Source organism: Pseudorca crassidens, chromosome 19, assembly GCF_039906515.1.
Source record: "Pseudorca crassidens isolate mPseCra1 chromosome 19, mPseCra1.hap1, whole genome shotgun sequence".
NCBI lineage: Eukaryota > Metazoa > Chordata > Mammalia > Artiodactyla > Delphinidae > Pseudorca > Pseudorca crassidens.
This window is the reverse complement of record NC_090314.1, coordinates 60997652-61069740: the sequence shown is the minus strand read 5'-3', so window position 1 is coordinate 61069740 and position 72089 is coordinate 60997652.

The following is a 72089-nucleotide window of genomic DNA, read 5'->3' as shown; positions in this document are numbered from 1 at the left end:
TAACAAATATAACTATATAAATACATGTATATACTATATATATATATATAAACTATATGTATGTATGTCTATACCTACCCATGGTTATATTTTATATTAGGCCTGTGTACATATATATAAGTATAATCTTATCTATCTTCCAAATATTTTAATTGCCTTGCACAAATATTTTTTAGCAAAATATAAACTTTTTAGAATATTACAAAAAATAAAATAAATTTACACGTAAAATTTGAGTTTTATAATTTCATATTTAATGTAGTCAACTGACAATTTATGTTGGCTATTCTTTTCAACACATTTTGAATTTTTTTTAACAAATTTTATAAATAGGTTGGTTTCATGGTCTATTTCAGGAACCAACCCAAAGAAACATAAAGTTAAGATAAATGGACCTAATTAGTTAAAATGATGTATTCTGTCCTTTTAAAAAAGAGTTGAATATGTACTTTATCTCATCCCACTTAATAACATAAACAGACATAACTGAACACTTCAGTAAAATAACACCCTTGCCAATTCATTATCCAGAACTGAAACTTAAGTCTGGTTTATTTTTCGGGTTCATATGTAAATTGATTTTCAAATGGTGATTTTTCATTCCTAATAATATTTTAACATATTTCCTTTCACAAAATGTGGAGGCTCTGTAATACAAAAGTAATAGTTGATCTTATCTCGTGCTGAAGAAATTTCAGAAATTTAAATACAGGAGTCTCAGACAATTGAGCTAAATTGATCTGCTTTCAAAACAAAAGTTAAAATCAGAATAACCTCGGATAATTTTTGTTTCCCGTAGCTGCTGCTGTTTGTTAAACTTATACCAGGAACCATAGAAAAAAGAAATTCCTGCTACATGAATACGTCACCTAATATGTAGACATTTATTGACTCATTAAGCATCTAGCACCCAAGATGAGTTCTAAAAGTGAAAAATGGCAAGGCTCCATTCCAAAGGGGAAAAAGAAGATTGTTTCCGCTCTGATTTGTTTTTTAAAAAACACCAGTGTTTATCCTAATAAAATACATTCCATAATTTGCAGTTTCCTCACAGTCAGACCTTAAGTTAATAAACATGTAAAATAGGTGAAAATATTTCTCCATGAATATTTACTTACATAATTTCTAAGGGAGAGGTCATAAATACCACTTTTTGCAGAAAGAAATGATTTATTTTACTACATTCTCGCAATTTAAAAAGAAAAATCATATTACAAAGACTATCTTGAACATCCTTTAAATTGTTTTTTTTTTCTGTCTTTGCTTTGCTCTGCATTTTAAATTAACCCAGAGAAATAAAAAGAAGAACGAGAGAAAACCAAGGCATTATGACAGGCATTATTTCATGTATGAGTCTAAATGAGATTTTCAAAAATGGATACCATATTCCTTAAATGGATCTGTGTGGTCAAAGACCATTAGGCAAGTTTGGAAGATTCCATGGGGAAACCTGAGGCCAGACGTTTCAACCCCACCGGACTGAGTCCACTGTTTGTCTTTCTGCATGGAAAATTAATAAATGTATCAATCTCCTACCAGCGGCCCTGAACTAGGGAACATAAAGGAAATAGAATAAGTGGGGAAAAAAATTGCACATGTGCTTCCCACCCCCATCGTTTCTCTTCTGTGTGTTGAACTTATTTTTCCTTCAGGTCTTTTCATATTCTTCTTTTTTTTCCTTGTTATTAGTTATGTCTCTTAGCATTTATGACTACATTGCGTTTTGTCTGCCTGAAAATGATGTCTCATAACTTGGACAGGGGCTGTAATTTAATGGAATTGGCCACCTTTGCATACTTTCTGCTCAGAAGATCAGTCAGTGGCCTTGACGAGTCAGATTTCATTAAATGATTTTGGTTTCAAGGAAAAGAAAAAAATTAAAAGGAGAGTTAAGGAAACTGCAGTCAGGAAACAGGTATGGTGCCAACAGCCATAGAGCCTGGGATTCCAAAAGTCGTTTCAACATTTCGGAACTGATAAGCTAATTAACTATTAAAACAGAAACACTCTTAGGATACCTATGACCAAGGTTATAAATACACTTCTTTTCAATTCCTCTTTCTTTCCTTTTCTATTCTGTAACTGCTGAGTGTTGCCTTTAAATTGCACCAAGGTGATTCTAGGAAGTCAATTAGAAAGGTTTCAGATCACGCGAGGAATCAGAGGAGCTAACAAGAAATGTAAATTGCATTAAAAAAGTGGTAACAGGATTTTTTTTAACACCTAAATTTTTGCTTTATACCGGTTTAAAACTCTGCTGAAGTAAAATTTAGAAATATAGTGATAGGTATTGTCTATACGCTTTTCTTTTTATATCAGCTGAATTTCTTCCCCATCCCTCTGCTTAAAAGTACAATAGTTGTTGGTTCATAACTCCTTTTGCAAATGGCTGGTGGGTAAAGATAGTGAAAATACAACAAACCAAACAAAATTAAACAGTTCTGTGAATTGCCTGTTTATGAAGGAGAGTTTATTTGTGTGGGTTTGTGTTCTTGAAAGCTTAAAAGAATTCCCTTTAGGTATTCTGTTTTTCTTTAGTCAAATATAATGATCAGTCATTGAGATGTGAAAACATAGGTGCCAGACAGAGACAGAAAGGGAAAGGCAGAACAAATCCAAGAGCTGAGTTGTACTGCAACAGAAAATATTATTTTTGTGTTCTATTCTCATTTTGAAAAGGGAGAAAAAGCAAGCTGGGTGTCATGATTAGAGCCTGGAGTTCAAGTTTGTTGAAAAGATCAAGGGAATTTTAAAGCACATAGGTATCGGTTTTATATTCTTGGCATCATCATGATATAAACCTTTCTATCAACCCCAAAATTTAAAAAACCTATTGTACCTAAAATGAAATGAAATAAAATAAAATAAGGTATCTGTTTATTATCAGTTTGGTGTTATGGGTTTTTTTGTGTTTTTTTTTTTTTGAGAGGGGGATCCTTTGATTTTTGTAGAAATAAGTGAAAAATAGGCACTGGACCCTAGTATGTCTGGAACTCATAGGAGGGGTCTTCTGAAACTGGAAGCTAGGCTCAGGTTTCTGAGAAGGGGATGCTATGTGAAGGATAGTACCTTTGACAAAGCATTGAAAGCTGACTCTGGGGGAACTAGGTGAAGCTAGAAACTGGACCCAATTAGCTAGAAGATGCTGAACTAGGAGCAAATGCTGTTTTGGGTTTTTATGGTATGAATTTGTTTTTGTTTCCAGTTTTATTGAGATATAATTGACATACAGCACTGCATGAAAGTGCACAGCATACTAATCTGACTTACGTATGTCATGAAATGATGACCACAATAAGTTGAGTGAACATCCATCACCTCGTATAGATACAAAAATAAAGAAATAGAAAAAAAACTTCTTTCCTTGTGATGAGAACACGTAGGATTTATTCTCTTAACAGTGTTCATATTAATTAACACTATTAATTAATTAATTATAGTTATCACGTTGAGCGAATGCTGTTGCCTGTATAAGGAGCTGTTGTTGGGTGCTTTGGACAACGGGGAGCAGATAAGAAGCAGTTCTCCTGCCCCTCCCGCAGGCTTCCAGTTCCGTCTTAATGTCATCCATTGTATAATGTCTAAGAGAAAGGCAGCTGGCAAAGGAGAAATGTGGTCTGCACAATATCACAGGGCAGAGTATCAAAGGGTGAGTTTGGAGATAAGAGACAGTAACTTAGTATCTGACCACACATCAAGGTGGCGAACCAACGAAAAACTGAACCAAGACAGGAGAACCAGGATTGAAGAGCTCGTAGAAATTGGTAAAATTCTCCCCGAACCTTGATTCTGTGTAGGGACTAGAAGAGATCTGGGACCCCTTCCTCAAGAGGAGTAGAATTCTGATTGGCTACATTTGAATCTCAAAAGACAAGAGTAGGAGGAAATTCCCCAGCAGTCCAGTGGTTAAGACTCCTTACTTTCATTGCCAAGGGCATGGGTTCGATCCCTGGTCGGGGAACTAAGATCCCACAAGCCACGTGGTGTGGCCAAAAAAGAAATAAATAAAAATAAAGTCAATCCACTAAAACAAACAAAAAAAGAGACAAGAGTAGCAGCATGATGGGTCCAGTCAGGAGTTAAAGCATACACAATGATTTTAAAAAAAGAAGCTAAAATGATTATTTTTTGAAAAGGATTTTGTGTGTATTAGGCTTTCCTAAACCTTTGGGTAGATAGACAGGTTTATATCACAGTGATACCAAGTACATAAAACTGAAGTTCTACTTCTGTGCTTAAAAAGAAGAACCGAGTATTCTGGGTGCCTGGCTGGGGCAGAGCATGAAGAAAAGTCCTCACGCCCACGCTACTGACCAAAGGGCCAACCGTAGGACCAGCAAAAGGAGCTCCCTCCAGCAACCTCTTCTGAGAAGATGAATATTACGTAAACTGCTGAGGAAAAAATGCCTAAAGGACTCCCCTCCCTTACCACAGAGTGGGTTTTTGCAGAGCGAATTTAGGTTGAGAGACAATAAATTGCTAACTGGCACACCAGGGTAATTTAGCTGACCTTTCTATTATACAGTGATTACTAACCCTTGGTTGTAGCTACAAAGCAGCAGGAATAAATCTGTCAAAAAAATTTAAAAAGCAAAGTAAAATAATATTAAGAATGCAGAAGCACCTGACCTTTTAATTTCACATGTCAAATAATTGGATAGACGCTAGCCCACACTTACTATTGTGGGATAACCTTTATGCTTAATGCATGAACTAAAAGGAGAGGATAATTCCAGTCAATATCCCACTAAAAACACAATGTATGGATCCAAAAGGAGGCACGTATTTTTATCATGAATTGTAATCACTCCAAAGGAAGTAGCATGTGTGTTAGCACATGTTTACTTCCTATGCATACAGCATTTTCAGTGCAGGTTCATTCCCAAAGTGTGGCAACTTTGATCAATTTACCTGTTTTTCCTTGACACAGAAATTGAAATTAGGTTTTGCCCTTCTTTGCTGTTTTGTGACATGCTAACAGCATTCCTTCTGCGGCTGTCTGTAACAATAGAAGAAGTGAGAAATTTTTGTGTATCAGCCAGCTAATTACATTAACCCAGTTTCATTAAACCATAAAATTTCCCCACTTTTTCAAGAACGGTCAAAAGCCCAATTACATCCATTCTTTTATTCAATATCTATTAAGTGCTTACTATGGAACAAACATTGCTATATAAATTGATTCTTGCTTGAATTGTCGCAACAGTTTAATTTTCATTTTTAAAATGTATAGGTATTCCTGGCTCCAGGAATACTGATGGTTACTAAGCAAAGATGAATAGACAGTTAAGGAAATGCAGAAAACAATTACTCTGAAGGGAAAAAGCATACTTAGCACTAGTTTAGGTTTGAGCTAAGCAGTTTCGGGTTCCCCGTTTCACAGGGGCTGATATAAACACCAAGTCTGTGTTTCAGGATCTGGGTTGGCACGTTCCTTACTATTAACGTAAATGAGAAAAGTGGGCTTTGGCGTGTTTCTAAATGCATTTCTACATCCTCAGCCTAAGACTGGCTTCTGGAAGCTGAATGTGGAGATTGTAGCTGATTAGCTTCTGTAGGCTTTTACATTTTTCACTCCGGAGCAGAGATGACAGTATGTTTGCTGACAATTTTTTCTTTGTTGAGATGTTTATGTTTCATTTGACTATATATTTGAGTGTACCACTGCTTTCTAAATAATCTACAATTAAACAAGCCCCTTTTAATGCAGTAGAATTTCATGCTTTTTACATCTTGTTTTTCATTGATCTTGGAAGTTTGTTTCGTCACGCATGATAAACAGTATTTGTAATCGTTGATTTTATTGAGACAATGTCACAGGCCACAATGTTCTAATCACACTACATGAATCCAGTCATTGAATCCTCAACAGCTAACTCCCTCTGGGGTCAGTACTACATCTTGGTTAAGTAAGAAATTTGCCTAAGATCCCACAACAAATATGAGTCTAGAGGGCATATTTGATTATGAGGTGCTACTGGCTCTAACAGTTAATACATATTGACACATTTCCACGCTAAGCTCTGTATACATCAGTCTATTTATTTCTCACGGGGTTCCTATATGTTAGAGGCTGTTATAACCACTCGTGAAAATGCGGAAAGTAAGGCCAACGCAGTTAAGTAAGGTCGTCTAGCTAGTCAGCAGTTAAGGCACCATTTGAACCTGGACAAATTGTCTCTAGCTTCTGTTGCCTTGATCAGTCTGCTCTCCCAGAGTAAACAGTAAAAGAAAAATCTAGTCGAATTGGCCAGAAATACTGTCTATATCATCATTTCTGCTTTGGTTTTAGAAATGAAAAATCTAATGTTTAGAATGAATAGCGCTGTTCTCCACAGAGAGAAGCCCCACGTGGTGGTATGTCAACGCTGCTTCGTTCAAGAAACCCCCATGAGAAAATTGGACACGAGGGAAAACAAAGAAGGGCGTGGATTATCTGCACAGGGCGTTAAGATGTGTATCGTGTTTAACAAGGAAGCAAGCCTGGTGCTTCTTAGTCAATGTCTCCTTTTCTTGCTATCCCCATACTCATCACAAAAGAAAATTTCAAGGTGGGATTATCTAATGCATTGGATTGATTGTCAGATAAACCAGAGTGCTCAGATTATAGAGGGAAGTCTGACCATTTTTTTTTTTAACATCTTTATTAGAGTATAATTGCTTTACAATGCTGTGTTAGTTTCTGCTGTATAACAAAGTGAATCAGCTATACATATACATATATCCTCATATCCCCTCCATCTTGCGTCTCCTTCCCACCCTCCCTATCCCACCCCTCTAGGTGGTCAAAAAGCACCAAGCTGATCTCCCTGTGCTATATGGCTGCTTCCCACTAGCTATCTATTTTACATTTGGTAGTGTATATATGTCCCTGCCACTCTCTCACTTCATCCTAGCTTACCCTTCCCCCTCCCCATGCCCTCAAGTCCGTTCTCTATGTCCGGTCTTTATTCCTGTCCTGCCCCTAGGTTCTTCAGAACATTTTTATTTTTATTTTTTTAGATTCCATATATATGTGTTAGCATACGGTATTTGTTTTTCTGACTTACTTCACTCTGTATGACAGACTCTAGGTCCATCCACCTCACTACAAATAACTCAATTCCGTTTCTTTTTATGGCTGAGTAATATTCCATTGTATATATGTGCCACATCTTCTTTATCCATTCATCTGTCGATGGACACTTAGGTTGCTTCCACATCCTGGCTATTGTAAATAGAGCTGCAATGAACATTGTGGTACATGACTCTTTTTTAAAAAATTTTATTTATTTAATTTATTTTTGTCTGCATTGTGTCTTCATTGCTGCGCGTGGGCTTTCTCTAGTTGCAGCGAATGGGGGCTACTCTAGGTTGCGGTGCATGGGCTTCTCATTGTGGTGGCTTCTCTTGTTGCGGAGCACAGGCTCTAGGCATGCGGGCTTCAGCAGTTGTGGCACGCGGGCTACAGTGGTTGTGGCACGTGGACTCTAGAGCGCAGGCTCAGTGGTTGTGGCACGTGGGCTTAGCTGCTCCATGGAATGTGGGATCTTCCAAGACCAGGGCATGAACCTGTGTCCCCTGCATTGGCAGGTGGATTCCTAACCACTGTGCCACCAGGGAAGCCCATGACTCTTTTGGAATTATGGTTTTCTCAGGGTATATGCCCAGTAGTGGGACTGCTGGGTCGTTTGGTAGTTCTATTTTTAGTTTTTTAAGGAACCTCCATACTGTTCTCCATAGTGGCTGTATCAATTTACATTCCCAGCAACAGTGCAAGAGGATTCCCTTTTCTCCACACCCCCTCCAGCATTTACTGTTTGTAGATTTTTTTATGATGGCCATTCTGACTGGTGTGAGGTGATACCTCACTGTAGTTTTGATTTGCATTTCTCTAATGATTAGTGATATTGAGCATCCTTTCATGTGCTTGTTGGCAATCTGTATATCTTCTTTGGAGAAATGTCTATTTAGGTCTTCTGCCCATTTTTGGATTGGGTTGTTTGTTTTTTTGATATTGAGCTGCATGAGCTACTTGTAAATTTTGGAGATTAATCCTTTGTCCGTTGATTTGTTTGCAAATATTTTCTCCCATTCTGAGGGTTGTCCTTTCGCCTTGTTTATGTTTTCCTTTGCTGTGCAAAAACTTTTAAGTTTCATTAGGTCCCATTTGTTTATTTTTGTTTTTATTTCCATTCTCTAGGAGGTGCATCACAAAGGATCTTGCTGTGATTTATGTCATAGAGTGTTCTGCCTATGTTTTCCTCTGAGTTTTATAGTCTGCCTTACATTTAGGTCTTTAATCCATTTTGAGTTTATTTTTGTGTATGGTGTTAGGGAATGTTCTAATTTCATTCTTTTACATGTAGCTGTCCAGTTTTCCCAGCACCACTTATTGAAGAGGTTGTCTTTTCTCCATTGTATATTCTTGCCTCTTTTATCAAAGATAAGGTGACCATATGTGCATGGGTTTGTCTCTGGGCTTTCTATCCTGTTCCATTGATCTATATTTCTGTTTCTGTGCCAGTACCATACTGTCTTGATTACTGCTGCTCTGTAGTATAGTCTGAAGTCCGGGAGCCTGATTCCTCCAGCTCTGTTTTTTCTCAAGAGTGCTTTGGCTATTTGGGGTCTTTTTTGTTTCCATACAAATTGTGAAATTTTTTGTTCTAGTTCTGTGAAAAATGCCATTGGTTTGATAGGGTTTTCATTGAATCTGTAGATTGCTTTGGGTGGTATAGTCATTTCCACAATGTTGATTCTTCCAATCCAAGAACATGGTATATCTCTCCATCTTTTTGTATCATTTTTTAATTTCTTTCATCAGTGTCTTATAGTTTTCTGCATACAGGTCTTTTTTCTCTGTAGGTAGGTTTATTCCTAGGTATTTTATTCTTTTTGTTGCAGTGGTAAATGGGAGTGTTTCCTTAATTACTCTTTCAGATATTTCATCATTAGTGTATAGGAATGCAAGTGATTTCTGTGTATTAATTTTGTATGCTGCTACTTTACCAAATTCATTGATTAGCTGTAGTAGTTTTCTGGTAGCATCTTTAGGATTCTGTATGTATAGTATCATGTCATCTGCAAACAGTGACAGCTTTGCTTCTTTTCTGATTTGGATTCCTTTTATTTCTTTTTCTTCTCTGATTTCTGTGGCTAAAATGCCCAAAACTTGTTGAATAATAGTGGTGAGTGGAAAACTTTGTCTTATTCCTGATCTTAGAGGAAATGGTTTCAGTTTTCACCATTGAGAACAATGTTGGCTGTGGGTTTGACATATATGTCCTTTATCTTGTTGAGGTAAGTTCCCTCTATGCCTACTTTTGGGAGGGTTTTTATCATAAATGGGAGTTGAATTTTGTCAAAAGCTTTTTCTGCATCTATTGAGATGATCATATGTTTTTTTCTCCTTCAATTTGTTAATATGGTTTATCACATTGATTGATTTGCATATATTGAAGAATCCTTGCATTCCTGGGACAAACCCCACTTGATCATGGTGTATGATCCTTTTAATGTGCTGTTGGATTCCGTTTGCTAGCATTTTGTTGAGGATTTTTGCATCTATGTTCATCAGCGATATTGGCCTGTAGTTTTCTTTCTTTGTGACATCTTTGTCTGGTTTTGGTATCAGGGTGATGGTGGCCTCCTAGAATGAGTTTGGGAGTGTTCCTCCCTCTGCTATATTTTGGAAGAGGTTGAGAAGGATAAGTGTTAGCTCTTCTCTAAATGTTTGGTAGGATTCACCTGTGAAGCCATCTGGTCCTGGGCTTTTGTTTGTTGGAAGATTTTTAATACAGTCTCAGTTTCAGTGCTTGTCTGTTTATATTTTCTATTTCTTCCTGGTTCAGTCTTGGAAGGCTGTGCTTTTCTAAGAATTTGTCCATTTCTTCTAGGTTGTCCATTTTATTGGCATATAGTTGCTTGTAGTAATCTCTCATGATCCTTTGTATTTCTGCAGTGTTAGTTGTTACTTCTCTATTTTCATTTCTAATTCTATAGATTTGCGTCTTCTCCCTTTTTTTCTTGATGAGCCTGGCTAGTGGTTTATCAATTTTGTTTATCTTCTCAAAGAACCAGCCTTTAGTTTTATTGATCTTTGCTATCGTTTCCTTCATTTCTTTTTCATTTGTTTCTGATCTGATCTTTATGATTTCTTTCCTTCTGCTAACTTTGGGGGTCTTTTGTTCTTCTTTCTCTAATTGCTTTAGGTGTAAGGTTAGGTTGTTTATTTGAGATGTTTCTTGTTTCTTGAGGTAGGATTGTATTGCTATAAACTTCCCTCTTAGAACTGCTTTTGCTGCATCCCGTAGGTTTTGGGTCATCTTGTTTTCATTGTCATTTGTTTCTAGGTATTTTTTGATTTCCTCTTTGATTTCTTCAGTGATCTCTTGGTTATTTAGTAGTGTATTGTTTAGCCTCCATGTGTTTGTATTTCTTACAGCTTTTTTTTTTCCTGTAATTGATATCTAGTCTCATAGTGTTGTGGTCGGAGAAGATACTTGATACAATTTCAATTTTTTTTAATTTACCAAGGAGGAAGTCTGATCTTTATATCCCAGAAAAAAAGACATCTAAGAAAAGACAACACGTTTCATGGGAAGAATTAATGAAGCAATCAAAGAAGCCAGATGAAGAGATTCTAGAATCTTAATTCCCAAGCCCCAGAAAAGTTCCCAGAATTTAAGGGCCAGTGTCCTGATCCCCAACCCATTCCCTTCATTCCAGGTCTCCCCTTACGCCCTCCTGTCTGCAGCCTTTTTGATATCCAAGGGCAGTCGTGTTTTCTTTCTCTTTTGGCATCTTGTAGATTTAACATTCATCTGTTGGGGCACATCGAGGTGATTTGCCAAATAACTCCTTTTGGCCAGAAGAATGTGCTGGGTTATTATTCTTTGGTCCAAATGAGCCAGACTGACTGTCTGCATGGTGGGAATATGCCAGATAATTACTTTAACCATGTCTTTCCCTTTAGCTGTGTACACATGGTCCTCGTAGTCTAGATAAACTTGGTTAAACCTCATATTGAATAATTACTGGCAAGTGGCCATGTGCTCAGAGTAATTTAATGTTCATCTTTGGTTTCTACAGGGTGCTAGTGACAAAAGCAGGTTTTGTTTATACTTATGTTAGAAAGATTTTCTTTTCATAATTCAAAAGAAAATCTCCCAAGAAAGGAGGACTCAGTGGAAAAAAAATGGTTTTGATTTCAAGTTTTCCTCAAAAATCACAAACACAGTGCTAAGAAAAAGCTGATATAGTTTAGCTTTTAGAAGCAGAAAGATGCTAGGAAAGATGACCGCATTCCTACTGCCTTGCAAGTCAAGCGATTTTTACTACATTGAAATTAATGTCTGATATTATGTTGTTCTCCCTTTTGAAAGTGTGGACCAATGTTGCTGCATTTTATTACAGGAGGTAAACAATACGATTCCCCATGACTTGCTGTATCTTGCAGTCTCAGAGTAATAGAAAAAGCCCTAGAATGGGAGGCGGAAGGGAGGGACCCAAGTTCTGACTGTGTTATGTATTGGTTTGAGAGCCAGATGCAAGAAATTGGACACCTCTCTCTCCTTTTCCTTGGGAAAATGAGAATAACATCATCCTCATCTTGCAAAGCATGTTTAGGAGGCTTAGATTAGATCACACAGAACATGATTTTATCAGCTGTAGAACACTGAACATCCTAACAAAATGACAGAAACTTGGTTTAAGATCTGCACACAAGAACAAAACACAAAACATGTCATGCTGAGGTGAAGATGGGTTAGGAGGGCAAGGGAATGTTGGTGAGGAGACAGACAACCCTGGGGATAATTAAATCAGGAAGGAAACCACCCTCAAGCAAAGCTGTACTTTCCTCTCCTCAACTGCCACAATGGAAACCTAGGAATTCCAGAGAGAAGAGGGAGAAACATGAGTGGGAAGCAAGTTGGCTATATGTTTTCCAAGCTTTCAAAATGTTCGTTCTCTTGGATCCAGAATTTTCCTTCTAGGAACTCTCCTGAGTACACCATGATAAATAGTATTTTTTTTAAGTGAACTATGTTTGACTTATACCATTGTGTAAATTTAAGGTGTGCAACATGCTTATTTGATGTATTTATATATTGTAACACGGTTGCCATTGTGGCCACATTATCACCTCTATCAGGTCATGTGATTATCATTTCTTTTTTTGTGGTGGGAATAATTGAGAGCTAGTCTCTTAGCAAGTTTGTTGGTTATAACACAATGTTGTTATCTATATTCTCTATACTGTGTATTACATCTCCAGGACTTATCTACTAGTTTCAAGTTTGTATCCTGAAATAGCATCTCTCCTGTTCCCCCTCCCCACAGCCATTGATATCACCATTTTACTCTGTTTTTACAAGTTTGGCTTTTTTAGAGTCCACCTATACAGGATATCATACAGTACTTGTCTTTCTCTGTCTGACTTACCTCACTTAACCTTAATTGTCAGGGTCCATCCATGTTATCACAAGTGGCAGTGTTTCCTTCTTTCCTATGGCTGTTTGTATATATGTATATATACACCACATCTTCTATAGCCATTCCTCTGTTGACGAGCACTTAGGTTGTTTTCATAACTTGGCTATTGAAAATTATGCTGCAATAAACATAAGAGTATATATATCTCTTCCATACCCAATTTTCATTTCCTGTGGGTACATATTCCGAAGTGAATTTGCTGGGGCTTCCCTGGTGGCGCAGTGGTTGAGAGTCCGCCTGCCGATGCAGGGGACACGGGTTCGTGCCCCAGTCCGGGAAGATCCCACATGCTGCGGAGCGGCTGGCCCCGTGAGCCATGGCCGCTGAGCCTGCGCGTCCAGAGCCTCTGCTCCGCAACGGGAGAGGCCACAACGGTGAGAGGCCCGCGTACCGCAAAAAAAAAAAAAAAGAAGTGAACTTGTTGGACCCGATGAACACTCTTAGTCCAGATTCTTAAAAAATACAGAAAAGTATCCTCATGTCTAAATGGATAATATTAGGAGAACAGTGAAGTAAATTATGGTGCAACCATGTGATGTTTATTATATAGCCACAGACATAAGATGTAGATAAATATATAAATGAAATGGGAAACTTTTTGTCATAATATTAAGCTAAAAATTAGGAGCCACCAATTATATCTATGGTCAATGCATACATTTTAAATGAGTCATCAGGAAAATAAAATTTTGGAGTTGCCTCTGAATGTTGGGATTATGGAGATAGTTGTTAGTTTGTCCTTTTTTATACTTTTGTTATGGTGTTCAGATTTTCTATCATGACTTTCATGGCCAAACATAAAAAGTTAAAAAGAAAAAGTAAGATGGGATAGACATTTTTTCCCTGTGGCCAAGAGTGAGTTCTGGGGTTGCAATGATCCCCTAAAATTTTAGGACATTTGTGTAGTGAATGAATGCACATTATTGATGAACCAGTTATGCTTTCTGGAGATCTCACATTATTCATTACCTGGATTCAAAAGTTTTGATTCTTGAAGGTATCAGAAAAAGCACAATTTCCTACTAGAGCACTGTCAGTAGTTCTTTTGAAATCTCTGCTCTTATTTTAAATGCTATTCTGTCATATACAACATGAAAAAATGGGCATATTAGGGTCCTATAAATTAATGTTATCATTTCATAGCCTTTTTAGTTACCGATATGAGCTCTACATATAAGAGTGGCTTGGAGTATAAAACTTACATTAAGACACATATATATCTCAGCTTATGCAGAAGGCCAAATGATGTAATTGATAACAAGGTTTTTCACTTCAGTTATGCACTAAGATGATCAACGTACCTAAATTTACTAGACAAGTTATACATTCCATTTTCGGGGGGAGGTTCATTGAGATGATATTTTGTCTGTTTGAGATCATGCTTTAAAAACTCTCCAGGGGAAAATTACTATAGCCATGGGTGTAGACACATGTGTATTCATGTAGGTCTTTGGAGACTGGTTTCCCTCATTTCTCTGTGTGTAGAAGTAGACTTAAATTTTTAGAAGTGAGTTGAAAGTCAGTTCAGGCATATTTTCTGGTTAGGGGCATTGACAGAGAAGACACTTGGTGTTGCCAACTCTCTTCTTCCTGGACCCGCTGGAAAACTGCATTTCCTAGACTCCCTTGCAGTTTTGTTCCAACATTGGGACTGAGTTTTGGAAACTGAAATGTGGGCAGAGAGGATGTTATTCACATCACGCAAGGTCTAAACACCACCCTCAGGACCTTCCAAACTCCTCTTCCTATTCTATAGTGTTCAAGAAAGCCACAACTTCCAAATGCCCTGGTGGCAAAGTGAGCTTGGAAGAGAGCTTGGAAGAAAGCTTCCAGATTATCACGGAAGGAAAGCCTTACTGGGCCGAGCCACTGAGATTTGGCATTTCTTTTCTCCTGCAGTGTCGTCTACTATCCTCTCCTGACATATAAACAACCTGACTTCATAAGTTGATGTTAACTCTATAATCTACTCATTTGATTGGTGGATGGATTTGCCCTTATTTGAGAATAAAATAAAATAGAGCTTCCCCTCTCTCCTTTTTCTAGCCAGAAAATAATCCCATTCAAGAATGTGTTGTCAAATGATAAACTAAAAGTATTAATGATAAACTAAAAGATGAGTCCATTGATGATTTCTCCTATGGCATGGACTCCTTTTTCTAGCTGCTTACAAATTTAGTTTTGGATTAAGTTAGGCTACGAGAAGTCTGTATACTTGGACCCAATTATTGGGTCTTTGTGGCTCTGTTATTTCTCTCTTTGCTCCGGTGCTCTTCCTATTGATACTTTAGCAAAATCCTCAAGAGAAAGAATGACAGGTGAGAGATTTATTTTTGCCTTTGTAGTTCTAGATTCTAATCCATCACGTCAGACGACACCATCCTTAAGTTCGGCTGGTTTCTCTTTGTCTCATCAAATATTTTCTGATGATGGCAGGTCTGCTTCTCCAACCGCCACCCATGCTGAGACTAAAACATTGCTCCAGGTATAAAAGAAGTTCCTGCTTTATGCTTACTTATGAAAAGTTCATCCTTCTCTGTAACTTAGTTCCTTCTGGCATTTTGGCATCCACTGTTCTTTGAGGACTTTAAAAAAAAGTATAAGTTTTAGTTAATCTGGTGTTTTGATGGATGCAATAGTCTCTTACAAACTTCTACTTCCTATTGTAAGTGGAACTCCAAAAATAATGAAAGGTTTAAATATTTCACTCTGTATTGCCTCTTAGTATGGTGAGTTTCCCATGTTCCTCCCCTATTAGATTACATATACCCTGAAGCCATTCATTCATTCATGTGTGTGTGCATTTATTCTTTCATGTGTTCTTCCCCCAAATAATTACCCACTGCAAACTTACTAGACTTTAGGGGACTTTGACAGCTGCAGCAAACATGCATCCTGCCCTTAGGACTTCACAATGTTGTTTGGGCCGGTGATGAGCACTTGACACAAGCCAAACCAAAATCAATCTATCCCTGGTCATCTATGATCAAAGCTGAAATAGACTCACTTTCTCTTTGTTTATGTTTTTATTGTTTATGCTTTCACTTCTCTTTGAATATGTAAACTTTGGAGCTGTGAGCAAACATCTTCCACTTTCCAAGTCGAAGTCAAAAGATAAGAAAAACATTTTCTTCTTCCAATGAAGAAAAATGAAACAAATGCACAAAGAGGATTTCAGTTCAAAGAAGGGTTCATGTTAGCCTTCTGGAACACGACTCTAGTCCTTCTCAAACTAGAACACAGCCTCGCACCCGGGGGACCTCAGTCAATATTTGGGGAGTGAATGAAGAGATTTTATGTAGACAGGATAGCCAAGCAAAGACATGAAGGTAGGACAAAGGGGGTTGCATGGAGACAATGCTGGGTTGGAGCAAAGGCTGTATGAAGAAGGAGAGGGGCAAAGAGAAGGGAAACGGTAGTTTCAGGTCATGTGAGTGAGCATCTTGAAGGCAACAGCAATATGTCATCAACATTCGTATGAGGAATCCCTAGTCCAATTACATATGCACGTGTTTAACATGGTAGTGACCCAGTTTTAAGAGGAGCAGTGTAAGCGTGTTGCCTAAACCGTTGTGAGTGACATCAAGGAGGACTTCCTGTTGACACCGTGATGCTAAGGTGGCGAGCACAGTATTTCACGGCACGCCCTTACAGCTCCTTGAAACACTCTGAGCTAAAGAAATCATATAGAAATTCCTGTGTTTAACATGATAAAATGGACACAAAAACAGATACACATTTAGTGTCGAGTGGGTCCATTAGTGGAATGACTTTTTGGTTAGCTGCCTGCTTCACATGGAGAATTTCAAGCAGAAAGTTAATGTATTTTATATCAAGGAAGACAGGCATATTTTTTACCACATAATTTTAAGTATCCATAGCAACTAGAATCACATTGACTTGATATAATAACTGGCATTTCTGAAGATGATTGAAGTATACCAGTTATTTTGTACCAGGTTACTTTGCATTAAGCTAAGTAACTCTATATTTAGGGGCTGTAACTCTATGTTAGGGAAACATAACACTGAATTTGAGAGAGGAGCTATTGCTTTGATATGTATTCTAGTACCAAGAAGCATCTTTTTAACCTCAAAAAAAAAAAAAAAAAAAAAGAAAACTTGAAAAAAAATAAAAAAGAAGCATCTCTACTTAAAATTACCAGCTTTACCATAAGGTCACAATTAATTGAAATAGCTCTCAGCATCATCTAGCTATCTGATGAATCTGGAAAAAGGAGCCAGAAATATTTATATTCTTGTTTTAATCACAATTAATGTGAAACCGCTGTGTTTGGTAAGAAATACAGACACTCAATATAAATTCGACTGTGGAGACGCTTCCAATATAAATATAACTTTTGTAAAGTCAAACTAGACAGTCCATTGACTTCAGATAGTCAGATTAGATTGGGGTCTCAGAACTGAAAAAAATTATAAGACAGAGTTAAGATTCCTTAGGCTTAGTGTGGATTGCATTGGTGGAGGAAACAAATGTAGCCAAATTTGAGTGGTATAGAGCACAGTTCCAAAAAATAGAAAAATCAAGAATGAGAATCATCATTTTACAGAAGGAAAGCCTTGCAAATAAACTGCAAAAGAAAGTTATTACCAACCTGTAGACATTTTTGCTTCACTATTTCTCAGGTTTCTCAAAATTATCAAGTCCAACACTAAATTCATTTTATCCTTCCCCAAACTTGTTTCACTTCTTGTGTTCCCTAGCTCCTTAATCTATGTCTTAATCTTTAACTCAGCCTTTTCTCAAAGCCTAAGTCCTGAGAATTTTATTTCTTAAATATGAATAGACTTTTTCTGCTTCTCTCCTTTCCCACTGCCACCTGGTTTATCTGGTCCACCAGCATTTCTCACCACTACTTCAACTGCACTTCAAATCTAACTCATTATCAACCCATTCCCAACACTGTATTTCAGAGTGGGCTTCCAAAATCATAGTTACGATTCTATCAGTAAGGTCTTATTTGCCTCAGAAGAAAGTCTAATCTAGGTACCAGAAGGACATGATTTTTTGAAACAAAATTCATGTAAGATAGTTTCAAATTCAGAGAGGCACTAACCCCTCTGCTCAAGAGGAGACCAGGGCCAGGTATATGCAGTCCACTGTAACAAAGCGGAGAAGCAAAGCAATCCCTCACTTGAAAGTGTGGTACTTGAGCTAAAAGAAAATACTCTCTTTAGGAAAATACAGAGATGGGAGAGACATCTGAGTTAAGTGCAGGGAGTGTGTTGGCTAGTCAACAGAGATTTTGAGTACCAAGGACCATACTTTTCAGGGGCACTGGTTAAAACAGATGCACTCGCCATGTAGCTGGCCACAGCCAAGAGCAGAGATTTGTGTCTTGAGGATTTGTTTGAGCTGGTGAAACTTCAAGGTAACTTTTCAGAAACAGGATTGGATAAGAAAAGGTCAACATTTGAATTTACGAATAGTACACATTCTAGTGATCACATTTTAATGTCCAATATTCAGGGCACTCTTTTGATAATATCAATGTGCCAGGAAATTGAGTGATAATTGGAAGATTATAAGCTAAACATAGAAACATGAACTAATGTTCATGTTCTAACTTCTAATGAGTTAGAAGAATAGTGAATTTAGGCTGGTAGTTTTCAGACAATATACAGGGAAGATCACTAAACTATTTACATTCTCTGTCAAGAAAACCAAGAATGAAGACAAGACACACAGAAAAAAGAAACAAAGTGAACTGCAAAAGTTGTGGTCAACATGATAGGTGGGAATGAGAAGGGAGTAAGTAGTATAAAGTTTCCAATTTTTCTACAGTAAAACCTGATTGACATTACAGCAAAGCCTAATTAGCTATCTCCATTTTCCAAAAGCCATGTTTGCCATCAACGTATAGTTATGCCTTTATAACTTAGATGGGTAAAAAACATTTTTTTTTTTTTTTTGCTTACAGGCTTAAAATTTTTATAACACTTATTGACTCAAGGAACAGCCCCTGCCTATACTCTGAAGGTCTCTTTTTTACACCTCTGCCATGCTTCCTGTGAATATGTTCCTTTAGGGGTTGTGTTTGAATATGTGTTTGTGTGTGCAAAGCAATGTGGGTATTTTTGATATTGTTGCCCTTCCCTTTCTTACCTGGATTTTTCTTTCTTGTCTAGCTCATTCTTGCTGACAACTCCAATGGAATACCAGATTTCCTCTTTCTTTACTTTGTTATTTTCTTCTAAAGATTATTATTATTATTTTATGGAGGGAAAAGGGGTAGAAGTTGGGAGTGTTCACATTTCCTTCTGATGGTGTTCTCTGATGACTCTCATTTTGCTGCAATTGATGATTTTCCTGCTCACCTGGCAGGGGTAGGAGATAGTGTTGTACGAGATGGTCTTGAAACTTATCTACGGATCTTTGAATACATTGCAGCCTACCTTGGAGGTGGTCTAATTCAGGACAGTTATTATTTTTAATTTTTTCATCCACCGTCTTCTAACTAAGCACCCTTAGGTCTGGCAGAACTGAGGACCTTACCGAGTACACTCGGGTTAAATGTTTCTGCAACCCCTCAGCAAATACTTGACAGCCAGCTACCGTAGTGACATATATATGTATATATCTATATACATGTATACATGTATGTATATTCTTCTCTATCATACAAATCCTTGCAAAACACTTAGATTTCTACTCCACATGTTAATAACAAATCTAAAAAAAATTCTCTATAACATTTTCTTTTGCTTGAAATAAACTCTTTAGCATTGATGATCTCTACATAAAACCTTATGAAAAAAATGTTAGGCATGAATTGGAGACACCTGAACCAAAAAGAAGAGTGTAGAGGACAGTGTCTGTTCCCTCCTTTCAAGCCAGTAGATTTGCTCTATTTTGTTAGACTTGATTGTAATTCTCCATGTAGCAATAGAGAATTTGAATTTCATGGAAATTCCTTGTAGATCCTTATAATGGTCCTGCTGTCATCTTAATTTTTAATGATAAGCATTTTTGTTTACTTTTTTGTTGTTGTCGGTTTGACTGTTTCCTTAGGTGTTTAGTGGGAAATTAGAATAGGCCGCATAAAGTTCTTTTTAGCCTGGCCCCATGTTAGACTAAAGATTTCATTGTTCAATTCATAATGTGCTTTTCTGTTGTCATTTGTTTCTTCCCTTTTATCTTTCTGTTGGATGCCAACCCAAGATCAGAAATGTTTCACCAACATCTGTTTATTATTTTATTTAAACCCGAGGACCATAAGACTGTACACATGCACATTGTTTATAGGTTTACATATTGCCCTCAGCTGACTTCCTCACATATATTCTTGATGATCTGGCTCTAACCCACCTTTTATATTCCATTCTTTTTTTTTTTGCCTTCAAAGCCGAACGTGTTTCTAAGTGGTACTGGTTGGATGATCGCAACAGAATTTCAAACAAGCCAATGTTTTATTATTTATTTTCAGAACTAACAAACATGTCCCATGGCTTAAATGAATGCTTTTAGAACAAAGCCAAAAGCATGCTCGCTAAATCACATCCACCACTTCCTCTGAGGCGTGTGGGGAAATTATGAAATTCTTATAGAATCATGTGGATAATTATGGAAAAGCCAGGATGTTCTTGCCCTCTACCTAATGTGGTGATACATGAATACAGTGCCAGGTATTGTGTTTTTAACTTTTAAGTCTCTCCATAATAAGAATTTTATGGTGGTGGTAGGTTATGCTTTCAACTATAAGTAAAATGTTTCTGAAGTTGCAGAGCTGTCTACATTCCATTCCCAATCAGTGAGATTTATCTGTAAACAGACTCACCCTTCTGGTCTGTTAATTTTTTTATGAGTCTCCTGAGCTATCCTCAAACTCATGTCTTTCACCCGTGCTCGGTCAATAACAAATTTGTAGGATGAACCGTGAGACGAGATGAGGGCTAGAATTATCATGGAAGAGAGGGTTCTCTTCTGTACTACTTGGGTCAAATTAGAAATGTAGCCTTTGGCAACATCTAGTCAGGTGGGAATAGAGGTCCTAATTCAGTTAGGCGATTCTGATTAATATAATTTTTCCAAATTATTTGAATAATGAAGATGGCATAGATTTGTCTTCGTGAAAATCAATTTAGGTAACACATTAAATTAATTATTTTATTATACCCTCCAGCACCACACCACTCTACGACTTAGTAGCATGGTCATCATATTAAAAAGAAAACATATTGGTATGAAACAGAAATTGTAAAGAGCTTTAAGTTGTATTTCTTACATTTTTTTTCTTTTCTTGTAGATGAATAGCAGATATTTGGGGGAAAATCACATATAGCTCAGCTTCAATAACTTTTTTCTTTAATTAGAACAAATCACTTTCCTTGGAACTTTTAATTACAAAGTTTTAGTTCCTGAACCACTAAGTTGTTATCATAGACATTTAAAATACTCCCATGGTTGTGATTTTTTTTGGCTTTTGGAAAATGCAGACAGTCCCCGGCTGACCAAAAATTTACACTGCAAATATTTTTGCAAAATTAAGGATAGCCCTTTTGGACAGTTTGATGATCATTATTAAATCTTCCACCCATATTTAGCTTGGATTTGGATGTTGTTTATGTTTGTGGTTTTTCTTTTTAAAAGTGTCTTTTACTCTCCATAAACTAAACTGTGCTGTTGGACTGTCAAATATATGTATTTACTTATATATCAAGGGATCACCATGAACTTTTGTTTTACAGCATAAAGAAAGGCTCTGACCTATTTCTTTCAAGGTCATAAAGACTTTGCAAGCCATCTAGTCTCAGTGGTATGTCTCTGTTCACCCAGCTGGTAAGGAGTACAACTGGTCAATTTTGACTCAAAAACCCAGCAGAGGTAGCATAATGTAATTTAATCTAAGATTGCCAGATTTAGAAAGGAATAAAGGAAAAACAAAACCCCACTGCATCTGTAACCCAGCAATGTCCATTCTTCCAGTTAGAAGAGTCAGAAGACCATGGATTTCAGGGTCAGAAAGAACTGAATTCAAGCCTCAGTTTACTAGCGGTGTGACCTGGGGCTAATTATCAAACCTTGCTGAGACTTCACTTATTCTCTTGAAAAATGGGGTGGAAAAGTCTAATCATTGAATAATATAATCAGTGTTTGCAAAGCCCCTGGCATAGAGTGAATGTGTAATACATGATGTCTGTTATTCCTCACATCTAAGCTTATGATTCTAACGTTACAGGCCATCATTTGGACTTGGGTTGAAAAGTTTGATATCGGTCGCAAATTTTCACAGGAGAAACAAATGGATACAGTAACCCTCAGTTCTCAAATTAGGGTGGTTTCGCCTTTCAGGGGATGTCTGGCAATGCCTGGAGAGTTTTGGTTATCACAGCAGGGACAAGAGAGGGAGGATGCCACTGGCATCTAGTGGGTAGAATCCAGAGAGGTTGACAAATATCCTACAATGCACAGGACGGACCTCACAACAGTGAATAATCTGGCCTCAAATATCAATAGAGGCGAGATTGAGAAATCCTGGAATACACTGAAAAACATTCCAAACTTCTTTACCTCAGTGACCTGACGACAAAAATGAATTCTCAATATCCATATGGTAAATTCAAGTAAAATTATGGTGTGCATTTAATTATATTCAGTTTAGCTTATATGACTGTCAACTTCAGAAAAAGTTTGCGGCTACATTCTTTAAATTTCATATATTTTATATCACACTAGTTAAATATAATTGTGATATATCAAAGAAATGTAAGACATAATTATAAATGCCATTATCCAAGAAATATTAAAATGTAGCTTGTAGAACGTGAGTTCTTACTGAGCTTGTCAGCTCGGGAATGTATATCTATTAGATTATATATCTATATTATATAGATTATTTATTAGATTATATATCTATATATTTTATAGACAGGCAGATAGACATCAGAATAGGCCAGCGGTGCTAACACAATACATTCTCAATATACCTTAAAATGGCCTAAGATATTAACTTGAGCTAGTAGCTTAAAAATTAAAACAAAACAAAAACAAAAACTTTTCAAGTCTTTGAAATTCTGCTCTTGAAGGAAATGCCTAGCAAAACTATCTTTGGCATTTTCCATATTCTTCTTGTTCAGGAAACCACTTAGAATTTACAAGGTTTACTCCACATATCTGAAACAAAATACTTTTTGTTTCATCAGATTTCTTTGAAAGATATTTGTTTTCAAGATGTTTGCCACCACTTGTGAGTAAAGTAAAATATAGAGGATTTTCATACTGGAGACATTTTGTTCTGCCGGCTCCCAATCCAGGCATTCTGAATTCGATGATTCAGGAAGAATTTTTTTTTTTAGGTTTCTCAAATGTTAAACCAGCTCAGGCCTCTTCAAAGCCTACAGAGACTGATTACAAATTTTCTAAACTTGCTGTGAATTTGAAGTGTGGAGAATCTCTCTTCATAGTACATTCTTAAAAGTTTAGAATATTTGTCTCAAAAAAAACAAAAAAAAAAAAAGGAAAGAAAAATATCTTTTCCTGTTGTGAAAAGGTTTCAGATTCCAAGTCTAATATTTCTTCATTGGTAAAGTATGCTATTAATTAGAGTTAAGAAAAAATAATAAACAAATACCTCACCTTTCATCTGAGACGTCTAAGATCATTGTATTTATTAGGGAATTTTCACAGCCTCACACCAGGAGGCCCAACCTATAGTCAGAACCTCGAGGAAAATTGTAAATGACCTTTTTTTTAGAATGGGCAATGATTGCAAATCTGGCTGTCTACGGTAGATTGTTGGTGAAACCGACCAAAATAACGGTCCTCCCTGTAGCTACACCCTCAGCTTGGTCCCTCTTACAGTGACTCTTGATTTAGCCAATGAAATAATAACACATTTGGTGGAATGAGAGATTTGAAAAGTGCTTGCCTCATGGGACCTGAAAACCCTGTGGCCACGATCATGTGACCAAACCTTGGCCATCTTGCTGGAGGATGAGACAGGTGACCCAGTGACCACATGCCCTCACCTGGCCCTATGCTAATTACAAGAGTGCTAGTGAGGCCACCCAAACCAACCAGCCCCTGCCAAACTAGCCCAAACTTGAAGAACTACTCAGCTGATCTGCAGATTGATGAAAATTAATAAATAGTAAGTATTTTAAGTGGCTGTGTTTTAGGGTGGTTCGTTACAGAGCAAAAACTATTAAATTTTCCTTGGTTATTTAATCTAGAAGGTTAAAACATTAGTGTAGACACAGCTGGACTTTCTGAAATTTCCTAGACTCTAATTTAGCATTTACCAGCGTGAGGTAAATGAGGGTTCCATGGAAAGAGAGCTTGTGTGGGAATGGAGATTCAGGGTCTGTCCCTGGTTCTTCCCGTAATTAGGTGTAGGACTTGGAGCTAGTTAACTTATCTGCACCTCAGTCTCTCTCACAGCATTCTCTTCCAACCTGTCAAGTGCTGTGTCCTTTGGGTTCTTTCTCCAGCCACTGTTTTTCCACTTGCACAGCTTGTTGTTGTGAGCTGGTCACAGCATGATTTCAACCATCTTCTATATACCCATCACTCCAGCATCTGTTTCTGAAGCTCAGATCTTCTTTTCCCTAACTTGCAGTCAGTGAATCTTCATTACTTGCTTAGCATCTTCCACGGGCAATTTAAACTTTAGAAGGAAAAAAAAAAGAGGGTAAAAAAGGAAGGAAGGAAGGAAGGGAGGGAGGGAGGAAGGAAAAATGAAAGGAAGGAAGGAAGAGAAAGAGAGGGAGAAAGGGAAAGAGAAACAGCTTCCCTTTTCACTCTTAATCTGATTTACTTTGTATTCTATATCTTGGCTGGTGGCAACACCAACTTCCTAGGTGATAGAAGATCAATCCCACCAGTTCTTATCTCTTCTTTAGACCTTAAATCCAATCACTTATCAACACCTACTGATTTATCTTTTAAATATTTCTTAAATTTATACACTCCTCTCTGCTCCTTGATGACTGTCTTTCTTTACCTCTTTTCTAAAATACTGTAAAAATATTTCAGATGGCCTCCCTGCAAAACAGTCATGTTCTCTTCAAAACCATTATCAAATCAACAACCAAAGTAATCACACCAAAACATAAATATGGTGATATCACGCTTCACTCCTCCTTGCATAGGATCTTTCAGTGGTACCCTATGTCCTACAAGCCACATTCCAACTGCCTTAATGTCACAAAAATATCTCATTAAGTTGTTGATGTTATTGTTCTTGTTTTCTTTTTCTTTTCGTTCTTTCTCTCTCTCTCTTTCTTTCTTCCTTTCTTTCTGTCTCTCTGTCTCTGTCTCTCTTTCCTTTTTTCTTTTAGAGGAAGAAGAAGGAATATGAGTTCAGTTTTAAATAAATTAAATTATTGATAACAGATAAATCTAAATAGAGATGTCCATTAATTTGGGATAATGGGTCCAGAGCCCAAGAGAAAGGACTAGAATAAATGTGCAAAGAACATGCTTTACCCTCCCTGGATGACTCTGGGAATTTTCACGGCCAGGGACATCAGATACCTCAATATTTAAGGATTAGGTGCAAGATGGTACCCCACAAAGCAATGGGAATGAACAGGCAATGAGGTAAAAGAAAACAAACAAACAAAAAACCAAGAGGATGTGGTATAATAAAAAATACAGGAGAAAAGTATTTCAAAGAGAGAGTGCTTAACAAGTTTACCTGCTCCTGAAATGTCAAGAAACATGAAAACTGTGATGTGCCCTTCTGGTGGCCACATGCTGGCCCAGTTCAGGATGCTCAGAAAAGCTATCCATCTCGTGAGATTGCCCATGAGACCAAGATGGCAGAAACTGCAAATAACTGTCAGATACTTTCCTAAAATTATTTTTGATGAATAAGAGTTTTACAGTGGTAGGTTTGTGTATATTCAAATTTCACAGAAGAACTGGCCAATGGATAGGTATTGACATACTGTCAGAGAAGCAGTTAGTAAATGGAAGCATTAAGAAAATAATTAATACACATTTTCCTGCTATTAAGCAGGAATAGAGAAAGAGGGTTCTGAGCATCTTTTGGAGTCTGTACTACTAGCTAATCAATGACTAAAACAAAGGGACACATTTAAGGCCCTGTATTTATAGGGATTTTAAAATCTTCTCATAGTTCTTATATTATTCAGGGTTTCCTAGTGAATGAGCAGATGCACACAATGGAGGTTTTGAGGAGAACTTCGTGAATGGACTATGTACAGAAGTGCAGGGAGATGAAGAAACCAATCAGTGATGCCGAGATTTCCAAGAGCTCACGACACTGGGAGATTTACCACTTCAGGGCTTCAAGGAGCAGAGGGTAGGCAAAGGGTGTGGCAGAATCTAGTGAAAGTGCTGGGAGGGAGAGGAGCACGAGCCTTCCAACAGGAATCAAAGTTTAGGCAAACGTCATCCTAGGTGCCCTTTTTCTCTTATTGGCCAACCAATTAGAAGCCAGACGGCAAGGAAGGTGGGGTGAAGCATCTCTGGGGCACAAGCCTCCCAGGATACAAGACAGGGCAGAGAAGGAGAGAGTATGTATGGGTCTGGAGGGGCAAGTAGAGAAGGGGTGACGCATCTCTTATACCTAAAGACAATATGCACTACATCCTCTTCACTTGCCCAGCTTATAACAGCAACAGGCTCAGTGCAGAGTGAAAAGGCAGCCACCCAAAGGAACTGCAATCTGAAATTTCGGCCTCTAGTCTTAAATCCAAAGACAGAAGGGAGATGGTCCAATGCCTAAGCTTGGAGGTTGATTTGCTGGGTTGGAATTCTGTTACTGCCAGGCGTAGCTGTGTTACAGGCAGGTAGCTTAACCTGAGTCTCAGTTTTACCAGTTGTAAAAATGGAACAATAATAAATTCTAAAAGAGTTTTGCAAGAACGCTTGACATGTTAAAAAATGTAAATTCTAGTTCCTTTCTTGCTAGAAATATCTCTGTCACTCACCCTTGCCCTTTAAAAATGTAACATTGCCTTTCAAAATATGTATAACTGCCTGAGTGAAAATCCCCAAATCGCAAGCTGTAAGCTACCGACATTCCAAAACTTTCACTCCCAAGGACTTGCTCTTTTTCAATATTTCAAAGTTAGACATAAACCTTACTTTTATGTGCACTCGTGGCCTTTTGGAGGTTGGTTCCCTAATCCTTATTTTTCTTCCTCGGAGTTCTCACATGCCCACACACCAAGACGCACACGTCTTTTCTTCTATTCTTTAGGCATTAGTTTCTTATCAAATGCAGTTCAGCACCCAATCACAACTTCCAAGCCAAATGAGATCAAGAAGAGAGGGACCTTTCAAGAATCACTGGGTTGTATGCTTACAGAAATACCACCTGACATCTGATTATTCATCAAATCCATTTATTTGCATGCCGCTAATATCTGTAGACTCTTATGATAACTGGTACTAATTCTGTCTTATGGAAGTTGTGAATTCCATAAGACCCTGTTGGCCAAAAGTGCCTGGACAGGATCTGAAAATGTGCATGTTTGATGTAGCTTGTGATGTGAGGAAACAATCTTATAGCCTTAAAATCCTTCGCGAAATTAAATATTATCTTAAGAAATCCTAATTAACGCAATCTCCGACTCCATCTTCCCTTTCTTTTCTGTGACTTCATCCTAGGCTGGCCTGCCTGTGACCTGGAGCGCATTGACTTCACATTAGATTAAATGTGACTAAAGCCTCAAAAAAATAACCTTTTAATGATCTTTTAAACTCTGTGAAGAGAATTCATTTTGAGTGTGACATCATCCGACGATGGTTTTAGCACACTAATTGTATTCCTTTGCTGCACTAATTTATCTTAGTTTACACTGATAGCCAGCCAGATGTTGAAATATTAAAATGGGGTTGTCTCTGTACATTGTTACTCATACAAAGAGGTGGCAACCCAAGAACGCCTCAAAGTTTCTTGCACAGTTTTGAATTTATTAATCCCGTCTTTACGTTATGGTGTCCTGCAAAGAGCACCAAAAGTAACAATCTGGTTGGCATAATAGCAAAGATTCTGAGGGAGAAACGTTACTTCAGAGATACCACGACAAGTGAGCATTTTTAAAGTTATTAAAATAAGGCCAAAGCAGTTTTATAGTGACACATCCAGGTGGTTCTATGGACCCCAGATCTGCTCTATAATAAAGTCAATACCACATTGCACAAGACGGTACTCTATCTTTCCCTGAAGATGAAATATGGCCAGAAAATGAAGTTGTAATAGACCAACTTCAAAATGACAAACTTAAAAGTATCAACTTTGAGGCTGTACTTTCAGCATTCCTACCATATGTGAAAGGAGAATTCTCACAGATTTACCTCACTATTAGTTAAGTGTTCAGTCCATGTTCATTGGTCAACAGCTATATTTTGGTCTTTTTCTTTTACCAGAATAAACCTAGTGGAGGTAGGTTCTTTAAACAAATAAAAATCTGGGTTTGATTTTTTATAATGGTTGAAGTATAAAATGGTGAACAGAGACAGTTGACTTTTTCAGCTATATGTTTAAATAATATTTTCTAATCGCTGGGCTGACAATGGAGGATAAATACAAAAGAATCGTATTTAAATTATTCAAAAATTAAAAAGGGAGAAACTGGGTATTTCCTATAAAATAAAGTTGATTACCGTAAGATTAGAAAGTATAGGGACATTTATTCTGGCTGCACTGGCCTGTAATGTCTTGTGAGAGAGAGTGGACTTTGAGCTGTGCTTTGAGCGTGGGTAGGATATTGGTGCTCTGGGATGGGGGATGCAGTCATTCCACGTGTGCGGAAGAAAGTTAGCAAAAGTGGCAAGATGTTTGGTGAGCGGTGAGTAGTCCAGTGTGGCCAGGAAGAAGAGCTACATGATAGAGTTCTCCATCAGCTTGGGAAGTGCATACTGTGTATTCTAGTCTTGACACCACACAGATTTGTGCTTTTAAAGCATAATTCATGTGGGATATTGAATAGATGAAAGGGAAGAGACTGATTGCGTCAGACCATCAGAGGGTGACGTGATCATCCAGGCTACTGTCACGAAACTTGCTTGCTGTCATACCCAGTATCAGATTTAAAAACATGAGCACACAGCACCCCCCCAAACAGGTATATTTACTTATTCATAACACATACATAGACCTACGTATATCTAATTGCTTCAGTATATGATGTACACTGTAAAACACACATATATAGAAATAAAAAGAAAAGACGAAATACATTTTTAGAGGAAGCCTTCTTGTTGTGCCCCCGAGATGATTCTGAGTATCTCCTGAGGTATGTGCACCATTCTTTGGTCACCCCTGGGTTAAGTAATAAATAACAGAAGTAATGAGGGCTATTGATGCAGAAAAGGGATAGATGCAGAAGTCATTGCCAGATTACAGTTGCCGATTAATGACAGATTAAATTCAGGAGTCTAAAATGGATAAATAGGTCAAGATAGCAAAACTAAATATGGGAGAGGCACCAGTGAAAAAGCAGAGTAAGAGCCTTCAGAAAGTGCCACCTTTATAAAAGCTACAAGAACATTGTCAGAATAAACATTTACAGAACTCTGGAAATTAACCAGAAGCTTACAGCAATCTGAGCAACAGTTATTCCAAAATAGTGAGCGACTCGCAGAAAGAGCAGTGAGGCTTGTGGCCTTCGAATTCATCATTTGTTGCCAATTCAAATAACCATCCGGCGCAGGAACCCTTCTCTCACTGGATGTCCTAGTAACATATGACATCATGGATCTTCTGCTGAACCACACGTTTCCTAAATGCTACGATGCAACATTCTCTCTATGTTTCTGCTTTTCTGACTGTTTCTTCTTCGTTTCTTCTTCACACCTGGAACGTTGGTATTCTTTAAGATTATGACACATAGCCTCTTCTTTTTATCACTTTATAATATCTGGTTGGCATCCCATTCAATCAGATGTGGCCTCGATTACCATCCATGTGCTGGTAACTCCCAATTCGGTATAATTAGCCCAGACGTCCCTCCTCTGTTTCAGATTCAGAACATCTTTTTGAATATCAAAGTATACATTTTAATCATCTTAACACACGTGCTTTTGGCTCTCCCGGCTCTCAGAACGCCAGCATTTCCAAAGCCACAATTCTAAGCTCCTTAGTCATTGACGGTCTTATAGCCCCTTCCACAGGGGGACTGACTCTATTTGGACTTTCTTTTTTTCCCTCCTGATCTGTTCAGACAAGTAGGTGATAAATGGGATCTGAATATTGCTTTATGTAGATTTGCTCCCCAGGCTGCTGAGATAATGATTCTCAGGTGAAATGTAACCTAGCTTTGTAGCATAAGCACGTGATTTGTTCTTCTTTCCCTACTTGGGGTTTTTGTGGTAACTTGTTTTACTTTATATTTTTCTTTAGTCAGCTTATTTCTTCTTACCACTATAAGCAATCAGAGACTCTTGAGTTGGAGATAAGAACAGGGTTTAGTAAAGTTTACACCTTCGGAGCCAAGCAGACTGGATTTTATTCTGCACGTCACCAGGTGTACGATCTTGGGTAGGTTACGAAAATCTCGTCTTCTTCACCTTAGCGTGATGATAACATTGTCCGTCTCGCTAGAGGGCTGTGAGTCCTTTACCCAACATGAAATCATCAGTGATAATAATAACAGTGACTGAGATTGAGGATTACTGTTGTTATCATTTAATGCCTTAAATGAGGAAACTTACCACTGGCATAACACTCCTTTCATGTGTATCAGAACATTGAAATCCAATAGGAGAAAACCAGATACACACAGATTGCTTATGTGTGTTCTTGCCTTGGCCTCCGTGGTGCCAAGACCATTTCTGTAAGGTAAGCTCCAGGTTTTCAATGAAAGATTATTCACTCTGGGAGCTCAGTTCCTGCATTATTCATGCCATTCTGCATGCAGCTAGATTTATGTGTCAGGAAAAACATACACATGGAATCCGATGTACTTGCACAAGTTCCTGGATCGTTTGATTTATGTTTCAGTAAATAAAGACATGTGTCTTATAGGTACTGGCTTCACTTCTCTTTAGAAATGGAAGTGCAGCGCTTCAAGTTCTTTTCTTGGCAGGCATAGGCTTCTGAAGTTTTGCAAGCAATGCGACCTCAAATCACACTCTTTCAATTTTCAACTGTGTTCATTTTACTTTTGCGTTTGCAGTCGTCACTTCCAGTACCGAGACAATGGAAAATCTGCAGCTCTGCAACATTGGAAAAGTTCAAGAGTTCCTAGTTTAGGTACAAATTATAGAAGCTACTAAACTAGGAAATTCAAATGTCAAACCTTATGGAAGCTTCCTCAAGCTACCTAGTTGTCTGGCTACAAGTATATTCCCAAATCACCTCAGCCTATTGTGTCTTTGAACATTGCCCATAACTCTCCCTCAAGAGGGTCCTAAATCAACCCGAGTACTTTCATGTAGTTTTGCTGCATCGTATTCATTTTACATGAGCATCTCAAATAGGTGAAGGTATAGGTTGGGAGTTATTTTCTTGAACTCTAATTTGTAATCAAGTTTAAAAACAAGTCCCTGGATAATCTAAAAAAAATCATTATTGGTCTTTCTCAAAGATGTCAAGGTCATGGAAAACAAACAAACAAACAAGCTAACAAAAGACTGAGAAACTTCCAAAGAATAAGGAGATGTGGCAACTAAATGCTATGTGGTATCATGGATTGGCTCTTGGAACAGAAAAGAAGATAATAATGGGAACAGTGATGACATTCAAATAAAGTCTGGCGTTTTGTTAATAGTGATATACCAGTGTTGGTTTCTTAGTTTGACAAATACATGAGGGTTTTATGAGATGGTAACATTGGGGGAAATTGAAATGGATGAGAAGTGTATGGGAACTCTCTGTACTATCTTTGCAAATTTTCTCTAAATGTAAAATTATTTCAAAATAAAAAGCTTATTAAAAAACAAACAACAATAAAATCCCTTGCAACGCAAGAATATGAAAGTTTTTCTTTTATGGACAATTTTACAAAAAAGGAAAGAAGATATCTCTGAGTGATACACTAACCACTTTCTCTCCTCTTGTCTCTTGATGTCTAAATCATTATGAACCTCAGAAAAATGACTGAGCCTTGTTATGGCAATAACACTTCTTGAAAATCACCCAATGTGAATGAATTTGTTTGTTAAATGCTGCCTAGAGCTCCTTTTGCTCTTAATTTCTGTAAAGAATGTACACCACCAAAACCTGAAGACACATTTGATCAGCAGATATGGTGGCAGGTTGATTGAATCCTTACAATTTAAGTCATAATTTTAAAGTCAAGACTATTTTTGAGTTAGGATTAATGCATTCCAATATGTAAAACAGGAAGTGAACTTTTGTTTAAATGTCCCATTTTTTATAACAATAAGATGAAACAGAGGGTGATTTGGATTTCTTATTAAAAAGATTAAAAAGCACCTGTGGAATTAAACACAGCCAGGTATAGATCACTCCACCTTCTTCGACTCCCATGCAAGTTTTGTTTTAAGAGCATTTAATGTACGGATAGCTTTCTGAAATATGATGCCATCTTTAGAATTGAAAAGTATAAAGATGCTTCTGTTTAAAATTAGGCTGATTTTTATGTTAAATGAAGTAACACTTGACAAAACACCATTGGGTTATGCAAATCTAGCTGAGAACCTAAGCATTACTCTGGGTGGAGAATAAACAGTGAAATATATAATATTTTCTTTCACTAAATATAATATTAAAACAATCATTTTAGCAAATCAGAGGTCTCTACTAAAGGAATATAAAGGACTATATATTATGTCAGTAGCTGTTTATCAGATCTGCTCAATTTTTAATGAAATCCATAAAATTTGCATGTATATTTAACAAGATACATTGCAAACTGTTTCTAAAATACTAATAGGGTTATATTTTAAAATATTTTTTTAAACCTCAGTCAGTATTGAATGCCTAGCATATATTACAGAACAACTAGCAATGGTTATATGCAAACAAAACAAAAAATGAAAATAAAGTATAAGTTCAATCAGATTTGTGTGTAAAATCTGTGATAAAATACAACTGAACTTAATCAGTGTTATAGTTATATTTTTCTGCCTCATAGCTTATTGACAGGTCAAGAAGGAACTAGATTTAAAATTTTCCAAATTATATCGGAAAAGAGAAATGGAATCCTACACTTCAAGTTAGCAAATGGCATAATTTGGGTTCAGACTTTAATTACCTTTGTTATCACAAGTATTCTTGGAAAATAACATCTGTGCACCAATTATGCAGTTTAACATAAATTTCTCCAGATTTTACAGTAAATATTTTGGGAACCAAATATCTGCACGTGAAAATTATAGTTTTATTTTCATGAAACGATAGCTTTTCCCTGTTGTTTACAACTCAGGTAATAAAATGCTAAGTCTCTCTATTGGGTCACAAACTAGAATCAATTGAAAAACATGCTTTTGTCAATGACTCCAAAATATGCTACTCTAAGCTTTATAAAATTGAGGCAACAAATTATATAATAGCTGTAGAAATATTAATACAAAGTTATTTAAAATCGTCTGAATTCAGAATCACGGGCATCTTCCCAACATGGCATAAGAACTTGTGAAGTGTTATGCACCTTAGTACATTTGGATTCTTGTTCTGCATTTTCCTGGACTGAGTGTGCTTAAAATGTTTGGTAGAAAATAATACACTGTTAGTTGTAACTATATGATCCTCACAATGATAATATAAAAGGGGGGACAGAGTTATTGGCCCTACTTAACAGATGTAATGGAAAGATACAGACAGATAAGAGATAAGAGACTCGCTGAAGACATGCCCCTTACGTATCCTGCATCTTTCGACTATGCTATATCATGCCCATTGTTGATCTAAGTCCTAAGAGCTAAGAAAGTCTGAATAACTCAATTTCACTTTCTTTAAGTTATGATTTGAACACCAGTCTCTTCTCTAAATGTACACTTCATCTGAATTATATCTGGCTAACTGGGGATTGTAAAGTGTTGAACATCATTACATAAATGTTTGCTAAAATATGCTTGGTGTGTGAAGTGAAATGTCACAGAATTGATTTTCAAGCCAATTACACCATTCTGTGTAAATTGTATTGCTTCGGTTATATAATCCATGATTTTATTTTATTTTTTATTTATTTTTTTAGATTACTAAATAATTTTTATTGTCCCTTAAGCAGGCAAGCACTTTGATAATCCCATGATTTTTAATAAATGAGTGTTCCATGAAAACATACAGGATTAACTTTCTTTCACTTATTTTCCAATTTACTTCCTAAAACTCATTGGATTCAATCTTCAAGCATAACTGTACAACACAGAACAACCAAAAGAAGCTGGAAAAGGACCTAATGAACTTTCTTTTGGAGACTTAAATCATAGGAGAAGACTCTGCTCAAAATCCAGTCTTTTTATTTCTCTCATAAAGCAAACAACTACCTCCTACCAGGAACTCATTTCAATTCTACAGCAGATGTTCATTTTCATTTTACCTGGAGAGAAGGACAGCAGTTCCTAATACCTCTCATATTTAGTGGGACGCAAGTACCTCCTCACAATGTGGAAGTTTTGCTATTGAAGTAAGTGAAATTACATCCTCCACCTTTTCCTGTGTAACCTCCTATTTTAGCTATTAACAGTCTCTGTTCATGGGTGGCATATAATCCACCAGTGTACTCTTGAATCTTTCGTCTGTTTAATAGGCTTCAAAGGATTTTGTTCTTTCCTCAGAGTCCTTCCTTGGAAGTAAACTGGCTCTCCTGAAGCCGCCCTATTGAGAATCTCTTTTCTGACGGGGTTGCCCTCCATCAGGCAATGCTGTCTGTGGCACTTTCGGAACTTCTGACAAATCCCTTCTGCTCTGACTCTATGAAATGCCAAAGGTACCTAATGCTCAGACATGAGGCATTTAGAATCTATTTTATTCCACTGAATCCACTTTCTTCAGATGTTAGGAGTTCCTTCCTTCACTGTAATTAGATGGTTTCCAACAGTGGTATGAAGACTGTTCCATATGTATTTTTCATCTACTTAGAATTGGCAATGGAATGGCAGGAAGTTCTCCTGTAGGGCTCTCAGGAGGTTAGCATACACTTATTAAAATGGGAGCTGCTTTATAAAACTCAGGGATATACTTTATGCTCGAAAATATAGGAGGAGAATGTTTGATTCCTGATAATAAAGGTAATTAAAATCATTGATGATGGCTGATACAATAGGTAGTTTGTAGTGCAGGAAAAAATGCTTCTGTTTAGGAAGTGTTATGTATAACTTCAAATGAAGGAAAGGAATTCATCATGACTAATGTTATTCTGTGAGTGCAGACACCTTAAAAATTAAATAATAAATGTGAATAGGTGGGTTATGTATTTTTTCCTGAATAGATAAGATTATTTATTGGTTCATAAAACAAACATTCATGGGCTGCCTAATCATATGCCATATATTGCACTAGCCAACGTGGGATTAAAAAAACATAGAATAATACATTAGTTTTGCTCTTACAGAAACCAGTAAGGAAGACAAAGATTCAAAACAACGTTATTTTAAATGCACGAAGTAGAATGGGAAGATGCGGACGAAATATTAGAAAAACCATTAGGAAAGACAAAAGGATCCCAGGTTCTTACGGGAGATGTCTCCTGAACTAATTGAAAAAAGTGTAAGAATTAGCCAGACGACAGGACAAAGGCACTCCAGGAAGAAACATCAGGAAAGAAATCAAAACACAGACATGAACACTTGCATACTGTGTATAAAGAGAGAAAGAAAATGTCTTTCTGGAGGATAAATCTGAGGCAGGAATTGGTGGGGAACGAGAGCTGAGGAGAAGCCAGTGGTTTTTTCCATGTTATGGAAACTGTATTTGATGGGAAGCTATTGCTGCATTTTAGGTGGTAAATTGTCATTTTAATTAGCTCACCCTAATGTCCCCATGGAGAATCAGTTTAAAGGGGGCAAAGACTGTTGAGTGTGGGAGAGGCAAGTGGGGAGGCTATTGCTATCCACGAGGCCAAGAAATGCAGGACAGAACTAGGGACATAAGAGGCGTGAACGATTTCCACTTGCAGACCACAGTTAGGGTTGCACAGTGGATGTTTGCTGCTAAGGATCTGTCGATTAAAACGAATTAGCCCCTATCTTCATTTATGCAGGGCTATCCAAGCCCCAAGGGCAAGTCTCTAGTCCTTGAGATCGACCCACCACCAAATGGAAATCCTTCACACCTCACATTCCTCCCTAATTCTTAGAATTAATTTTTATTCTGCCATTTTGACGGTAATCTTGTTAGAACCAGAAGTAATTTCCTTTCCTAGGGTTGCCTAAAAAATGTCACTGAAATAATTCTAGTCACAAATAGCCTCAAGCCACATACTCCATTTCATTTTAAATACAAATAATTCCCGTGTGTGTGTGTGTGTGTGTGTGTGTGTGTGTGTGTGTGTGGTGTATTTGAGGAGAGGGAAAACAGACTTAGGTGGAGCTGAAGCTCTTCATATATATCACTAATTCAGAATACATGCCTCTTTCTGACACACATTAAACCTGAGAGGTCTAGAATTATACATCTGTGATGATACCTGTAGTTTCCTCTCTCATTCATCTTTCAGATATTGGTTTCCTTTATTCAATAGGTTCTGACCTTCACTGGTTCCCCCCTCCGCGCACTGTCTTTCCGCGAGATCTTTTCCATTTCTATGTACAGGTTGACTTCCATATCTGTAGCCCTACTTTGTTATTGACTTGCATGTTTTAATTGCCTGTCAAACATCTGTGCTTGGTTCCCATGAAGAATCGAAGCATAGAATTTCTAAAATTAAACTAATCCCTTTTGCAAATCCCTCATCTTCTCCACCCAAAGCAGGATTCCCGCTCACATTTGTTGGTCCTTCTCTGTAAATGGGTCCATAATCTGTCCTTTCTGGTCTTACTGCCTTTCAAAGTAACACCTTTCAGTTGTTGCCCAATGTCCTCAGAAAGAAATCTTAATTTCCTGTAATGGCACAGGTCTCATCACAAATTTATCCTGAGTGTCTCTCCAGCCTTATTGCTTTACTCTTTTCTGCTCCCTTTCCTGCTGTTGTTCAGTATTAACTTTGCCAAAGGTGGTTTTACCCAGAAGCTGAAGAAGCTTGGGTTCAGGTCCTCTCATTGACACAGGGCTTTCCCTGGTCATGTGCTTTTGTACAATTTTCAGAAGTAACTTATTTTAACTGCACTTGCTTATGACAGTGATCACCCTTCTCTCCAATTTCCCTTCTGTCACAGCCTCTGTTCCCCTGATGAGTGGCACAGAATGATCAAGGGCATTTGGGGGGATCTGGATAAGGAGAAGGGGAATTTGAGGTGAATATGCACTTAGTTTTAGTTTATTGGGTATATCTGTAGAGTGTAAGCCACTTTCTAGGTGCCAGGGTATGGGAATGGCTCCAACAGGGTGTCTGCCACTCACTGTGCAAAGTCATCAGTGGTCACAACAAAGAAGCATGAGACCAGAGGTTAGATGAAGACATGAATGAGCGCTATGGTGCCCAGAAATGGGAGAATTGTTGGTAGCAGAGGGTAAATAATATTTCTTCTTTCCACAGAAACTAAAATTCTTTCATACTTCACAGCCCTTCTATGAAAAATAAAACTTGATAGATGATTTCCACAATTTGACATCGTTCTGAAAAATGACAGGATGTCAACAATACATTGTGAGGTGTGAAGAAAATTTTATAACCTATCTGAAAAAAAATCAGCCACAGTAGAGGAACGACTGAATTATATTTTTATTCTCCTTACAGGAAATATTTTTTTAAAAACTTGTATTATGAATAAGCTATCAAAAAATAGGTAGCCAAAAATAGGTAGGTGAGTGAAAGGTATTATAGAAGTATATTTATGTTAAATATTTTTGGGGGGGATTGTAATATTTATGATCCTTTTACAATTTGTAATTGGTGGTTTCTTTCTCCAAACTATATGTTAATATTCACACCCCCCTTGGCATGTTAGAATGACATGTGCTCTCCCAACATGGACTCAATTTCCACCAAGTAGCTATTTGAAAACAGTAATCAGTGATTTGCTCCATAAAATATGGACTAAAAGATAGTTCTAGGAAGGAATGAGATTTTCCTCTCTATATTCCAAAGGATGGTGTGAAATGACCTACTTTTTTACATACTGCTTTAACTTTTGGACTGTACATCAAAAAATAACAAAGAAGGTATTCATTGAAAATCTTGTAAAAAGGAATGTAATAAATTTCAAACCCAAATAATGGTGGGGCTACGAGAGATCTAGTCATATCCCCTGCTACTAAGAACATCTGTAAGGATTCCAATATTAAGTCTAGTGGGCAAAAAAGAAGAAATCCAAGTATCTGACGAAGGCAAAAGAGCAAATAGAAATATAGATTGGAACAGTGATACAATTATTTGGAAAGATGCTCTTTTCTACCATAAAAAATGAATGAGAATTATACATATGCCATCTCTTCTATGTATGTGCACATAGATGCATATATGTACACACACACACACACACACACAGATTCCTCCTTCCTCCAGTAACGTGATATAAAAATTATTCTTAACAAAAACCCGTTCTTGCTGTGTGAATACCAGTTTTCTTAGTTATTTTTAAAATGTTTTAAATTCTTTGTGTAATAGTTTATTATCGGACTCCGTTTTTCCCATTTGGTCATTAAAATGATCTGCTTTACAATGGTATAGTATTTTGCAGGTATCATTTTTCTTCTTCTTCTCCTGTTCCTTTTTCTGCTTCATCCTCTAAGCTCCATAATAACCTCTGCTCACAGTTGTGGCTTTCAGAGAGAGCCAAAATGGATGGCAAAGCAAAACATCATCAATTCATTATGAAATTCTACTCTCTGCATTTTTTACGTATTCTCCAGCCTGCAAAGAGTGTATGAATGGGGATTTCTAATTTTGTTCTTAAGAAGGATGTAGTGTTGAGCTGTTGAATTTCTGGGCTTCTCATACATTTTCAAGCCTGACACTATCCAGTTTGTGTGTTGAAAGACACCTTTTAATCCAGTACGTCAACTAATATTGTGAAAAAACAGTTGACCATTTTATTCCCTGTCTTTACGGAGTACATTGATTTCCCAGATCCTCTGGCCAAACTGGACCTTTACTTACGGTCCCGCCACTGATTGTCTAGGCAGTTCAGTAAGAATCATTGCCTTACTTCAGCAAATGCTAATCTTTTCAAGTCATAGATGCGTATTTCTTCAAGTTAAATATATTTATTGACTTTGTTCATGTGTTTGGCAGTGTGCTGCTAAGTGCCTGTCTTAGCCTGGCCAGGCTGCTGTAACAAAAAAAAATACCATAAAACAGTGGCTTACATAAAAATTAAAATTTATTTCTCATAATTCTGGGAAGTCCAAGACCATGGTATTGGCAGACTCGGTGTCTGGTGAGAGCCCACTTCCTCACTGATGGCCGTCTTCCCACTGTAACCTCACGTGGCTGAAAAGGCAAGGCATCTCCCTGGGGTCTCTTTTATACAGGCATGAATCCCTGTGCCCTCATGATCTAATCACCCCCAAAAGGCCCTACCTCCAAGTACCATCTCATTGGGGATGAGGTTTCAATATATACATTTTGGCGGGGGGAGCAAAGCTTCAGTGCATAGCAGTATTTTCACACATCATGTCATTGAATATGTTTAACACTCTGTGAGCAAGTGTTGTTGCCCGTTTGCATGTAACTAATAGAGGGTCCAGGGAAATTAAACAAATCAAGCGTGCAGATCTAGCCCAGGGCAGCAGGAGTTTCCACTGCCAGTGCAAGTGATGTAATGGCAAAGAACATGGACTTTGAAATCACTTCTAGCTTGTCCAGTCCCTCTAACTGCAGGCTTTGGAGTCCACAGCATGTTACTTCACTCCACTAAACCTCGATCTTCTTACCTATCAAATGTATTCATATTAAGTACCACAGAGGATATTTGTTGATGACTGGATGAAATAAGGTATGGAAAGAGCCCATTTGCCTATGCAAATAAGGCAGCAGTAGCAGCTAGCAGCAGCGTCGAATTCCTGAACCCAAATCTAGTGCTTTTGGCTAAATTATAGATGCTCTTCATTAAAATCTGCCTGTGTAGATGAAGGAAAACAAAACAACAGAAAAAAATTTATGAAATATGTGATGTTTCTCTTCCAAGTCCAAGACTCATATAATTATATACACCAGCAGGCACCTGGCATGATATATAATGTACCTGCCATGTCAACTTTTAAGGGAACCAAGTCTGCACTTCACCTTCATGACAAGACCCCCAAATGTATATCACACCAAGTGCATCTCATCAAGAAAAGTTTTCAAATGCAATCATCAAGGAGCATAATCTATATATGAGCAAGTGGGAAAGCTAGAGAATTTTTGTTTTTAATTACAGATGTCTCTATAGCCAACTGTGCTGCCCTCCTTAAATGGAAAAAGGGGCTTAATGGAAAACCCTCTTCTATATTTTAAAAATCAAATTTGTGAAGATTTTATTAAGGAAAACCAAAACAACTTTCCGTTTCTGGTTTTAAACCCGGAGCCAAATATCCTACACTAACAAGTTAGGGATGGGCTAGAGAGGGAGGCGACCCGACGGGGCTTTAGAAAATGATGTTCTTGATCAAAAGACAGGCTTCACTTGGCTATTTAGGTTTAACTGCCGTGGGTCTCCGATGTGACCTCATGGGACACAGCCCATTAAGCACTTCTATGAAAACATAAGAAAATCATTTTATTCCAAGCAGTAGCCACTCCACATTTTTATCATGAGTTAACCACAGTTCTCAATGTTCCATTAGTGCAGGGGAAGGTTCAAATTCAGAAACGCGTACACGCACTCTCTAGATGAAGGCCTCCGTCCTGCCTGGTTTCTCATTCTGGGCCAAAGTTCAGACGACTGTGTATTTTATAAACACTCACTCCCGATGCTTCTCCAATTCGCATCTACATCACTGCTGGTGAAATGGGTGCTATTCTCTGGAACATCCAGGCTCGTTTTCTAATCATCAAAAGCAATTGACTGAAGTTAAACCTCTTTTCTATTTCAGTCATTAGACTTCTGCCTGGCCCATGCTCTAGGACAGAAACAGGATTTAGAAAAGACTGGCTGTTACTGTTACAGCCCATGCCAGCTACATACAGATTCTGTCTGGTTTAGATAAATTACAAATACTCTTGGGCCATATCTAGGTTACCAACATTATTTCCATGTTTCATTCTCTCTGAAGAGATGAATGCTGTGACCTACCAATCAAACTGAGAAATGATGTATTTATTGAAGACGCTGATTTTCACCGTGGAATATTAGTAAACCTTAACTATCTCAAACTAATGGAAATTTCTCTGGCATCCAATACAACAAAAAAATCTAGAGAGGATGTAAAGAAACCAACACTGAGCCTGGATTTATACTTAGAGACAAACCACATAAGGTAGGAACAGAGTAACCATCCAAAATGTAGATTTATATCTACCCTAATAAGCAAGGCAAAAGTCTGAAGGATACAACCGTAATACATGATACTTCAAATGATTTCACATTTAAAACTGAAAACCTATAGATGCTTCACAAGATGCAATGCTTCTTCTAAGGAACAGCAGTCTGAATTCCTTCCCCAGCAAAGGAAAACATAATAGCTGGAAACTAAGATGCTTTATATAAAAGCTGATGTCATTTTCACTTTTTTTTTTTTTTAAAGTTGTTAAATGATATTGACTTTTCCATTCAACAAGAGGAGCCTCAGAACAAGTTTTAATGCCGTGAGGATGTGGTCAAATTCTTGAATGCTTTATAGTGTAAAATCGCACTTTAGGGAGATACAAGTCCTAAACTGTATGATGGATATAAATGAAGGACCAGTGAGTTTCACAGCACACCTCTTACTGTCCTCTAGAGATGTTCACTTCCTTCATTTCATTTGCATTTTTAGTTCAGGTTATTGACATCATTCCCACAGATGACTGCCTCCTGGCTGGGACCCCAGCCTCTAGTAGCACCCCTGAAGAAACCTTCAGGCACGTTTCCACCACCAATATCTTTAACCAACTCAAATGTGAACATGTCTGCAATCAGCTGAACACTCTTAAATAGATGAGTTGAAGTATGCTTCATTCTGCTTTGATCTGAGTCTCTACACGTCTGACTAGCACTGAAGTTGTGGGTCCATTTCTTCAGGGTCTAATTTCTTGTGCTTAATTTGCTGATGTTGAAATGTCTCGTATTCTACTGGGCACAAATATTCCAAACATTACTCACAGAAATTAAAGGAAAGTAGACCATATTGGAATGGAATTATTCATTCAATTCAATGCAGTCTAACATGGCTAATTCCATGCGGGAGTCTTAAGTTTAAATAAACTTTCCACAGCAATCTATTTTCTGAAGACTTTTGCTTTGTTTAAATTCTTTTATAGAAGGACATTTTCCTCCATATGTTTATTCTCACAGACAAATACAGGAAAAAGCCCACTTGCTCTTGTTGACCTTTCTGCTTAGCAACTATGACTTTTCTTAGCTCAAAGGTAACTCTTTATTCAAGAGGGCCTTATTTAGAACACATGACAGGCACTCAGCGTTTTCCAGTAGCCTCTGAACACCAGAGTATTTATTTACATTGTATAAAATTAGAGGAAATGAAGGGGTTATGCATTTGAACTAGAAGCAACGGCCTAATTCTCTTTATGGAGAGATTTCAGTCAATGTCACTTTTGGGGGGAAAAAAAAGAACTCAGATTACAGACATTTTAAACAATATAGATTTTTGTTACCTAACAATGAAATGTATCATGTCATTTTCTAAATAAGACCCAGGGTATGAATTAAGGGCTCTTTCTAGTGTATGCATTGTCTAGGAGTACTTTTTGATTCCTGTCTTAGCAAACTAAGACATATGGAGTCATCTTTGCTTAACTAGCCCAAATGAAAACTACTTTAGGGGAAAATATTATTTAAAAAGGACTTATAAGATATCTAACTTTACAGGAGTTCATGTATTTGCACATAGATCATTAATTTAAAAAATCAGTTAATGAACAACTGGTATCTGATACAAGTGAAATTTGACCAGAATGGTTTTGATTAACACAGGTTACAACTCTTATCCTTTCCATTGCTTAAAAAGTGTGAAACTTATTCATTTAGCTTGAGTTTAATTATACTTGAGAACAAATTTACTAGAACAAAACTTAAGGTCAGGAAAAAATGCTGTAAAAATGCACTCTTCATATTTCTAAATGCAGCATGAAAAAGTAATATTTGAACTCAGGGGCAAAAATACTTCACGGTGCCAATTTGTGAGAGGTCCATTAAGTAAAAAAAAAAGTGATAAATACAAGACAAGGATATAAAAGCAATTCTAGAAATAAAAGCTAAATGATTTATATGTGCTGCAGATATCGAAATGGTTGACTATAGCTCCGTCCTGAGAAGATTTTAGGAAGAAAACAATGTAGCCTATCATATTCATATGGACTGAAAATAGGCTTGAGAGATCCATAACAATGAATATGCCCATTTAACATGGTCAATTTCAAAAGTAATTGCTTAACATATCCAAAGCCTTATTATGTAAACTCTTCTCAGGAGACATTTTATATTTAATTTTGTACAAGTCTTTATTAAAGATAGTCTATTTATTAAACTCAAAGAAGAATTGCTGTAAGAATAAATTACATTGAAGCATTGTCATGTCCAACTGTATACATTCCACAACCTTAAAATCCAGAGAAACAGTTTTGCCAATATAACTGAGTAAAGATTCCTAGTATAATAAATATTTTAAAATATTTTTAGTATTTTTTTTTTCTTTGGCTGTGCCCTGCCTCATGTGGGATCTTAGTTCCCCAGCCAGGGATTGAACCTGTGCCCCCTGCAGTGGAAGTGGAGCCCTAGCCACGGGACCACCAAGGAATTCCCCTAAAAATATTTTAAACTGTAAGAGTGGGTTGTATAGTAAAATATGATTTTGAAATAGTCCAGTGAGTTCTGTACTCTTTACAAGAACTCCTACTGAATATAAAATGCAAATACACACATATATTTAACAGAAGTTACACATAGCGATTAATTTGTGTGTTGAACAACATTTATTTTTTTTAATGTATGCATTCACATATTTGTATAGGTATGTAATAATATGTGTGTATATATATGTGTGTGTGTGTAGATAGATATAGAATTAAGAGTGTTTATCTCTAGATAGCATGCTTATAGGATATACTTCTTTTCACTTTCAATTTTCTGTTTTCTAAATGTTCCCTCACATAGACATATTAACATTACACTTGGAAGCAGGTTTATGTAACCACGGAAACAGATGGCTTTGTGTATACCCTTTATCGCATCAAACAGGAGGCTTTTATGTTACCTCACAATGGATGAGGCTTGGTTATAGCTGGACTACCCAGTGGCCCCATTGTAATATACATTTTCCTGTTCATAATTATTATTCAATGTCTTAAATCATTTATTGTAAAAATACGTGGAGTCAGTTTTGCAGGGTATGCAAATTCTTGGTTGGGTTATTTGGGGTTGGTAATCATTTTTGCTTCATTAATATCATTTCACTCATGTCCTCCTGTACCATGAGAAAATCGATCTATACTTTTATCCCTTGTAACCTGAAGAATGAGTTCTGCCCGTCACAATCTACTTTCATGAACCACCTGAGATGATAATCATCCTTGACTCTAACATGATTATCCTTTCCTGTCTTTCACGCTACCTTTCTCCATACTTCCCCATCCACCTCACCAAAAGAAGAAGGGAGCTTACAGTTAGTTCATCTGCTTATCAGTTGAAATCATGGAAAGAAAAATATGGCGCACGCACAACACCTATTTACAATGGTGTGGGCAGGGCGTAAAGAAGGAAAATGTAGTACCCAGTACCCAGATGATGGTTTGGTAACCATCCCTAGACCTGAAGAGCAAGGGAGAGAGAGATCAAGCCATGAGCTGTGACAACAGGGCCACCTGATAGGCTCTGCGACCCTTAGTGGAAGGCTTCAGCCAGCATGTGTTAACTCCACTAGCAGGGAACCAGAGGGATGGATAGCTGGATGAACCCTCCTCTCTCCGGCTAGCATCCTGCTACTCTTCCCCATTGGCTAATCCTTACAGGAATCCAAAAGGGAGCCAAGTGCTATAGTCCCTACTGGCCACATCCCCGGGCACAGAGGCAGCATGGGGACAAGCAGATAGAGGAGCTTCCGGGCCAAATGGGAGGCACCCAGCCTCCTCTCCTTTGAGATTTGACTTTTGTCCAATAAGCACCCCAAATGAGAGCTATTAAACTTTCGTGAACTTCAGGCCATTTTGAGAGCTTGATGAAATCTAGAATAATCTCTCAACCCAGAAAAATACACACACGCACACATACAGTGGGGCACGACACACTTTTAGGGAGCCTTATGTAACTCCTTGAGATTATCCAAATACCAACATCAAGAATTTCTGCCATAATATTAATAAAGTTTAGGGATAGTATTTGCTCACACCAAACTCTTAAGTCTACTTGCTTTGGTGATGTACATAATATCAAAATAAAGACAGTTTTATCCAAATTTGTGGTCTATGGACTAATCAATTATCTAGAAAAAGCACAGCATGTCAAGAGGATACTCTTGTCAAGAAATTCACATTTGGCAATCACATCAATAAGGAAACGATTTGCAAGTATTTATTTTAAAATACATTTACAGGATTTAAGAATTTTAAGTGAGGGTGTACATTCAAATAAGAGTATTAAATGGCTTATGTGGAAACTCTTCTAATTTACTGTCACTACAAGCCAAAGATATGCTCATGTTCAAAGTCATTTGTTGTACAACTGACACTTGACTAAGAAATCCTCCAGAAAATAATTCGGAGGTGGGCTGAATTAATTTTATATATATATATATATATATATGGCAAAATCTTCCAAGTTTTGAAAAACTGTTGAAGTATTTTTAGGTTGTAAAGAAAACACTTGTGCCTCTCTGATGGAAACCCAATGGATGGTGCTTCTTCAAAGGATATAGGGGTTGTGATCAGAAACCCTAAGTGAAAGGCTGACATCTGTGTAGTGATATAATGTCAAATTGAGGCAGGAATGGGTCTGTTGATATTAGCCTAGCTAATCATTTTGCTAATTGGACAGCCTTTTGGGCCACAGTGCAAAGTCCTATCAGTTTTCACTTTAACTACTCACACAGATGATGTTTGACTCAAATGTATTACTTTATATCAACACACTGAAAGGCTGTAAAAATAATACCACATGTGCTGCTGCTTCTTTTTAATAAGTGTCTTCCTCAATTTTCGCTGTTATAATAGAGATTTTCACACGAAAAAATTAAAGGTTATTTAAAGGATATCAGTTGAAAAATGCACCCATAAGATTCTGGAAATAAATGCAGCTACCAGCGCAATTCTTAGTATCATTAGTCTGTCACTTGTCTTTACTTTAAGAAACTCCATTCAAATGGACCTACCTTTGATTTCCCGTTTAAGTGGCCTTTCTGTCTACTTCCTTCATACAAATAATGTGGTTTCATCTCCAAAATCAATTCATATTTTTAAATAAATTTATTCCATTTCTTCCTTTTGAGATATTTTTAATTAGATGCTTGTGGATATTTTCATGTAGCAGATGAAAAGCAAGATTATTCTGACTCTGCCAGACCAAATGCATAGACAGTGTGAAGTCAGAGAGACTGCGTACATTTTTGTGTGTGTGTATGCTGTACGTGGGCCTCTCACTGTTCCTCTCCCGCTGCGGAGCACAGGCTCCAGACGCGCAGGCTCAGCGGCCATGGCTCACGGGCCCAGCCGCTCCGCGGCACGTGGGATCTTCCCAGTGTCCGTGTCCCCTGCATCGGCAGGCAGACTCTCAACCACTGCGCCACCAGGGAAGCCCGAGACTGCATACATTTTAAGAAGCAGAACCACTTACTGGCTGATGGTTTCAATCCACTTCTTCCTTGTATTAGTGATTTTCACCTTCAAAGTTAAGGAAAAAAGGATTGCAAAGTTGCCATTGTAGAGGTGGGTCAGTAATTAAAGCTAGTATAGTGTCTGCCAGCTACAGAGGATACCACCCAAAGCAAGGAATTTCGTAGTAGATTTAAAGAAAATCATCAGAATTACTGTACATACTTCAGATCAACTGAATTATTGTGGCAACAAAACAAGTGGGTGTTTTCCTTAAGAAGTCTTAAAACTGGGAATAAGTTTTTATTAATGTCCACAAGATTATCAAAAAGAGTTAGGCCCCAAACATGAGTTGTTTGGTGAGTTATTGCATTTTCTGGCTATAGGTAACTTACTATATCTTGCGAACAAAACAACCCTTTAGAGAACTTTTTAATAAGGATTATTTAGGACATTTTGTCATTTAGGTGATTGGGATATCTATCAGGTTGCTTTATAATAAGATTTAAACTATGGTCACAATTCTTGCCATGTCAATCTGTTAGGTAGGAACCAGGAAACTGGGTCTGTTTACACTCCATCTTCTTTGTTTCTCCTGCTTAATATCTGCTCGACGTTCAAACGGACAGTGAAATAAATAGTGGAAAGAGAATCTTGCCACAGCCAGACAGCTTGGCACTGCGGGAAAAAGTTTATCCAAGTGGAAAAGTACATAATCCTAAAGAATGATTGATTTTGAATATGTACATTGGATTGAAAAGAATACGAAAACAAATTGTGCCACTTATTTCTTTCATAAGTAAGAAAATGGAAATATATATACGTACTCCTATTATGTCTCTATATATGTCCTTAATTGCTCTGCCATCTCATCTTTATGCCTCTGCTTCCGCTGCTTCCTCTGCCTGCAGTTTCCTCCTACTTTCCCATTCACTCCATTCTCAGCAAGCCTACCTGTGTGATGCTATGTTCTCTCTCCAGGGCTCAGTTCTGTTTCCTCCAATGAGACCCATTTCCTGCATCCTTCCCACCTCCTGACACTCAGGCTGTTAGAAGTTCCTTCTCTTAACTTCAGGAGGCTCATCTGCTTTGTACAGTCTTACACACTCGTATCTTACGCAGAGCATGTATCGCCTTGCCTTCTAATGGCTAACTTTTTTCTCCTCTTGTAAAATTCTTGAGAACATTTTTTATCTTAGAATCACTTTTACCCAGTATAGTACCTGCCTTCCATGTAGTAGGTCATAAATAAATGATCAGTGCATCGAATTGGAACCCCATTTTGGGGACAGTTTTTCAAAATTTAAACTTGAGTTTATGACGATAATAATTCACTTTCCTTCCTTATCTTGGGTAGGTTAACTGATGGATACGCTTCATATAATTGCCGTTGAAGTATACAGATGGGAAACCAATATTTTCTTCTCAGTGCTTCAGATATCATATGTTATCATTTCGGTCACTTGTTCAGTCAATAACTCAAAGGATTCATCTTTGCAGTGAAGAAATAAAAAGATCAAACCAAGTTTTATAGTCTATTGACCTCAACAGCTTTCCATGGTGAAAATAACACATATTTATTTTCAAGTCTTTAAGGGCTGAAACGACTTTCTTCATTTCTGATTCTTAGTGCTAGCACACTGGTGGGTGTTATTTAAAGTTTCATTGAATTAGTGAGCAAGTAGTATGACTTTTCAAAATTGCCGTGGCTGCTAGGTGATCTATTTCATAAATTGAAGGAGATTTGTGTGCCTTTTTGAGATAATGTGGTCTGTCTTGTTTAGCTATGTAATAAACTAGCACCCAAGAATAGATTTGCCTGTGTGGGGGGGGTGTCTCAGTTTGTCTTTAATTAAAATAGAAAATATCATTACAATCAAAATATGTTAAATAGTAAGTAGAGCCGTGATCAACCATATTTGATGACCCATCACTCTGGCCTTCAAGACCCGGTACAAAACACTAGAATTCACTGATTAATACCTTTTCCATTACCCATTATGGTCCAGCCACCTTGGCCATTTTGTATTGTTTCTTTAGCATGCTTGTTTCTGCCCTCGAGCATTTGTTCTTATTTTTGCCCTCAAATCTGCTCAAAGCTGACTTTTTGTCATTCAGATCTCAGTGCAAATCGCTCTTCAAAGTACCTTCCTTAGAGACAAACCTAAGTAGCCTCCTTCAGCCTTTCCCTATCACATCACTGTCTTACTTGCTTTGTGGCATTTACCACCATACAAAATCATCTAGTTTGTTCTCAGTTTCTGGTCCAATGGAATATTTAGAGATTAGAAGCTCCATGAGAAGAGGGTCCTTATTGTTTGTAGCTGCCGTTTCCTTACTGCCTAAAACAGTGTTACTTACTGAAGAAAATGGATTTCTAAATAAATATCAGTTCTTTCTTTTTGTCTTTGTGTGTAAAATGTGAGTGACTGCTGAGAGCAGATGTGGTGTACTTAGATATAAGCATATCTATAGTCTATGCAATAAGTATATCACATGGTATAAGATTTTGTTCCAAGCCCTACAGCAAAAATCAGTAGCACATCATCAATGACTCCAGTTAAACATAAGTTGCAAAAGAAGAAAAATTTGTTTTTAGCACCTAATTCAAATTTGGGGGAAAATAAAGCACTGTACTGTGAATATATATTATCATTTGGTGCAAACTGATCTGATGTGGATTTGAGGTGTTTGGAACTGAAGAGAAGGGTCTGTAAAGATAATATATTATTGTAGCCTTCAGTGCTTCCTTAAAATCGAAAGTGTGTTCTCTGTGATCCTCCTTTGGGAATGGAGACTTATTCAGAGGGGGCGTTTGCCTGCCTTTGATTGTTCAGCTGTATATCAACTGGTGTGGGTTCAGCAGAGGTCTCTGCCATTTCGCATTCAATCCTCCAGAAAATCACGACCCAAATATCCTACAACAGGGATCAGGCTTCGGTTTAAGTGCTGCTCGCCTCACATACTTGTGTTCTAGTCATTTAGAAAAGTGTGATTAAAAACCATTATGTGCCCTAACAGATGTGACCTTAAAGAGGTTTAAAAAAAAAAAAAAAAAAGGTGCAAAGCAATAGTGGTTAGACTAACACCAGGAAAGTATTATAGGAGCTGAACCACACTGAATACTTCTCATTGATTACTACCTTCTGTTTCAAGAAAAATACCATGATGTTTAAGAATGAGCTGCAGCGTTTCTAAATCAGCTCCTTTCCCCCCATCTCCCTGCTCTCCTGGTTCTAATGAAGAAGAAATTAAATGTAGATGGTTTCTGAATTTTAAATACTCTTCACCGAAGAGGATTATTGGATTGTTACCATCTTCATTTCCTCTACTCTCTGATAATTTAATCCATGTGCCAGGAAAATACAAAACAAACAAAATAAAACCATGGAAACCATTTAGAAAATGAGATCCCCTTGTTTGAAAATATTTCTATATAAATATTAAAGCATGCTTAGCAATCTTGGGGAAATAAGTTAGCTAGTTTTTATTAAGCGTAGTGCCCCTGTTAGCTGACAGGGTCTTGCTAATTCCCCTGAGTGTTCACAAAAGCATCTCAAAGTTTTTGTCTTTAATATAATTCACTATGCCTTGTTCACAAATATGCTGCTTCTGAGCTACCAGTGGTAGAACATGCGACATAAGTTGTCCATACAATGGGAGAGCTTTTGAAAGTAATAATCTCTATTTTGTAAAGACTGATCGATTATTCTGCTCTTCTCTTTGTGCCTATTTGCTTGACTAAAATATAACCAATGATAAATTTATAACCAATGATATAAATTTATAAGAAATCTCCCAAGCAAAATAGAGTCTGTCAGCATTGGAACTGGACTACTGAACTTGTATTCAGTAATATTAGGCACAAAGTATATTTGCCCAAAACGTCTACTAGCAATACACATGTGTTTCACCAGTATTCACAGTAAAATTAGATTATGAGCCCCCCAAAAATATTTATTACAATTATGAGCTGAATACAATATTTTTAACTTCAATTTTATATTTTCTTTATACAGAAACATAGTTTTACAATCAATAGGACAATAAAATAGGGCTATTGCATGTTAGAAAAGGTAACTTTGAATGCCTTGTCTTGTAAAAAATAAAACTTAGGGCAAATGAATCCTAAATAATTAAGGTTTTATAAATTGTACAACGTATTGTTAAATTATAAGTACTTTTGAGATTTTATCCAGTAAGAAGATATTTTATAATAAACTTATAGGTTAAAAAATTCTTTTAATGGTCTTCAGTATGTCCTGTGTAAAAAGATGGAGGTGAAAATATTAGGAGGAATTCTACCCAAACTCTTGTAAATTTGAATACATTTGCTGTTTGAAATCAGCCCTCACAAGCAAAGTTTCCTGCCCTTTCAAACAACGACCAATTTAAAAATTAAAGTTTGCAAAATAATAGTCTGCTACTGTGGCAGTTACAATTACATGATATATAATTTAATTTTTTAAATACTGTGTGTCATGAGGGTATAAATCAGGGACCTGTGGAAAAGCATCGTCCTCCGTCTCTGCCTCAGCAGAAGGCCATCAAAGAACTGAGGGAAGTCTTTGGGGTTGAATAAAAGGCACTTATCACCTGGTAAACCCCAGCCATCACTGGTCTTCCATTGAACTGAGGATTCATTTTATTTCTCAGTCAGGAAACAGAAACTTATCAGGGAGCAGAAAGGAGCAAAAGATGATGTCTTAGAAACAGGAAGCTAAAGAATCGTTTCCAAATCTCTAGGTACAAGAAGATACCTTCCATCAGATTTCTGGGTCCACAACCTCACCCCACCTGGGGCTCTATGAAAAGCTGGCAAAAAGTGTCATGATTTCACTAGTGGTTCAATGCAGCTCAAAAAAAAAAAAAAAAAAAAAGTGGAGTAGTAAACATAACTCATTTACACTCAGTATCCAGAAATGATTCAGGGTGATGTTAAGATTTCTAAGGATGCCAGAGCAATATAGGTGAATATGGCGCTTGTAAGGTTTTTGGTTTTGGTTTTTTTGAAACAAGAGTAGACATGTCGTGAGTTAGGAAAGATGACAGGACTCATGATAACTTCTTTATAGTCCGGAGACGTTGATGCCAATACACAGGGCCGAGTGAAGACATAAATTTGGAAGGCTTCGTGTTTCATCTGGCTAGACAGCAATGCATTCTTGGAATCCTACTTTTAAGAACTCACTCTTTTCCTACTAAATTTGTATTTCGTACCTATATAAGGGGTATATTCATTCTCTTCAAGGTCTAAAATTTTGCTTAGTGAAATAATTCAGTGAGGCTTTTTGGTGGGAGGGGAGAAGAGATTTTAGTGAGAAAGTGGGAAAAATAGAGGAAGATAAGGGCAGTGAGAAGGTTGCGGTGGAAACGAGGCTATGTCTGAAGACTGCTGTGTTTTCCTTGGCAAGTCACCTCCTTCTAAACCTCAGTTTCTTCACGTGTGAAATGGAAATAATGATAATGACTTACCGAACTATCAACAAGATCATGTGAGATGATGCTTACAAAGGGCCAAATGCAACGTCTGGAATACAGTAGACTCGAAAGACTTGGTTTCAGAAAGTTCCTTTAGGAAATTCACCATCTGTCTTGACTGAAATGAAGGAAGAGATTTTTTAGTATTACATTCTCATTATCTGTTTGGGTTCAAGTTTACTCGGAAACAGCATGGATCTCGATAGCACTAACATAGTTGTGATTCTGAGAATTCATGTGCTCACGAGACTAAGAACAAAGAGTGCAAGAAAGAAAATGACCCCAATCAGCTTTAGGGACAGCACAACACAGAAATGTCCCCGTTTTTACAGGAATTAGTAGCACTCTACTTTTATACCCTTTAACTCCTGAAAGGAATGGATAAGCAGTATTGTTGACAATGAGTTATTATCAAGTGCCTTCAGCACGTAGGATGAAGTTTATAGCAATAGGATAATATTTAGACGTAGCTCTAGAATAGGAGAATGAGAAAGTAGGAGGAGAAGGTAAAAACTCTTACATTCTAACCTCACTCTTCTGAGTGGCGGCTCGATCGAAATTTCCTAGGAATTCATCGTTATGTGAAGCGTATGCCTACAAAGTGGTGAAAAGTCAGGAATGCAGGCATCTCTGTTCCTCCCCAGCCTGTGAAGCCTTGACTGTATAGTTAGAATACACTGTTATAGTTTACAGAACACTACGTTAGGTGTGGAGAAAACCACTTGCCCAAAGATGACTTCTAGATTGTAGAAAAAAATATTTATCTTCTTTCTTTAATAATTATTAGAGATCTTGGAAACGTTTTATCAATGTGTTTTCTCCTAATCTGTTTTTTACAACAGACACCAAATAATGTGCTTTTCCATTGGACAGCAAGTTTGATTTTAAACAAAGATGATTTAGGTAAACTTCAGAGTCTCTGTGAAAATATTTTCAGAATATTAATGAATTCTGATCTCACACATTTTTGAACAATAATACGTTTGTGTTTAAGCCAATTTTATCACCTTTAGAGTAATTGTCAATCCCGATAATAATGAATATTTAAAATTACACACAGGGTTAGACATTTTTACAACTTATGTAATATTATTGACAATGTCTCAATATACATATCGACCTTGTTATCCATATATATGAAAGGCGAATGCTTGTAGAGGCACAGAGTAATCTATATGATAATTCACAACTTAGTGTTTAGCGCTTTTTTTTAAAGTAAATATATCAGTGTTCTTTTCCTCTGACAATGATGATACTTGTATATGATAGGTCAATTACACTTACAGATAGCTTCAAGTATATTAGCTCCAAGTATGGTAAATGAGAGAGGTACGAGTGAACATTGATCACATGACAGATAACTAACAACTTACACACATAAATATATTTTTGCTATTCTCACTTTTTTCTTCTTTGTTGTATTTCAGTTAAATGGCGGACTGAAAAAGAAAAAAATAGATGTGAAACTAGTTTTTCAGACCAAGATTTCATATTATTGAAAAAGCTTTGATTATTTTAGGAAACTTTGCACTGATGAAAGAGGCATACAATGACTAAGCTTTAAAAGGATTCTTCAGAATTAAAATACAAGTGTCATCATAAATACTTACACTTATATTGCAGCATTTAAGCATTATGAAGAAATCCAAGCTCAGATCTCCTTGTCTATTTAATGTGGTAAATACTGTTTGAAAATACTTTACAGAAAAACAGTTAAAAACCATTTATTATAAATTAAAATATTTAGCAGCCATGACGGGATCAAATATGGGGGCTTAAATTATTATTTTGTTCTTCAAATAAAGAAATAAATTGAACTGATCATAATATTTCATGTATTTTGATGTGACAAATGACTTCATGGGATAGAACAGGAAACCAAGCTAATTTCCCATCAATTGCTCTGTCGACGATTGTCCTACTGTAATATTTTGGTTTGAGGACATTAGGACTTATTTCTAGCAGAATTCTGGAGTAGAACTATTCAGTTCTGACATGGTCATTCATTTCTGTCTCAGGACCTAGGTACTTTTTAATAGATGGGATGAGAGAGAAAGGGCTGTTTTGTCTCTCAAGGAATGGCTAAACCAGATGTTGAAAAGGGAGGAGAGATTTTCAAATTTTGGCTGAAAATACCATCCAACGAATTAAAAGCTGACATCCAATCAGTGACAATACTTCCAGCCAGATAGCTTTGAGCCCTTCTGAGTCTGCCTCTGGTCACTTCTTTCCTCCTCTCTGAGGTGACTTTTCCAGGTCACTTCTTGTTGTATATTTGTGGAGGATTTGTGCTAGAAGCATACAGAACACCATCTGCTCCACAGATCAAAGGCATCCGTCTCTGAAGTTCCTCAATGAAACAAGGGTCAATGTTGGGAAATTTATCATTGGAACCCACTCAAAAATAAATTGCAGATTTTAATGACTTTACATTTTCCAAAGAATTCCGTCTCCCTTCTAGATAAAAAATTAAAATATAATAATACTGTGGTATTATAATTAGTTGTCCTACAATGTCATATTTTCTATTTGGCTCCTAAGAGAGAAAGAAAATGACATTGCCATGTTTCAGAGACATTTTTGAAAAAGGGCTTTCATTCTGACTTAGTAGGCAAACCCTTTTATAAATATTATTTACGTGTAAATAGAGAAAAGTCTGAGCTGATTGATTTTCAAGATATAAAGATACGTTTTTGAATGAAGTTTGCCTGTTAGGAAGTTAGTCAGCCTTTTTTTAACTCCACAATTTTAAAATATATCTTATGCTCGGAAGATTTATATTGAGCTGAAAATACCAAAAGCTAAGAAACTGAACCCCGCATTTCTGATCTGAGATGGAAATCCACCTGAACTTTCACAGTAATCCAACAGAGGGCAGTGGAATTCCACAGATGAACAGTGATTGCAATGCTGAAAACTAGATCCCCAGAATGTAAATCTCTGAAGAGAAATCTGTCTTAACACAGCTACCTCAGGAAAAGGGGAATTATTGCACTTAATTAAAGTGTATTGACACCATATGTGGCCCCTCCTCCCCACGTCTACTTTTTGGATTCATTAATGATTAAAAAAAAATATATCAGAGACTAGTAAGGGCAATATTCCCATAGAGTCTGCAACTTAACCCCCAAACATTAATCCTATAAAAATTACACTTAAACAAAAAGCTAGTTAGCAAACAAAAGCCTTTCAAATGAGACAATTTGTGTTCATTATCTCTATAACTCGAAGAAATGTCATTGGACTTTTTTATCAATATTTTTCAATGAGTTTGTATGTTTTTATGTAATATTTAAACATTTTTGAAAAACGGAAAAGATCTAATTATTTTTGCCAGTGAAGTACGTGTAAAACTGTGAACATTTTACCTCACCTGAATAGATATAGAAATAATAATTTTACATGTCTGATTCTCCATATATCTTAAAGGCCTTGATCTTTGAATAAAATACACCCATTATAGGAGAAAATGAAACCTTTTTGTCCCGACTTGAACATCTATAAAAGAAATTAAACTCTTTGGGAAAACGTTATATACCAAAACATCTGATTTTTTCGCTCAGGCTCAGCGGCCATGGCTTACGGGCCCAGCCGCTCCGCGGCATGTGGGATCTTTCCGGAACTGGGCACGAACCCGTGTTCCCTGCATCCGCAGGCAGACTCTCTACCACTGTGCCACCAGGGAAGCCCCAAAACATCTCATTTTAAGAAGCATTTTAATATTTTCTCCTCTTTATTCCCTTAATTTGCCAGAATTCTTTTGTGTGTGTCTGTGTTTGTGTGTCCTTTTTTATTTGCTTTCAAATTGAGTTTTCACTTAAACTCTTCAAAACACACTTGGAGGCAGAAATATATATATTACTTTCATATTCAATCTGTTCTAGAATTGACACCTCAAATCCGGGTTTTTCTTATGTTCTAATCTTTTTTCTTCATAATTTTTAAGATTATTTTATTTAAAACATTTTTCTCATTGTGAAATATAATCATTGATTGCAGAGCATTTAGAAAATATAAATACTGATGTAAAATAACTTTAAAATGACCCATACTTCTACCTCTCAGATATATACTATGAGCGATAATTTTTTCCATATATGTGCACATGAACTACATATATATTTCATGTATGTCAATATATATCTTTCACACATTATCAATATATATTTCACATATAGTATGTGTATATACATATATATACACATGTATATTTAATATTTGTATGTATATGTATATTATATTTAATAACATTGTGTGTATACATATATATACAAATATATTTAATAACATTGGGTTATACCAATTATAGAATTTTGTAATTTGCCTAACATGCTTTGAAGACTTTCTCAGGTCCTTAGGTTATCAATATATGATTTTTTTGGAAGTATTTGACTTTTTTTATTGACGTATAGCTGACTTACAAGTTGTGTTAGTTTCAGGTGTACAGCAAAGTGATTCAGTTATACATATACATGTATCCGTTCTTTCTCAGATTCTTTTCCATTATAGGTTATTACAAGATAATTAATATAGTTCCGTGTGCTATACAGTAGGACCTTGTTGAATCACTATCTGATTTTAAATGGCTATGAACTGGGAACTCCCTGGCGGTCCCGTGGTTAGAACTCTGCCCTTTCACTGCCAAGGGCCCAGGTTCCATCCCTGGTCAGGGAACTAAGATCCTGCAAGTGGCAGCATAGCCAAAAAAAAAAAAAAAAAAAAAAGGCTATGAACTATTACATTTTGTAGATTTACCATAATTCATTTACTTTTTCCTTGTAGATCAGTGATTTATCTGATGCTTTTGTATCGTCCAGGCATTGAAAATTGATTCCAAGTCAAAAGAATTCAATGATATTAATTCCAAGTCTTTGGAGTTGAAAGTTCTGTTGTCTTTTAAATTAGATTCCTCACAAGTCTAAATAAACAGTAACTGCAATCACGGTGCTGTGAAAGATAAAGAAGAATATTGACTGTAGGCTTTTAGGGATGAGATAAATGTTTTGATGACTATATTTTAACAACATGAATAAGGAAAAGTTTGTGCCTCTCACTTTATAAAGCAATATATATTAAAAACTAAATTTTACAGATCAATGCTTTTGTGTATAATAAAACTCCGTTGATCCTTTTGTTAAGGTAACATAGAACGAATACCATTTTTATCAATATTCAATATTCATGTACCGAAAAATATTGTCAGGTATTTTTTTCTGCTACTCTACAAAACTCAAATGATAAACTGGATACTTCATTATATCATGCAGAATCATACTTTTAGTAACTAAATTAAAATGCTAGGTACACAAAACTTAAAAATCTGACAAAGCTTGGGGAAGCTAATATTAAGGAAAAGGCTTCTTGTTTTCCACCTTACCCTACACCCCTTAAATCCTAGTTTCCAAACAGCTGTATGTGGATTCATTTTAACACATTGCTATCAAAACCTTTTTCACTGTTTGTAAACTAACTGTATATTTGACACACATACAGAATGAGTACAGAATTCATTTCAAATAGTAGTTGCCCTTACAAACTTTGTAAACAGTGTATCTAGGTATATATCTATATAAATATCTACTTCTATATATTTTATACACCTTGCAGTTTTAAAAGGCCTTTTTATGATTTTTGGAGTAGGTAGAGATATTATGGCATTCATATTCTAACATTATATGAGAGAAAACTTAGAATTGGCTGAAATACTGATACAATATTGGTAAAGTTACTAGACCACTGTCCCATAGCCAGTGGAGAACTGAATCCTGGTTTTTTGCTGTATACTCAGCTCACTCCAGCACCAGATGATATGTTTGTTTAGCCTACTGAAGTCTTTTCATTTGTGTTTCTACATGATTGCCTAAACTACACTTCATATATAAATACATCATAGATAAGTACAATATACATGCATATATACACACGTATCTATGTGCGTATCTACCTATCTATCTATCTAGAGAGAGAGAAAATACAAAGAGTACATAGAGAGAGCATACGAACGAAAACACCCAACTATATATACATTGAACTATTTTCAGCTCATGATTAGTCTGAGAAAAAATAAATAACAACTTTTAGAATCCTACATTTCTTTACACTCTGGCCTATGGATTTCTTTTTTAAACAAAGAAAACATTTTCAGCCTTAATCATAGCTCTGAGTAAATGAAAGCGTTCCTGCGTATTTGAATTTCACAGGTTTTGTATTTCACACTGGGAGTCAGGCTTTCACAGTTTTTTAACTACCTTGAAACCTTGTTAACTTTCAGCTGAAATTGCTGTTTAACAATGTTATGTTCTTGTGGGAATACAGGATCTTTGAGAAAGCAGTTTTGAGGAACTCTAGTCCCAGAGCAAAAGCTACATCTAAAACTGGGTAGAAACAGAGCTCGCCGGTAGGAGTAACTTTGGCTTGAAGGGCAACCGACCTGTAGAGACGGACACTGGGGTGGAACCAAAGTGAGCTTTCCCCAGAATAAGAATTAAGTCACTGTATGATAACGCTTTCCTGACTGACGAGGATAGGGCCAAGCGCTCTTGCTGCTGATTGCAGGGTATACCAGATGCTTGGAATGGCCTCGTCTGTTTCTGTCCTGTGAGGAAGGGGTAGTAACTTATTGGTGACTCCTGGGTAATCGGTGCTCTCCATCTGCTCCCACCTGGTCCTTCTCAGGACAGCAGAGCACGAGAGAGTATGAGTCTGCCATAGAGTTATCCTGCAGCTGGGAGCTAAGTTCCAGTGTGGAAGGTATTAATTCTAAACGAAAATGAAAGGCCAGGCTGGGGACCACCTGAAGATTTCAACAGTCAATAGGTAAGGAAAGGGGCTGAGGCTGTTCCTCTTTGAAGCCCACCAAAGGGGAGAGCAGGAACAGAGCGGAGACTGGGCAGGAATCAGAACAATTAAGGATCTGTGACGAGGGATTTAGAGCCCGAGAGTAGAATGTCTTAGGCTCTAAGGATGTCGTTTCTAGATTTTTAAAAGACATGTGCTATGCTCTTTCCCTCAAACCATTTCTTCTAAACCAGTGGTTCTCAACCTGGGATGGGTTTACCCCCAAGTGACAGTTGGCAAAGTCTGGAGATGTTTTTGGTTGTCACACCTGGGGGAAGGGGTGCTTCTGGCATCTAGTGGGTAGAGACCAAGGACGCTGCAGAACAAACATCCTACAATAGACAGGACGATCCCCTGTATGACACAGAATTATCCAGCCCCAAATGTCATGGTGCCGAAGCTGGGAACCCCTGCTTTAAGCTCACTTTCCAAATCATAAGACAACGTCTAGTAGTTAATTGCAGAAATTATGTCAAAATGGAACTACGTAGCCTTTGACCGACATGCTGACCCGACGTACACATTCATAGAACTACGAGAGCATCAAAAGCCTGAAATGATCTAGCCTCCTGAAGAGTCTGGACAGACCCATTCTCCCATTTGTTATTTCTGTGTGTTTTTCAGGACTTTATCATTCCCTTTACAAATGTTCCCCTTCAAGAGAAAACTCTAAACAGGGGTCTAGGATGCCAATTTCCCTAAAAATAAATAAAACAAAATAATAGAGACATTTCAAATTAAGTAAGGGCAAAAAAAAAAAAAAAAAGCTATAAAATGTAAGTGTGCCTGGTAATGTAATATAGTTCTTTTCTTTCCTTTTTTTTTTTTTTTTAAGGTGCCTATTGAACTGTAAAAGAAAAAGGCATTTGGTGGGTCAGAGTTGCGCTGAATTCCTCATCAGAGGGTTTCCTCTCCTAGAAAGCTTTGTAGACCTCTATGAAACAGACACAGTGGGGTGTGAAACTGTCAAAGGCAGACAAAAGGCTTCCAAGGGGCCTGGCGTTGCATTAGAAGGCCCTCGTTTTCCATCTCAGAATCGAGCTTGCCTGCGATGAAGTCTGTTTTTTTTCTGAAAGTTGGCAGAGGCTGACCAGTAAAATTTGGTCTTTGCCGGAAGTCTTAGCTACAGCGGGTGGCAAGGGTTAATATTCAACCCACCACCGCATTTTGCACAATCTCCCGGGAGATCTCTCAATGGATTTCCACTGCCACTGGAAATAATGGATCACAGCTGCAGCAGCCCTGGTAACACTTGATATTCCCATCACAGGCGGGCCAGCGCTTTCAGTGGAAATGAGAAAATCACTAAGGCTGGGCTGTACATTGTGCCCAGGGTCAAAGTTCCACAGTCGCCACCTCAAAGGACCTCTCGGCCCGAACCCCCAGCCCAGGTTGCTTCTGGATGGGATCTTGGATTCATCATCTCCTCATTTTAGGAAAAGTGCACGTGGGCAGGCAGGTAGGAAGGTAAGAGCCCCGTGAAGAGCCGCAGGGAAATGGACATCTCCAGCGGACAGGGATTTGATTTCTGCTTTTCACAGAGAGTTTTCATCTCCTTAAAGGGGATCTAGTGGTATTCTTCCAAAGTTGAGGAATAAGCGGCCAAATGTGTGCTGTGATTTAAATGTAGTGAAAATGTTTCTCCATTCCCCATGCCTCCAAATCTCTCTCATCCAGTGGTCCTCATGCTAAGAGTCCATCGTAACAGATACCATTCTCTTGGGATCAAACTTTGGTGTTTTTTTTTTGTCTTCTTTTGTTTTGTTTTGCGGTACGCGGGCCTCTCACTGCCGTGGCCTCTCCCGTGGCGGAGCACAGGCTCCGGACGCGCAGGCTCAGCGGCCATGGCTCACGGGCCCAGCCGCTCCGCGGGATGTGGGATCTTCCCGGACCGGGGCACGAACCCGCGTCCCGTGCATCGGCAGGCGGACTCCCAACCACTGCGCCACCAGGGAAGCCCTTGGGATCAAACTTTGAATGGCAGAAATAGCTGGTGAAAATGCCTCCAGAGGAGGATGACAAATCCTTATTTAGAAAAGTCCTGACGCAGGGCACTTGCTGAGATTCTGAGACTATTTGTGTATCTTCCCCGCTCTGATCATCTGATAAATCAACACCTACTCAGGCATTCATTCATAGACTCAGTGACTAGTTTATTCAATCCTTCCTTCACCATTCATTCATTCACTAGAGAGACTTTTTAAATTTAATTTTTATTTTATGTTGGAGTATAGTTAATTTACAATGTTGTGTTAGTTTCAGGGGTACAGCAAAGTGATTCAGTTACATATCTACATATATCAATTCTTTTTTCACAGTCTTTTCCCATATAGGTTATTATAGAATATTGAGCAGAGTTCCCTGTGCTATACAGTAGGTCCTTGTTGATTATCTATTATCTAGTTTATATAAATATTGGTGTGTATATGTTAATCCCAAACTCCTAATTTATCACCGCCCCCCACCTTTGGTGACCATAAGTTCACTTTTGAAGTCTGTGAGTCTGTTTCTGTTTTGTAAATAAGTTCATTTGTATCCTTTTTTTAGATTCCACATATAAGTGATATCATATGATATTTGTCTGTCTGACTTACTTCACTTAGCATGATAATTTCTAGGTCCATCCGTGTTGCTGCAAATGGCATTATTTCATTCTTTTTTAGGGCTGAGTAGTACTCCGTTGGATATATGTACCACATCTTCTTTATCCATTCTTCTGTCGATGGACATTGAGGTTGCTTCCATGTCTTGGCTATTGTGAATAGTGCTGCTATGAGCATAGGGGTGCACGTATCTTCTCGAATTATAGTAGACTCTTGTTGCTTGTCAAATGTTTGCTGGGCACAGTGCAAAGTCTATGGCTTAATGTCATTTTTACAGGCACATTCTTTATTCCCATCAGCCACTCTGGAGAAGCAACCACTCAGGCTTTCTAGATCCTACAGTGATTCCAAACAAGCCCAACCTTCACCACTCCCCCGCACCACTGCATTGCAAACTATAACTATATATATAAAACATAATGTTTTATTTTATACTTTGTATGATGTATTTTTCAATGCTATATATTGTGTATCTATATGTACATATATCTTCATGCATGTAGATAAGGGAGCTTCGTGAGACCTCCCCAGGAATCTCGCAGCCCTCAGCAATGCTGAAAATTGGCTGGGACAGCATTTTAAAGTATCAGGAAACACTGGGGCTACTCAATGATGTCATGGACGTCCCTTGAGAAAATGTGGTCATTAAGTGAGTTGCATGTGGTGATAAGAAGCCATTAAAATAAACAGAACTTCTATATAATTACTAAATTTCCCAGAAAAACAATTAGAGTGCTTGAGACATTCTGTGTCTGTCTTCCACCGAGTTCAAAGTTTCCGCTCCGCCCATTTTCTGAAAAGTGCTTGTTGAAATTGTGCAGCATAACCAAAAGAGAAGAGAATCAGAGGCCCCTCTGGAGTATCTGACAGCAATTTTTGCTATGTTTAATTTTCTTTTAAACAGTTGGGAGCTCTGAAATAAAATGGAATAAATGGACATTTTCTATGTGAAAAAACGTGATCACTTTCAAAGCCCTTTGCATGATGTAAGTTCTGGGTTGTAATGCTAAAACAGCAACTTTGTATTATAATAAGTCATATATATGGGTGTGTTATAGACTATGTATACATATTATGTAACAGAGTAGTTTATGTGTGTGTGTATAAACTCTCATAACTATTCATTATCTTATTTCTTTCCTTAAAAGCCAAGCTCTTGGCACCTGGAGTTCCAGGATTAGAAATAACATTCCCATGAATCCTTATGAAAATGTTGGAATGGTAAACATGAAAGCATTCCCTGGAGTATATTTTCCTGTGAATTAAATATAAAGGGAAAAAAACTGGATAGATTGAATTTGCATCTTTAAGACTAAGATGGGAGTGGCAAAGAGACAGAGGCCTTGAGAAGTTAGGAGAGGGTATTTGAAGGCATGTAAGTCACGGACACAATCCACGGACTTCACAAGTTTGCTCTGGTCCTGCCTCACTGACTGATATTCTATGGGCTCTTTGATTTAAACCCTAATCAACTGTTCCCCTGTGTAAGGAAAAAAAAATGTATCCCTGGACTCTAAGCTAATTTTTTGTAAATTAAATCCTATTCTTCTTTGAGTATACAACTATCAGAAAAGCTTTATTTTTAAAGTATAATAAACGATTAAATTATGTCAACCCGAGTTACATAGCAGGGCTCACTCCCCTGATGGCTTGGCTATCTTTGCTGTCTCAGAATGACCCCCTTAGGTGAAAACGACTGTCCTCCTGGCCACCCTAAAACACTTAAGCTTCTCTTTCTTTGTACTCACATAGCATCCTCTTCTTATTGCCGTCATGGCATACATTTCCATGTATATTAATTCTTATTTACACTTGTTTTGCCTTACCTCTAGAGTATATGCTTCTAGAAGACAGGGGTGAGTTTGTCTTTATCCAAGTAGCATCAGGATCCTCTGACTCAGTGCCAATGCTGAGTAAAATTTGTGAGATGAATAAGCAAAAGAATGAATGAGTGGGTCATTTGGCTATGATTTGTGGAATGTCCAGCTAGAAAGATGTACTTATGCTTTCCTAGCATATCTGGCATTTAAGAGACATGCTTATAGCACATTATACATCTCTAAGGATACAGAAGATGGAAGACATGACCATTCTCCTAGAATGTCGGGGAGGAATGTCTGGAAAGCTCTCATTTTATAAATAATCTACCAAATTTAAACCTTGTTCAAGTGTTTATAACAGAGAACATGTTTTTAGTGGTTGCCAGAGAGCAATGACTTCTAGCATCTATTAATATTCTGCCAACTTTTGGTTACTAAATTTATCATCAGGGATGAATGTTATTTTCTGCACCGTATAGAATTGTCTGTTAGAACTGAAACTAAATTTAGAGAAATAACATACAGAATTATGTGTAAGCTTCACTCGTACGTGTATAAAAATAAATACCGTGTGTGCAAGTACTCACGTACTTAATGTGGGCCATTATTTAATGTGGATAGACCTCTATTATTGATATTTTCACTAACAGAGGGGAGCAGAAGCACAGATAATTTTAAAAAGATCTGTGGTTCTCTTCAGAATGCATTTTTAACCTTTAGATTTTATAGGTTTGTGTTGTTTTTGAAACCAGCTTTAAACAAAGTGATGAGGTCACCCTGAAGACCTAATTCCAAGTGAACTGATCATTCTAAAGGTCCCCCCATTCTGCCTCTAAATATCAGAACCTGTTCCATGTTGAGAATAGGGAGCATCTTCTTCCCTCGGAATACCGCACAGCATCAATTTATGACTCAAATTCTTCTTAGAATTAGGACATTGAAGGGTCTCGGTTCTATGGGAATGCCTTTACATCTTTAGTTAAAATAGGACTAAATGCAGTATAAAGAGATGTTGACAAAAATCAAGTCCCAGAGAAGATACAGTAAGTCCCCTACACACGAACCTTCAAGTTGCAAACTTTCAAAGAGCGAACGAGCATGCCGTCAACGTCAGGCGCGAGTGAAATTGCACTTGCCCTCCGTCTCCTGTTGCTGGCGATCCTTCAGCTCTACCGTCTCCCACCTCCCCTCCCTCCTCCAGTCAGTAACTCTTCTTGCCTGTTCACTCGATGCCAGCCCCTGTATGCCAGCTGGTGTACTATACTGCTGTACTTTTCAAGGTACTGTGCTGTAAGATGAAAAATATTTTATTTTTAGTGTTTGTTTTTTATGTGTTATTTGTGTGAAAAGTATTATAAACCTATTACAGTACAGGACTATGTAGCCGATTGTGCTCGTTGGGTACCTAGGCTAACTTTGTTGGACTTACAAACAAATTGGCTTACGAACGTGCTCTCAGTACGGAACTCGTATGTAGGGGACTTACTGTACATGACTACGTATTCTCTGTCCCTTGCTAATCTCCTTGGACTGAAAGCAGCTGCAGACCTCCCGCAGGAATGGGCAGGGCTGCCTGGCAGCTGGGGAGCACCTGTTGGGCTGGGCTGGTGTTTGTGGCTGGTGTCCATTCTGATTGGACAGAGCATCTGTTTCCGATTGGCTGTTGCCTACGCTCTACCGGTTCTTAAATGCTCTCAATATCAACCCCGGGAACAGGTAACCATGCTGTATTCTTGATACTTGGACATTTCATCAGTGTCCTGAAGAAGGTTCCCTGTATCAGAATTTGATTGAATGAAGGTTACATGTGGCCAGTTCCAATACGGAGGGGCAAAGGATGCAAAGCTCTGTGAAATAGATGTCTAAGTTTTAGAATACTTTTAAAGAAGGTAGATAGAACGGCAAACAACACAAATTACCGATTAACAAATTTATGTTAAGTACGTCAGGTAGGCAGTATATCCATTGTATGACTCCTTGGCAAATCAGTGCTGTGAATGACTCAGGAAAGTAAGGATCCCAACTGGAGGTTAATATACTTTACTTAATTATGGATTTTCATTTTTACAAAGCATCCTTTTTTTCAAAGGTAGTCTAAGTGAAATTACATTCCTATCTGTATTTGCAAAGAATACATGAATGGGGTAAGAATGAAGACTTCTCCCTAGTTCCACTTGCTACTCTTGTCCGAAATATAAAATCAGGAAAAACAGGGGGGCAGGCAGTTCCAGGATACGGAGTGGCGATAACCCTGCGTAGAACTGAATCCACCTCTACCCGACATTTGACACTTGAACAAATAAACGAATAACGGCACCTCACAACTATTTTGTTTTTAAGTCAGGCTGTGAAGGTGCGCTTAGTGGCTAGACACAGCTGGAAATAATTGGGAAACAGAGGATAGTGCAAAAGAGTTTTAAAAAAAACCACATGGTCTCAATGATATTTTCATAGTGCTCCGAGTAATTTTCTACCACCGGCAAATGGTTTCAAGACTCTCCAGCTCAAAATTACCTACAAAACAGAAATGCCAAAAAAGGTAAACTGCAATGCATTAGGACAAAACAACCAGTAATTCTGAAGGAAATTCCTTGTCAGAAATGTGAATGAGACACTCGGTGGCACAAACAGCCACGGCCCAAACTTTCATCCAAATTGTCACTGTGCCGCATCCACTGCAGTGCAGAGGGTCAGCAGTGATTCACACACGATGCTGAGAAAGGCACTGAGTCACCTGCCTCTGTTTATTTCTGCGGATGCTGGTGGGGAGGAGTTCTCGAACAAGCCGATGAAGGTGTTCCTGTAAGTGAATAACTGTCTACTACGAGAAAACTTGTGTCGCAATAGGCAAAGCCTTTATTTCTGGTGACAGTGTGAGTTAATAGACATGTTAGTCAAAGAAAGGCTTATAACATCTTTCCCCATAATATGTCCTATCATGAACCACCTACCTACCAGCAGTTCAGAAGTTAAAAGTTTTACCCCTAATTTGTGTCTCCTGTTTTGCTCGTGATCGATAGTGACATGACTTCTATTGAATTGTATTCTCTAGGGGCATAATGCCATACATTTCTTCCTTTACATTTTTTAATCATGAAACAGAATGATGTCACGTGATGATGTCATCGATGATACGTCAGTCTTTCTTTAGCCAGTTAAATATATTAGCAACTACTTATTTAACTTACTGCACACAAATAACGTTTCTAAGCTCTTTACTCTTTACATGTGAAATTCACTTACACTTCATAAAAGCAACTTATTATCCCCATCTCACAGATAAGAGCATCATGTTTCAGACACAGTCAGCAGATGGCCCAAGATGATACAATTTGTTGTTCTGGAATGGGACTTTTAATTTCCATTTTCTTTTCAAATACATGAAAAATAGACAGGTCAGAAAAGAGTAAACCTAGCATAGGAGTTAATTATTTTTCATATTAAGACACCATAAACTTGCATTGTTGCAAACTCTTGTTCATCTCTGTGAAGGCCAAATACAAAACCCTAACAATTTCCTAAATTAAAGTGTTTTCTTGTTTTGCTACAATGTAAACAGGACGGAGACTTGGGACTGGATCAAAAATAATGCAATATAAGAGGAGATGATTAAGATGCAAGATACCCAGAAACCACTAGGGGATGTTCAAAACGTGTGCGATGTTGGCAAAGCTTAGCAGTAGCACACATGGATACAGCCAGAAAGCTTCTCTAAAGTTTCTTCCACAAGGCAGATGCTAATTGAAGAACATTTTAAGACCTCTTCCTAAGCACTTATATGCTTCCATGTAGTCATAATCTACTTACTTTAGTTTTCCAAGACAATTAAGAGCGGTTTTACCTCCATGAAAAAGCCAGTTCTCTGTATTCTCAACACTTTGGATAAGGGTGATGTGGTACCAAGAATTGGCAAACTACAGACTCCAGGCCATTTTGATCCTTTTCCTGTTTTTGTAAATAAAGTTTTATTGAAAACCAGCTAGGCTCATTCATTTATGGCTTGTCTATGGTGGCTTTCACTCTGCAACAGTAGAGCCAAGTAGATGCAGCAGGGACCATCTGGCCACAAAGCCAAAAATATTTACTGTCTGGTGCTTTACCGGAAAGGTTTGCCAACCCCTGACCTAGATGATTGTGGCATATGTTTAAAAAAAAAAAAAGGAGAAGAAGGAAAATAAAGACTACTGAGAACTTAGCCTTAGTAGACAAAGGGAGACAGAGTTGAAATTTCATGCTCCTTCCCAGACAGTGCCCTGGTCCCAGTGGCATGCCATCTGTCATGGTACCATCATGACCATTATTGCAAAGGACACCTATTTAGCCTAATTGCAGTACTGCCACAGATGGAATTTGCAGAAAGAAAAGAAAAGTTGCCAGAGTCTGTTAGTTTGAGATAACATTTTATTGAATCCTCATCCTATTATAGAATTTCAGCTCCCTTACTTCATCTCTGCCCAAACAGTCAAACTCCTTCAATGTTTTTAATAAGGGGCAATTATTTTTATAGGATTTTAAACAAATCTCTGTGGAATTCATATATTTTTCAAAACTGTCATAGATAGTATATTTTAGTACAGAATCAGTGTTGAGTTAGTTATTTCACACAAAAAAAGGATGTTAAAATGATTGAAATCATGGGAGAAAAATCACTAGTAGACACATACAAGTGACTCATGTAGGCATCATCTCTTACTATTTAAACTGTGGCACAGAAAGTTCGAATAACATGAGGATTTGGGATGCTTTATCTCTAGCTGTGGATACAAATTAGCACTCTAGGACTTAATGGGGAATTTTGAATTAAAAATGCAAGGAATGATCCAGAATTCCAGGGACTTAACGACCGAATGCCACCAGGTAGCTCAATATTCTTGATAATTTAGCTACCAAACAGCTCAGAAAACTTTGCGGGGAATGATAAAATTATATTGGCACCTAATGATATAACCAAGTTTGTTATTACATACATTAAAACTTTGTATGGTTCAAATCATACACCACCAGGTATCAGCGATATAAACATTTGCTATAACATGGCTTGGTCTATTAGGAAGCTATTAGACCTGTTTCTAAGAGAAGTTAAAGCAGACCCTGTAACATATTTGTGAAATAATGGGTTGACATACTTAACCTATAATTGCTTTCTGCTATCTAACCACTATTTTTATGTAACTTGGGTACCCCAAGTTTATTTTTAACAAAAGGACTGTCCTAAAACGTATTGGAGACATTATATCATTCAGGAAACCAAGCAGAAAATTAAATTAATTTGCTTTTAGTTTGTCTTTTTAAGCTATTAATTTTTTCCTTCACCTATTTGGGCAATAAAACTGCCCAGTCATCAGTAAGACACACAAATACATGTGATCTATATTCTTTAAATATGGCTTATACTAAATGAGATTGAATTCTTTAATTTTTCTGATAATATTAAAATTACCCCATAGAAGACTATAGAAGCGCAAAGGTGAATAAATAAAAATATACATTCTGATAAATGCTTCCACTTACTTGTAAATGCTAATTAAATAGTTAGAGGGGGAATGGGATAATACAGAGATTCTGTTAACACTGTTTTTGTCTTTGAAGACACACTGGCAAATCAAGCAAAAACATTTGAACCTTTGTCTGAATGAGCATAATTTAAAAATCTGTCCATTTTCCAGAAACTAATATGATGAGTTGTGTGAACCTTTGGTTTGATGTTTCATTGACCACCCAGACCAAAGGCAATTTATACAAATCTTCTGAGATACACCCATCCATTAAAAGGCCACAAAACAAAATGCCAAGTAGCACACCCCAGTCAGAGTGGATGCAGTCATGTCCTAGAAATTATTCAATGAATCGTCTATTTCTGGTTTGTGAATGAGCTATTCTGTCTCAGTTGCTCTTACGCTTAAAATAGGAAGAAAATTTCCACACCCAGAATCCAGTTACTGTGCTGCTTATTCTCTCTGCAACTAGATTCCAGTCTCTGCCCTTAATCTCTCCTTCTGCACCTGGAGACCGATCTTGCAGTATGGCTGCACCTGAGCTCCTTGGATATTTAGTTTCAGGTTGGGTTTGGTCAATGGACAGCGCCGACAGGAAAAGAAAGGCAGAAAGAGAGAGACAGCCATGTTTCTCTGATTTTTCTCAGCTGGGCTGCAATATTGGCGATATCTATGTCCCTCTACCTATGGCCACAGCTCTTAAGGGGTGACCCCTCTGCTGTGGCCATGGGTCTTACCGGTGCAGGCAATGCCCTGCTCTTGCTTTGCCCTTTCAGGCTTGGAGATGGGAACCACTGCGAAGCATTGCTCATCCATGGACATTTCAGCATCCTTCGGTGGCCCCTGACACCCTTCCCACACCTCTGTAAATAGATGCTCCTTTTCTTTCTAGCTTTATTGAGGTATAATTGACAAATAAAGATTGTGTATATCTAAGGCATACAACATGATAGTTTGATGTATGTATACATTGTGAAATGATTACCACAATCAAGGTAATTAACACTTTCATCAGCTCATATAGTTATCCATTTTGTGTGTGATGAAAACACTTAAGATCTGCTACCTTAGCAAATTTCAAGCACACAGTAGAGTATTATTAACTATAGTCACCATGGCATACATTCGATCTCTAGAACTTGTGCATTTTATAACTGAAAGTTTGGACCTTTGACCATCATCTGCCCACTTCCCTCACTCCACCTCCAAGCCCTTGGCAACCATGGTTCTACTCTCTGCTTCTGGGACCTTGATGTTTTCAGATCCCACATAAAATTGAGATCATACAGGATTTGTCTTTCTCTGTCTGGTTTGTTTCACTTGGCCTAATCTCCCCCAAGTTAATCCATATTGTTGGAGATGGTACAATTTCCTTATTTTTAAAGGCTGAGTAATATTCCATTGTGTATGTATACCACATTTTCTTTATCCATTATTCATCAGTGAACACTTAACTTGTTTCCATATCTTTGCTATTGTGAATAATGCTGCACTGAACGTGGGAGCGCAGGTATCTCTTTGCGGTCCTGATGTCATTTCTTTCGGATACACACCCAGAAGTGGGATTGCTGGGTCATGCGGTGGTGTGTGAATGAAAGGGACTTTTGCATACGACGGGAGTGAATGTAAATGTGTACAGCCATAGTGGAAAATAGTAGGGAGATGCCTCAAAACAATCAAAACTAGAACCGCCAAGTGATCTGGCAACAGTACTTTCTCACACAATGCTTTTGAGCGTATCTTGTCTTCCCGTGAGGACCTGCCTAGAAGACGTATCACCCTCCGACAGATTTCCGAATAGCCACAAACGAATTTGCTTTTAACAATGTATCAGTAAAGATTAAGTGTAAGATAGACAAATGAAGAGAAGAAATGTTGCAGGTTAATTCAAGTTTTGTTGAAACGGAAACAGTGAGTTCAGTGTGTTGGTGGGGCTACTTTGTGAGGCATTCTTTGGGGATGGTGAAGGTCCCGTTTCTCAGGATATTTTGAAGTCTTCCACCAAAGATTTGATCTCAATTTCTAATAAATCTATTGAAAAGTGAAAGGCCACAAAAGCCAGTAACAGAACAGTAAAGACAACAGCCGCCTTTGCCCTTGATGTGTGTAGAGTAACTAAAAGATGTTTTGCTCTCAAGATGCCTCCTCTTGAAGTCACCAGCAGTTTCAGCCTGCTGACACTGCTAAAACCATACTTTGAAATTTAAAACTGAGAAGGAATTTCTTTATTACAGGCAACATTTTCCTCTTTCTTGAGGCTATTTAAGCCATCATATTAGTGAGTCATGAGCAACTGAGGACCATTTGGAATTACCTGGAAGAAATGCATTAGTGATTAATCCAGATAACCTCTGTATACTTAGATAAGCCTGTGACCCTATCTATATGTATTTCACATAGGTCAATTTTTTTTTTTTTTTTTTGCTATACGCGGGCCTTTCACTGTTGTGGCCTCTCCCGTTGCGGAGCGCAGGCTCCGGACGCGCAGGCTCAGCGGTCACGGCTCACGGGCCCAGCCGCTCCGCGGCACGTGGGATCTTCCCGGACCGGGGAATGAACCCGTGTCTCCTGCATCGGCAGGGGGCCTCTCAACCACTGCGCCACCAGGGAAGCCCTCATAGGTCAATATTTATATTGATATAACATCCCTGTGTGCATAAACCATGTATTTGTATCTATAAAATGTTATACAGCTAGGGAATGGATTGCTAAAATATTAAGAACAGTAGTATAATAATAAACTTTTTGGTGGAAATGGACCAAATACAATTACATCTGTGTTTTTAGCTTTAGAAGACCCAGGGAGAATCATGCACTGACATATATCAAAATTGTAAATAAATAAAAAGTTTCACATGACAACCATATAAATTAGTTTCACTAAAAACCAGGTTGATCTGTTACTTTTTCTATAAACGTATCCCTCCATCTGCAGCATAAAATAGTAAAACCTGTCCACTGTAAAACACTATTGTAGTTATTCTGCCAGCCAGAAACACACATTGAATGCGATCTGAGTTCTTGAAAATCAATGGAAATGTGGTGCGTGAAAACTGAAGCTGTAAGGGTTGATTGTTTGGCAGCATAACAACTGTCATTTGTGGAGACTGTATATAATCCCAATGTAGATTTTGCATTTATTACATTAGTCACCCGTCCCGCTGCTGAAAGTGAAATGGTTACAAATGGGTTTCATCAAATATTATACCTTCTATTATTCTTAGTCCCAACCTTAAAAAAGGCCGACTGACCCAATCAATTTGCAATGTTTGCATTATTAAGAACATATTCTCTTCATACCATTGAGAAAAGCATCTGTAGATCAGGTTCTCATTCCAGACCATTGCCTCTGGACAAAGCTTTCTTCTTAACAACGTAAAAAGTAAAAAATGCAGAAAACAGTGAGTCCCAGAAAATTCGGTTTAAATGCCCAGCATTCTTTTAATAGAAATTGCAGGCAGAATTTCATCTGTATTAGTCAGGGTTTTA